The sequence below is a fragment of the Bos mutus genome, chromosome 4 (assembly GCF_027580195.1).
Source record: "Bos mutus isolate GX-2022 chromosome 4, NWIPB_WYAK_1.1, whole genome shotgun sequence".
Taxonomy (NCBI): domain Eukaryota; kingdom Metazoa; phylum Chordata; class Mammalia; order Artiodactyla; family Bovidae; genus Bos; species Bos mutus.
In genome coordinates this window covers 92659585-92731673 of record NC_091620.1, presented here as the reverse complement: position 1 = coordinate 92731673, position 72089 = coordinate 92659585, and the positions used below count along the sequence as shown (strand labels likewise).

The window sequence follows — 72089 nt, the reverse complement described above, 5'->3', positions numbered from 1 at the left end:
TTTACACTGATTACATTATTTTCCTGAAGTTTGCCTTTAACTCTGACAAGCTGACACACGTCTGAAGAAAAAATTGATTGTTACAGGGGATACGAGTGCATGTGTGCTCAGTTGTATCTGACTCTTTGTGAGTTCATGGACTGTAGCCCGCCAGGCTCTTCTGTCCATGGAACTTCCCAGGCAAGAATACTACAGTGGGTTGCCATTCCCTTCTCCAAAGATCTTCCCGACCCAGCTATTGAACCTGCATCTTCTGCACTGCAGGCGGATTCTTTACCGCTGAGCCATCAAGGAATCCCTATAAGGGGATACAGTAAGATGATATTTCTTAACTTGTTTACTTGGTATGGTAATTGTTTTGTGCAAGAGATGAGATTTCAGAAATGCCAAAATAAAAAGTAAGAAAAATCCTGGAAGTGATCTGAGAAAGCCCTTGCAAATTTGTTTAAAAGGAAGACAATGGAGGGATGGTGCCAACACAGTTCAGTGGAGGAAAGAATAGTCTTTTCAACAAAAGACACCAAAAGCATAAGTAGCCACAGAAAAAAGTAGACTAATTGGACTTCATCAAAATTTAAAACTTCTGTGCATGAAAAGACACTATTAAGATAGTAAAAAGGCAGTCCACAGAATGAAATCTATTTGATGAGAATGTAGTAGTCAGAATATATGAAATACTCCTACAACACAATAGTAAAATGACCTAATTAAAATGAGGAAAGGAAATGAACAGACATTTCTCCATGGAAGACATACAGATGCAAAAAAAAAAAAAACCATACACAAAAATATGCCGAACATTAGCTATTGTAAAATTAAAACAAAACTATAGTGAAATACCACTGCATACTTACTAAGAGGACTATAATTAAAAATGGAACAATAACAACAAATTTTGGCAAAAATATGGAGAAATTGAAATGCTCATACTTTGCTGGTGAGAATATGAAATGGTACAACCACTTGGAAAGCAGTTCTTCAGAAAGTTAAACACAGAATTACTCTATGACCCAGCATTTTTACTTCTAGATACATACCCAAGAGAAATGAAGACATCAGTTCAGTTGCTCAGTCGTGTCCTACTCTTTGTGATCCCATGGACTGCAGCATGCCAGGCCTTCCTGTCCATCACCAACTCCCGGAGTTTACTCAAACTCATGTCCATCGAGTAGGTGATGCCATCCAACCATCTCATCCTCTGTCATCCCCTTTGCCTCCTGCCCTAAATCTCTCCCAGCATCAGGCTCTTTTCAAATGAGTCAGCTTTTCACATCAGGTGGCCAAATTATTGGAATTTCAGCTTCAAAATTAGTCTTTCCAATGAACACCTAGGACTGATCCCCTTTAGGATGGACTGGTTGGATCTCCTTGCAGTCCAAGGGACTCTCAAGAGTCTTCTCCAACACCACAGTTCAAAAGCATCAATTCTTCAGTGTTCAACTTTCTTTATAGTCCAACTTTCACATCCATACTACTGGAAAAACCATAGTCTTGACTAGATGGACCTTTGTTGACAAAGTAATGTCTCTGCTTTTTAATATGCTGTCTAGGTTGGTCATAACTTTCCTTCCAAGGAGTAAGCATATATCCACACAAAAACTTGTTTATGAATGTTCATAGTAGCATTATTCAAGATAGCCAAAAAATGGAAGCTACCCAGTTGCCTATCAACTGATTAATGGATAGGCAAAATGTGATGGATATATCAACACTATATATAAAAAGGAATAAAGTATTGATACACTGTAGGACACAGATGAACTTTGAAGATGTTAGGCCAAATGAACAAAGCTGATCCAAAAGGCTATATACTGTATGATTCCATTTATATGAAATGTCCAGAATAGACAGATCCCTAGAGGCAGCAAGTGAATTAATGTTTTCTAAAAGCTGGCAGGAAGGGGAATACAGTGTGACTGCTAAAGAATATAGGGTTTGGAAGTGATGAAAATGTTCTGGAATTAGTTCGTATTGATGGTTTCGTAACCATGTAAATGCACTAAAAACCACTCAATTGGCATCCTTTAAAATGGTGAATTTTATGGTGTGTAAATTTTATTTGAATTATTTTTAAAAGCACTTGTTTCATAGGGTTGTTGTAAGACTAAATGAAAGTATGCACAGTGTGCAGAATCTATATCTGATAAACACTAATTTTCACTTTTTAAAAGGATTAAGTGGAAAAGATAGAGGTTATTCATTTTTGAGAATTGAAAACAATTATAGTTTGCATAGTTTACAAAAGCTATATGGGAAGTGAATGCAAATGTATTAAAACTTTAAAAATCAAAATAGTACTTACAGAAACACTAATAAATCCTAAGAAAGACAGTAGACCACTTATTAGCTTTTTTCTGACTAGTACTGTTTATACTGAAGTGAATGCACCACGCTGTTAATGCTCCTTTTAAGTTTCGTCACAATAACAAAGTCTGGTCATTGGCCTAGAGATAGACACACAACAGCCCATCCAACAATCAAGTAAACCAATTACTGAGTTACCATTGTGACTAATATTTTAGTTGCTATATATCACATAAGATATTTAAATATAGAATGCAATTATAATAATCATGTCAGAGTTTGCTGTTATCATCAATGGAGCCACTACCAGTAGCAAAAATAAAGTTCACAATTATTAGGGATAAATTATGCCAGCCTCTAGTGTCTTCATTGGTTCTGTACTTAGTAGTCAGCAGTGAATTTTAAATAGTAGCACAGCATATTGTAGAAGCTACCTTATCTGATAAGAAGTATATGCAACTGATTGTTTATGATCCTGCACTCCTGAGAGATGTGTGCCGCACTAAATGTTTAATGTGTCCTTGACCAAAAGAGAATGCAATATTAATTTTGTTTTGATGACAAGTTGACTCTCTACAGAAATAGGTGTGCAGCTTAGCTAAGTGCAGCAGTTTTAGGAACTCCTGCTCCTAAGCTATGGAATATCTAAGAAACTTACCTTTCTTAAGAATGTCATTTCAAAAGACATTCTGTAAATTCATCAACATTGAATGATGATGAAATGCAACAAATTTTACCAATTTATCAGGAAGGTACTTTGAATGAAGTATGTCAGAGATTAAAATTCAGAAAAGGCCACAATCATAAAATGGTTCACAGAGATCTGGGTGAATGAAAAATGAAAAAAAAAAAGCATACTTAATTTCCTGAAACACCATTTCTTCTGACTCCAGATTAAATATAACATAAATGTAAGTTTTAGGATGTTTAAGTTCAAATGTCTAGGCTCTGTTGTGTTTAGTATATAAATTCAACTTAATTAAACACATATGAAGTACTTAACATTTTACCAACATGTTTTTCAATTACATGAGAATTATGGCTTATTAATGAAAAAATAAATAATATGATAAAATAGAAGTTAATGTAAAGAACAAACACATGGTACAAGGAAGTACTTTATGAGATGGATAGGTTCAAGTTCAAGAGGAGGTTTTCCAACATGATGAAGAGAAAAGTATGAATTTGACATATTCAGGAAGTCACAAGTAAATTAGTCTGATTGAAGTGGAGACGTGTTAGGGAATGTGGAAGAAACAATTAGATAAAGTAAAGATAAATTAGTTTCTGGAATATCTCAGTATGGCTAATTCAACTTGATTTGTGGACGAGAAGAAATTATAGGTTCTTGAGAAGGGAAGTGACATTTATTCAGAATAAAGTGTTTTCAGAACAAACTTTGTGGCAGTATTTAAGATGGAATGGGGAATTTGAGGTAAAGATTTAGGAACTATTTTACTAAGGAACATTAGGAACTATTTTACTAAGATTTAAAATTGGCTCAAAACAAACTTTTACATGAAATCAAGAAAATGAGCTTACATGATAGAATTTTACATGTATGGGGGTAAACAGTGTGCTTTTACACACAGCACACTAGACAACTGGACGCAGTTTATTATGTTCCATAGGCTTCCCAGGTGGTGCTAGTGGTAAAGAACTCGCCTGCCAGTGCAGGAGACGGAAGAGATGTGGGTTTGGGAAGATCCCCTGGAGGAGGGCATGGCAACTCACTCCTCCAGTATTCTTGCCTGAACAATCGCATGGGCAGAGGATCCTGGGGCCTCAAAGAGTTGGACACAACTGAAGCCAGCGAGCGATTTTGTCCAATATTTAAAATTATATAAAGTGAAAGTGAACGTCACTCAGTCGTGTCCTACTCTTTGTGACCCCATGGACTATACAGTCCATGGAATTCTCCAGGCCAGAATACTGGAGTGCGTAGCTGTTCCCTTCTCCAGGGGATCTTCCCAACCCAGGGATCGAACCCAGGTCTCCCACGTTGCAGATGGATTCTTTACCAGCTGAGCCACAAGCCCCCCAAATATAAGAAGGTCATAAATATTCAGCGTAATTCTTTTGTTTTCTGAATTCTCACATTGGGGAGAACTGGAGAGTGTTTATCATAATTGAGGTCCAAGTAAATGAATTTAAGTCCTGAGAGACCAGAATTATTCCCAGGTTTATCTGTATACATGAATGTATAAGGGTCTGTGTGTATCTGTCTGTCTGTCTCAAGGGCACAGAAAAAGACACACACAGAAATGGAGATGAGTCAGTAGCCAGGCTGACATCAGAGAGAGGTGAAGCAAAGTCAGGAAATACGTACCTGATTTGAAAAATATTGATGCCTTCATGATGGTTTGGCATGTGGGCTGGTTTAAAGATAAAAATTCTCTGGGCACCGTAGATGCAGCAAAAACTTCCTGTGGGGTAAAGGATGATATAAAAATGTTAGGTTATTTTATTACTTTAGAAAGTATGAGGTCAGAGAGCACCCAGCCAAATTTTTCCAAATCTGCTCAAAATCTTGACAGACCATCAGTCCATTTCCACTTGCACAATCCTCCACAGTGCTTCTAATTATTATCATCTTAGAAATATAATAATAACAGGAACATATAAAATTGAAGTGAAGATTTTCATTTCACTTATGAGAAAGGTTCCATCCAAAGTCATGGGCTTTCTTAGGACTAGAGATTTATAATATCTAGATACCTGTAGAATATGCAATTGCTGCTTCTGTGTTATTTGCTCAACAGAACCAACATTTCACAAAATGTGTTTAGACCAATATTATGCAAGTAAAATTAATGACAGGGAAGTGCCATGAGACATTTTTAACAGCTGCTTGTAATGTCACAAACACCCGTTATTATTTTTTTTAAAAAAAGGAGGAAACAATATTCAATATACTTGAATAGCACGGTTTGGTTTTCTCAACGACCCTATGAGGTTTGAATGAAATGTGCATATGTATGTATCAGGAAAAGAACCAGAATAAGTCCCAGGTTCTTTAAGGAGATGGAAACTAAATACAGGGAATTAAAAGCTTAAAAAATAATTGGAAAGGCTAGAGATGGAGGCTGTATGCTCCAGAACACTGCAGAGCTGACATGTTAGGGGAACCTCTACTTCTGCTTCAGTTAGAAAGGTGAGGAATCCAAAAGTCACTACAGAATTTGAGTTCAAAAGTGCCCACTGCAGCTAGAATTAAGGAATCAGGAAACCACCACTGCTGCCACAACAGCCTCTCAAAACCCATGAAATGTAGAACTTGGATGCTGGACACCATCACACAAAAGTCATGTCTTTGCCATCTTACTTATTAGCAGAAAACAATACAAGCAGCAGGAAGATGACCTCCACTTGACTTCTGCCTTCTAAATCTCAACCGGTGCATCTAATTGGTTGAACATCATTTGCATCTGCAACTTTAATTGCGCAGGAATCTTGGAAGTGCAATTTTCAGCCTTCGAGCTACTGCAGTCCAGGGCTGCACACTACAAAGTGGGGAATGGTTGCCAACCAGGCACATCCACCTCCTGCGATTCAAAGGCTTTCGAAATTTCTCATCCAAGGTCACAGAACTAGCGAGTGCTGGAGCAGTAAATGTGAGTTCAGAGATTTTGGCCACTTGCCCAGTGCTCTTTCCACTACATCAGTCTCTAGCACTGATTACTCTCTGAAGACATTTGCCAAAGGAGACATATTTTCAAATCTTGTGCTAATTATATTTTTCAGTGAAGCATTAATTCAGGCATCTGTGAATATTGTTACCTTTTAGTCTTATGTCAAATCTAGTTCTTCTTCCAAACTCAGACTTAATCTTATTTTACAGTACTTACAGTTAAACCAACACTGCAAGGGTTTAATACCTTTGAGTATTTTTCTCAGCAGGCTTGCTGCTTAATCCATTTAATGTCAGAACAACACAAACCTTCTTATTAAAATGGGGGAAAGGACATCATTAGAGTACATTAGTGGCTTTCTTTCTACTGGGTAAAACAGCCAATCTGGCAGTATTTGTCCCTTATCTTTATTTGTTTGCATTTTATGCTAACAGTGCAAGGAAAACATTTAAAAGGAAAAAATTTGGGATGCTAAATTCTCTTGAATTTTAATCATGCATAAAAGAAAAACAGAAGGCTGAAACTCCACTTTGAGAAATCTTCCTAAGTGTATACTTCAATATTAAAATTTAAAATATGGAATATACAAATAAAGTACTTGGATAAATGGAAAAATTTTAATGTATCTCTAATATCTCATTAATATAAATATAATCACAACTTTCATTCCACATGCTTTTTAAATCAACTTTGGGAACATTTTTTTAATATGCACATTTAATGATTGAGGTACAGACACTTCTTATCTATACATTATAATATCAATTACTAGATAATGTCTATTTAGACATCTCTGTTTAGGTTTATTATACTGTGTTACAATTAAAAGAAGGGGTTAAATTCATGGTACTACATAGAAAACCTAGTTCTTGCAAAGTTAGTGTTCAACTCTGAGTTATTCAAGAAAAAATGAGTCAAAGTTTGCATTTTCAATCTTTCATATGCTTTTTATATACTGTCAAAACAGTCCAGCTGGATTTAGATTGGTATTTTTACTAACGCAGGTGTATGTTTTGGTGGTGGTGGTGGTGGTAGTGGTGCTTTGCTTCAAAGAATCATGCAAAAAAATGACATAAATCTGAGATCACAAAATCTTAGTTTAAATGAGGAAATATGGAAAGACACGGTATCTAATAAATATTTTTAAAGTCCTATGTCCTGAAGAATTTAGATAAGAATTGTTTACATTATAAAATAACCAGTTGGCATTTCATTAAATACCAGTGTACTCCAAAACAGATACTGATTTCCATGCTTTTTTTCCTGAAACCCATTTGCTTTATGTTATTATTTATAGACCCAGATAACCAGAATGGATTCAACTTAAAGCAGGGATGTAAGAGTAAGATGTATCCAAAAGCTGGGAGTAAATTAAATCCTTATAACCTATTCCCTTCAAGAATCCTCGCCACTGTAAAGGCAGATGGCAACTCGATCTAGGTTCAGGCAGGAAAGAAGCTCAACTAAAGTTTTAAGTTTTACAAGGGAAATTCTTTCACCCTGCCTTAGGAGGGAAGGGTGGAGAACCCACTGTTACACAGGACACTCCACCCTCAGCGACATCCCCTTGATTAATTACGTAACCAGATCTCCTTTATCAGTATCTACTTACCAGTCAGGTAATGGCAGATGTTTGTGATGCTTGCATAGCATTACTGTGAGAAGATTTAACTTAGGGTGCAAGTTAATATTTTTCCCAAAAGATTTTTTTAAAGCAATTAGTTTAGTATACATCTTACACATATAAATCCTGACTTCCAATGCATTATACAGAGTTTTATGCAAGTCAGGCAGTATAAGCAAAAGAGTGTATAAAGAAGAAATTTCAAATGTACAGTACAAGAACAAATGAAAAATATTTGTAAGGTAATGGAAGCTACTAGCAGTTTAGTATATGTAAGTAGCTAATGGATACAGCAAAATGAACAATTTGATATTAGCTTAAAGCAGCTAAATTCTCAAAAGGCACAAGTAACTACTGTACACATACATTCTTCAGTCTGTGGATGCTGCAAAATGGGGACATTGGCTTTTAAGTTTGTTCCCAAACCAGAGAAGTGCAGAGATTTCATTGGAGTCTTCTTTTGCTTATCGTCCATCTGTTTCCTGGAATATCAAGGGCTCGAGCAAATTTAATGTCAGACATGAGTCTTGGCCTGTAAAATATAAAACTTCATAACTTTTTCATAATCAAGTTTTACATTCATAAGAAAAGACCCAGCAAGCAAAAGGCATAATCTGAACCTAATACATGTTAATATTTTTACAGATAACATTTTTGTCAAAAAATCTTAACATTTCTGACAACAAACCATTATTCCTAAGTAAATAGAAATAATTTTGATGAATAACAGATTATTCCTACACATTATTTTAGTTTCCTTATTTATTTCCTTTCCATTATTTAGTTTCCTTATCAGTGTTCAGGTTAGCATTAACCAAAAAGGTGTTACTTTTTTCTCACTTCTGAGTATGACATTGTGTAGAATGTCCAAGCAAGGGAAGAGGGCATTAAGCATTTAGAAATAGCCCTTAGATGTTTATATCTGTTCTTTTGTGTTAGAGTCAAAGCAGGCAATTTGTAAACAGATTATTTTTTAAGAAATGAATCAACTTAGTTCACAGCGAGATAAAATATATTTTTTGACTGGAATAGAGGTCACAAGACCTGAATTCTTGGCTGATTAGCAGGCCGCTTTATCTTGCTGGCCCTGAGGTTTTTCATCTGTTAATGAAAGGTTTAGCTATGCCAAAGATTCTCGAATTTTCCCAGTTCATGGCTCTCTTAGTGTCTTAGAAATTTTTTCATGTTATGGAGGCTAAAAGAAATACCTATTAATAACAATTCCATTTATTAAGTAGTCAGGTCTGAACTTACTATGTATATCTGCCGTTAACTACTTAGTTGCTATTTCACAAAATAATACACATACATTTAAAAAAAAATTTGTTGTATTGTTAACAGTGTGTGCATGTTTGTTGAGTACTTTACATCTTTCTGAAAGCTTTGAATTGAATAGGAAACCAATACCTTCGTTTCCTGTTCCACAATCATTTTCCCATGGTTCTTAAGTGTTATAACAGCAGCTTACAAAGCTGTCTCATAAGATGTAATCGAAAGGACTGAGTATAGTTTCATGTTAAAGTTCTAAGCTAATTGAAGGTAGTGTCTTGCATACTGTCAAGCTGATGTCACTTTGTTGGCCTTGAAAATTTTCAGTATCCCATGAGCGTGCCTCTTTGACTTTGTGTGATGCCCTTGGGGTGCCTCAGTACACAGTTTGTGAAGGATGGGCTATACTCTCTTAAATATTTAATGTAACTAACAATATATGATCTGAGATGTAGAAACGGAGAATGAGTGAAATAGATAGTTCTGAAGACCTGGGCTAAGAAGCTGCAGGACTCAAGAGAAGGTAAAAATAGTAATAAATGTCTGCATGGGGCACACCTTCCCTTCCCATGTCACCTACAAAATGCTTACCTTTGCCTCACAGTTCGGCTCAAACTTCCTCAGGGCAACCTCCCTTAAGCAAGTCAAATTAACCTATTCAGAGTAGTCATTTCATAACACCTTTCAGAGCAGCAATTATACATTTATTAGTATAACTACTTGATGAATTCTTCTCTCTCTAGTTAGAATTACGTTCTAAGAGGCTAGGAATATGTCTGGTATCAGCACTGTATCCCACAGTCCAGTATATTATAGGAGCTAAAACCTTGCCAGATGAAATGAATAAGTGCACATACTCTGACAGAATAAGGTTAGCATTCAATTATTAATTCTAAAACAGCTGCATTTTTATAATAGCATTCCTAAAACTTTCTTTTTCTCATAATATCCATCAGTGAAAAGGAACCCATACACATATAGCTACATTGGAAACCTCAGAAACTAATCTCATCTAAACTAAGTAAAAGCATAACCTTGCTTTGGATAAGACAGTCAAATATTCATAAACTCTTACAGGCAAAATAATTTCACAAGAAAATGTCTTTTTTTTTGTAAAGTGTGATTTTATTTTATTATTAAATTATTTTCTATTGAGTATAGTTGATTTACACTGTTGTGTTAACCTCAGGTGTACAGTAAAGTTAATCATATATATATATATATATATATATATATATATATATCCCCACTCTTTTTAGGTTTTTTTTTTCCATATAGGCCATTACAGACTATTGAGTAGAGTTCTCTGTGCTATAGAGTAGATCCTTATTATCTATTTTATATATATTTAATGTAGTGTGTATATGTCAATCCCAATCTTCCAGTTTATCCTTCCTCTCTTTCCTTTTTAGCACCTGTAAGTTTCTTTTATATATCTGTTATTCTTTATGTTTTGTAAACAGGTTCATTTGTACCCTTTTCTTCAGACTCCACATATAAGCAATGTCATAAATAGTTGTCTTTCTCTGACTTACTTTGCTCAGTATGCCAGTCTCTAGATCCATCCATGTTGCTGCAAATGGCATTATTTCATTATTTTTATGGCTGAGTAGTATTCCATCATGTATGTACCACAACTTATTTATTCATTCCTCCATCAGTGGGCATTTAGGTTGCTTCCATGTCCTGGCTATTGCAAATAGTGCTGCAATGAACATTAGGATACATGTATCTATTTGAATTATGGTTTTCTCCAGATATATGTCCAGGAGTGAGATTGCTGAATCATATGGTTACTCTATTTTTAGTTTTTTAAGGAACCTCCTTACTGTTCTCCAGAGTGGCTGTATCAATTTACTTTTCCAACAACAGTATAGGAGGGGTCTCTTTTCTTCAGCATTATATTGTTTGTAACTTTTTTGATAATGGCCATTCTGGGTGGTTTGATGTGATACCTCATTCTAGTTTTGATTTGCATTTCTCCAATAATGGGGATTCCCAGGTGGCGCTAGTGGTAAAGAACCCACCTGCCAGTGCAGGAGACATAAAGATGTGGGTTCAATCCCTGGGTTGGGAAGATCCCCTGGAGGGAGGCATGGCAACCCACCCCAGTATTCTTGCCTGGAGAATCCCATGGACAGAGGAGCCTGGTGGGCTACAGTCCATGGGGTTGCAAAGAGTCGGGCACAACTGAAGGGACTTAGCATGCATGCAATACTTAATGATGCTGACCGGTTTTTCATATGCCTCTTGGCCATCTGTATGTCTTCTTTGGAGAAATGTCTAGATCTTCTGCCCATTTTTTAATTGGGTTGTTTTTTGATATTGAGCTGCATGCATGATTTGTATACTTGAGTGATTAATCTCTTGTCAGTTGCTTCATTTGCAAGTATTTTTTCACATTCCGTGGATTGTCTTTTCATTTTGTTTATGGCTTCATTTGCTGTGCAAAAGCTTTTAAGTCTAGTTAGGTCCCATTTGTTTGTTTTTGTTTCATTTTCATTACTCTTAGAAGATGGATCAAAAATATCTGCTGTGATTTATGTCAGAGAATGTTCTGCCTGTGTTGTCCCCTAAGAGTTTTATAGTATTTGGTCTTATATTTAGGTCTTTAATCCATTTTGAGTTGTTTTTGTGTATGGTATTACAGAATGTTCTAATTTCATTCTTTTTTTAAAAACTATTTATTTTTGGCTATGCTAGGTGCTTTGTTGCTGCACGTGGGCTTTCTCTAGTTTCTGTGAGCAGAGGCTACTCTCTAGTTGTGTTGAGCGGGCCTCTCATTGCAGTGGCTTCTGTTGTGTGGAGCACAGGCTCTAGATTGGGAGCTCAGTAGCTGTGGTGCATGGGCTTAGTTGTCCTGCCTTGGACTGTCTGCAGGACCTTCCCAGACCAGGGGCTGAACCTGTGTCCCCTGCATTGGCAGACGGATTCTTAACCACCGGACCATTAGGGAAGTTCTAATTTCATTCTTTTACCTGCAGCTGCCTAGTTTTCCCAGAACCACTTATTGAAGAGATTGTCTTTCCTCATTTGTCTATTCTTGCCTGCTTTGTCATAGATACGGTTCCCACAGGTGCATGGTGTACCTGACTTTGTATCCTATTCTGTCAATCTATATTTAGCTTTGTGGTACAAAAAGTTATATTACTTCATAAAAGTTGCTCATATACAAAATTTCAAAATTTTATCAAAGGTCCAGACCACACTTTGAGAAACATATTCTACAGTAGTGATATCAGAAGTAGAAAAGTGATAATCTCTAGAAAATGGCAGCTTATGTTTTTTAATGACACTCTACTATAAAGCCTGATTTTATTGACATATTAAGCACAAATTTTAAGGGAAGTGTATGATGTCACTATTGAAATGAATTCTGAAAATCTTATTAATATTCTATTTTCATCCTGGTATAAAAATCAACAACTGAAGTCAAACAGAATTCTAAAGTGAACAGAAAGTAAGGATATGGGTGTAGGACAAAGTAAGATAGTGAACAATTGCATTAAATAACTATTAGCGACTTTAAAAAAAGTGGACTTTTTAAAAAAATAGTAAATTAAGATTGATTCATGGATTTTGTGCATTCAGTATATCTGTTTTCTGAAAAGTGCTTTAAGATACAGTATTGGTAAATTATATTTTGTTATGCATTTCTCACCCTTAAAGTTTTTAGGCGAAAAGAAGATTACTTGATTATACTTTATACATTTTTAGGCAGAATGGCTATGGGTAAAAATACAGAGATGGGGAAATAAAAGAGAAGGTAAGATAAAGATGGTTGATCTTGTGCACCTGGAATCGCTAATCCATAAACAGCCAACTCCCCTGTATGCACTGTCTTCTTTGGGAACTTGTTTCATCTTTTCCCATAAACTAAAAGCTAGATGTCCCCAAAGCTATCATCTCCCAAATAGTATCTGTTTATTTTCTCTCATCACATATCCAAGATACAGAGTTGATGTCCACATAGTACCCTATTGCCACATCCTGGATCAGTTTTACCTTATAGTCTTGTTAAAAAAAAAAAAAAGCTATCAACCACAAAACACACCTGTACTTTTGTAGGTCATGCTAGAAATCCTCCTCATCACACTTTCTTTATCTTTCTGATCCAAAATTACCAGCCTATTCTATCTCACCCACCACCCTTCTGTCCCCCAGCTTCTGTAGATTAATGTTTCTTAAACTTTATGTACATTTCAGTTACCTGGGCGGTCTTGTTAGATTCAGATTTTGAGTCAGTAAGGACACCCAGAGACTGCATTTCTTATAACCTCATTGTGAACCACTCTGAAGAGATGGCACTAGAGGAGCTGTTTCTGCTATTATTTAAACTACAGTACTAATCCTCACTCCCCTCTTCTGCTTTAGCATTCTTTCCTTCCTTCCTTTACTATTTTCAGCATCAATTCTTCTTAGTGTTTTTCGTCTTTTTTACACTGTCAATTTCAATCTTTCTCTCACCTCTTTCTGATCTGCTTAAATATCACCCACTTTAAAAAAAAAAAAAAAAAAAAAAAAACCACCTAATTTAACCCTTTACTCCCCCTAGCTGCCGTCCTAGGTCTCTGTCACAGATTTTTTTTTTTTTTTTTTTTAAGAATTGTCTGTGTTTGCTGATATCGATTCTTCATCTCCAATTCAGTTCTGTTTCCCTTCCATCTGATTTGTAGGTCCATTAGCCCACCAACAGTGTTCGCTAAAGTCACAAAATTACCCCATGGCAGGAAGCCACAAAGGACATTTTCAGTTCTTGTCTTATTTGAATCTCTCAACAGCATTCAGTTCTGTGACCCACTCCAACATTTTTCCACTTGGTCCTTCATGACAAGACAGTCTCTTTATTCTCCTGTTAACATTCTGGAAACTCTTTTTCAGACAGTTTTACAGGACCATCATCTTCTATGCAGTTATTAGATATTACAAACTGAAGTTCCTTGGGGTCCTGTCTTCCTTTTCTAGCATATATCCACACCCTGCTGCTGCTGCTGCTAAGTCACTTCAGTCGTGTCTGACTCTGTGCGACCCCATAGACGGCAGCCCACCAGGCTTCCCCATCCCTGGGATTCTCCAGGCAAGAACACTGGAGTGGGTTGCCATTTCCTTCTCCAATGCATGAAAGTGAAAAGTGAAAGTGAAGTTGCTCAGTCATGTCTGACTCCTAGCGACCCCATGGACTGCAGCCCACCAGGCCCCTCCGTCCATGGGATTTTCCAGGCAAGAGTACTGGAGTGGGTTGCCATTGCCTTCTCCAACTCTACAACCTGCATAATCTCTTGTCACTTAAATGCAAATGACTTCTGAATTTATATCTCCAGCTCATAATCTTTGAGTTACAAACCTATATATCCTGTGGCCCACTTGACACTTTAGATAGCTCAGAGCCACCTCAACTATAAGTGATCCAAGCTAAATTAATAATTTCCCGCCATTACATGCCATCTTCACATAGCCTAATTGCATAGTCCAAAAAATATTGTTTTTGACACATCTTCTTCCTTCAGTGTCATATATCCATCCATTCTGTCTTTTAAGACCTCCTTGAATTCTATGGAACCTATTCACTTTTTTCCATCTATATTATAACTTTCACTCTTGTATCAATAATTACCATCTATTGGCTGGGCTACTGCAAATGGCTTCCTATGGAATATCATTTCCATTGCATTCTGCTCCTACCTCTTTTACACCCTGAAGATATGGTGATATTTTGAAGGATAAATTTGATCATTCGTGCCTGTCTCCCCTGCTCATCCTGAATTTGTTTTAGTCCCTCATACAACTTGCCAGGCTCCTTCCACTAAAGGGTTGTTGCTTGTACTGTTTCATTGACTTGCCATGTCTTCCCCTCTTTTCTTTTAAGACTTTATCCATCAGACCTCAACTCCACCATCATGATTTTGGGAAAGCTACCTTTGTCTCAATGACTATGTCAAATGTCTCTGCTGCTGCTGCTGCTAAGTTGCTTCAGTCGTTTCCGACTCTATGCGACCTCATAGACAGCAGCCCACCAAATGTCTCTACTAGGAGACCATACTTAATCATGTGCTTCTCCATTACAATATTCCTTGAGAGTATGGTGGTGGTGGTGGTGGTTTAGTCTCTAAGTTGTGTCCAACTCTTGAGACCCCATGGACTGTAGCCCACCAGGCTCCTCTGTCCATGGGATTTTCCAGGCAAGAATACTGGAGTGGGTTGCCATTTCCTTCTCCAGGGGGTCTTTCCCACCCAGGAATCGAATCCAGGTCTCCTTCATTGCAGGCAGATTCTGTACCAACTGAGCTAGGAGGGAAGCACAACATATTTGAGTAGGAATCTCAAATGATAAAGCATTTGAGTTGGGCGATTTTTGTATTATTATTGAAGAATAACGTGGCAGAATATGAATTAGGGATGTCGCAATACACAAAATTTAATAGTATTTGTTGGAATATTTAGATGTAAGTTGTAGAAGAGTTGAAGATATTTCATAGGGTTGATAGGAGAATGGTTGAGTATATAACAGTGAGGTTTCAGCTAAAGAAAACAATGTTCAATTTATTGATGTTCTGAATGTGAGGTAACAAACTCACTAGATGGAAATGGCTTGATGACATTTTGAAATGTAGGAATGGACATGGTGCAAGATTTCATCTAGACTTCTTAGTCTGATTGCCCTTCTCCTGACAAGCAAAACATACTCCTGTGTTTACTCTTCTGGTTAAGGGCACAGAAGGAGTCAGAAATCTTGGAGGTACTTGAGATTGCTCTCTCTCACTTGTCTATTTCCATATTATCTGCTCTTTTTTCCCTCCATCCCACTGTCACTTCCCTGGACTTTCACCTGGACTGCTTCAACAACTCTACTCTCTCTGCATCCAGTCTTTTTCTCCTGTAATCCAGTTTGCACTGTCATGTAAAACTTCCAAAACACCAGAATGTCACTTGCCTGCTGTGGATCCTTCACAAGTTTCCACTGACTGCAGAATAAAATCTGGACTCTTGATCAGGCTTTATGATCTGACCCTAGATTCCTGGATTTCACTTCCAGCTTCTCTCTCCAGCTATACCAGACTGCTTATTGTCAAATGCCTCCTGCTGCCTGCCTGCTTGCCTTCCCACCTTCCTGAAATCTGACTGTAGAGTAACAGTTATTCTGACTGGGGAAAAGATACTATACTGTCTTGTACGGAGACAAAAACCAAAGTCAAAACAAAAAGAAGAAAAATGCCTAGCCTTCAACTCAGATGTGGCCTCCTGAAGCCTTCTCCTCTAGGAAGATTTATAGCTCCACAGGTTATCTGCCAGCTCACTGTAATGCTTAGCCAAAAGTTAGCTGACTCACTGTCTCCTGCAAAGGTGAATTTAAGCTCACTACTTGGCATTTCTTTCCTTGAGGTTGTCTAATTACAAAGAGTTTGGCTACACATAATTTGTTGTCACATGTCTTTCTGGGCTGGAAATGTGTCCACAAATTCCTCCCTTGACCTCAAGAAGATGGCTACTGGAGGTGGGGTGGGGTGGTCATTACGCCTTACGTCATCACGTGCCGGGAGGGTGGGGCCTCAAGGGGAATATTGCGAAGGGCGGGGCCAAGTAGGATGAGGCGGGGCTACGAGGGGCGGGGCGGGGCCGGAGAGGGGTCGGGGGCGCTTCAGCTATTCAGCCGGTGCAAGCAGCAGCGGGAGGCATCGCAGGGCGAGTCCACTTGATGCTAGGTTCTGAGAGCGTGACTGGGACCACCGGCTCAGACCAGAGGTAGCCGCATAGCCGAGCGGAAGCTGGTGGCACCCGTAGCGGCGGCCGGAGTCCGAGCTCCGCAGGCGGGAAGCACCCGGGATCGGGGAAGTCCCGGGAGCAGCGCAGCGCGGCGGCGCCTCCCTCACCCAAGGGGCCGCAGCGACGGTCACGGGGCACGCCGCCACAGCGAGCGACCCAGGCCGGGATTTCAAACAGGCAGCCCAGGCTCCTCCTCCATCCGCGCCGCCTCACCTGCGGGCAGCGCGGCGCCGCCTCTGCTGGTAAAGACGGCACCTGCGCCTCCAGTCTCCCCGGTCTCCGCCCCTCGCCCCCCGGTGCCAGGCCGGGGCCGCGCACCTGGACGTGCGGGGCTGCAGAAGCCGCGCGGCTTCTGGGGTGCTGTGTCTCCGCCATCGCCCCGGGAGGGCACAGGTGGAGCAGCCACAACTAAGTGGAACCCCGTCCCGGTTGCCGCCGGGTCCCGGGGACAGGGCCGTCCGCGCCCGGGAGGAGCCGCAGCCAGCCAGGCACCATGAACAGCAGCAGCGCTAATATCACCTACGCCAGTCGTAAGCGGCGGAAGCCGGTGCAGAAAACGTGAGTCTCCGGAGCCTGTCCTCTGTGCTGTGGAGGGTGGGCGCTCAGGCGCGGGACACTGCCGCACCCCGCCCCCAAATCCCCGAGGCCGGGGGATTATGTCCCTTCCCTTTGCAGTCTGTGGAATCGAGATCTGGAGGCCGGTCGAGAAACCCAGGCCTTGGATTTTTCCGTGATTAATGATTGCATTTTAAAAATTGTGCCCCCGTTCTCTGTGCCCCCCACCCCTTCTCCAGAGCACCCATTCACACTTCCAGCCATTTGCAGCGCTGTTCACTGTGCTGTGGTCCTAATTTGTTGACAGCTCTCCTCTGCCCTGTGGGGCTGGTGGATTAGTTAACCTAAGCCCGTCTTGAAATCCCCTTTCACATTTAATATCCTCCTCTGTTAGGTTAGAGGACGGTCACCGTTCTTACTCCTGGTAGGGCGAGATGCTTTAAATAGCTAAACACGTGCTGTGCGCAAGAAAGGGGCTGAGTGCCTCTGAAGGTATTTTTTTGGTTCCCCGAAACTGGCTTTCTGTTATACTCTTATTTACTTATTTGGCAGTAATTTTGTAGCGCTCAGCGTGAACATATCAATAAAATGTATAGAGGTGGTAGCAGCTTTGAGAGAGTGTAGTAGCCAGGATACAGTAGAAGATTTGTATTTTAAGTCATCTTTTGGGGGAGATTTATCACTTTGGAGGTGGTTTTAGGGTCTGCAAATGATTTGGAGATGGAATTATTGAAACAGACGTTTTCATTCTTAGCATCATTCTCTTAATTCCCTTTTCCCTCTACTTCAAAGTTTAGTCAATTCTGATAAAGTACGAACTTAGGTTTGTTTGTTTTCGTAGGATATTTGTGTGATTATGGCAAATACTTTAATTTTTTTCAGAAAAAAGAAAAATCCATGCTTAACACAGAATTACTTTTGCGAGTTGGCAATGTTCATGTGTTTATTCCTAATTATTATCCTTGAGTTATTTTACTTCACATTTTTCAAACTTTCATAAACAATTTTAAGAACACTTTAAACGGTTACTCAGAACAAATCAGAAGTGTGCATGTGGCTTAAGACTAAATTTAGGTCACTAATCCAAACCAGAAAAATAGCAGTTTAAGATTAATATTAAAGACCAGTTTAAAGGTTTCAGTATTCTGGAGTTTTAATTTCCTTTTAGAATTTCAGTGATTGCAGTCCTTCAGATCTAGACTTGGCATCAACAGAGGATATTCATCTATAAATTGATTAAAATTTGGAAGACTTATCCTGCAGCGTGGTTGACGTTAGGAATACTGTCAAGTCAGCAGTTTTTGTCTTGGCAATTCTGTTGACATTGGTTTACAATACTTGTGTTTTATAGAATTGTTTCTTATAAAAAATGTGCTTGTCTAATTTGACTTTGTCTTTGATGGTTATTTAAAATTGAAAGGCATCACAGACACCTCTGTGTATTTTAGTTAATACAATAGTACACTTGACATAATGTATAATATATACATATGTATATCATAGGTTTTATTTGTATAGTTAGAAAACCTGAGAATTGGTAAGTTATTGCATTTCAGGAAGTATGTTACACAGGACCTAGGTGACTTCAATGAAATGCTTTAATTTTTGTATTCATTTTAAAGTTTAAGATTTTGGGCTTCTTGTTAACATTTTATTAAAGATTTTCCCTTTAAATATATTATTGCACATTTTTTTTAAGGATGTACCTTTTATTATTTGATCTTAGCACTTAAATATGCTTTCTAAGACTTTAATATATTTGTGTTTAATATCTCCTGTAATACAACCAAAGTATTTCCACATTTACCCTTATTTTATTTAGTTAGTAGAGATGTTTATCACATCTTTACTGAGCATCATGCATGGCTTCTAATTCCACAAATGCCTTAAAATGTCACTGCTCCATAAGAAAAGCCTAGTGCTGAAATTTACAGAATCACGGGAAGTTGTTCATAAATTGTTTTTAACTGAATGAAAAATGATGAACTTAAAATGCAGTTAGAGTCCATTTCAAGAATGGAGCCATAAACCCAGTATTTTAATGTTTTTTAAGTTAAATTACTAGTTTATAACTAATAGACAGTCTAATATGGTGGCATATTGTCAGAAAAATTCACTTGAGCTGAAAATGATATTAAGATATGTTTAACTTTGACCCTGTAAGTGAGCCACTGTATTTTACTTAGAAGAAAATACATTGTAGCATAATCATAGAACTATTAATAAAATGACCATTTAAATACAGAATTCTACAAAATTTTGGAATCAAATGGGTGACATCATTTTAACCTGAAGATCTCCCCGTCTTCCATGGTATTTATTAAGCAAGATAAACTCCCCCTAGTGGTGAAGTCCAGCATTCAAAATCATCATTATTGATAGTACAAAATGATTTTAAACGTGTTCAGTTTAATCCCACTGAAGTATCTTGTACATAGTAGACACTCAATAAATGTTTCCTTTCTTTTTGGGGTAATGAAGGGTAGAAAATTAAAGGACCTGAAGCAGCCCTGAATCCAATCTACGTTCCTAAAGAGATTTTCAAAGATGTCTTAGGAATAGGTTCTACTCTGTTTCCTTAAATGTTCCTTAAAATAAGCCTGCTCCAAAAAAAAAAAAAAAACCTTATATTTAAGAAAAAGCAGTGTTTTTACTTAAACCCTCTTCTTTTATCAGTTTTTTTCTTTGGTGGTGAAAGACCTGTTATTAATTTCTTTAATTACTTTACATCATGAAGATAGATGAAAAACACAGTACTGAATTAGAGTCTGGATTCCCGCCCCCTGCCAATGAAAATAACTTTGGATGTGTTTTTGTAGTTTTTAAGCTTTATTAACACATAAAAAGTTTTAGTGGTACTTCAGTTTACCGTTTCTGCAGAAAATTAGTGCTGAATGTTGGCAAATAATAGGTGTTGAGTAAATAAAATCTACACCTGAAAATGATATCAACAGTAGTGATGATCAAACCAGCTATCATGAAGTGTCAGAATTAGAAATAACTCTCAGCCTTTAGGTGACCCTTTAACTTTGGTAACACACTAATAACAGTAATAGGAAAGCAGTGTCTTCCTTGCTGTTTTTATGAAATTGCTATTCCTTCTATCTAAACTAAATGAATCTCAGTTATATTGATGCCTACTTAGTTGAATAAAATTTTGCAATGTTTTCTTGAAAATGTTTGATATAAATGTACTATGATACAATTACCTAAGTAGCTTCTAAAAAAAAAAAGGTCTTGTTAGTTACATACTTCTTCACTGTTGTTTTTCTTTCAAATAGCTTCCTTCAGATAGTTTACACGTAGTGGCTATAGAGGCTCTTACATGTTAGAACTCTGAAATAAATGAGTGAAAGTGATTAGCTATAGGTAACCTATTAAAGGAGAAGGAAATGGCAACCCACTCCTGTATTCTTGCCCAGAGAATCCTGTGGACAGAGACGCCTGGTGGGCTGCTGTCCATAGGGTCGCACAGACTTGGACACGACTGAAGCGACTTAGCATGCATGCATGCATTGGAGAAGGAAATGGCAACCTACTCCAGTGTTCTTGCCTGGAGAATCCCAGGGACGGAGGAGCCTGGTGGGCTGCCGTGTATGGGGTCACACAGTTGGAGACGACTGAAGTGACTTAGCAGCAGCAGCAGCAACCTATTCAAAATAAATGATGAAAAGAGGAAACAGTGAGATATAGATTGAAAAACACTAGTTCTAAACTAAAAGGTGCAGTCTGGTTTCCTTGCTTTGGTTGGTCTGGGCAAGTGATTGATCAATAAGGCAGGGCAGTCCATACCTACACTGCCACTCTTACAACTAAAATTAGCAGGAGAAAAGTGTTTTATAATCTGTAGAGGCTGCTAATGATAGAGATGAAACAGAAACTCTTAAATTTCATTCTTAAATACTTTTAGCCTACACGGTCACAGAATAACCGTTTCTCCTGTGCAACAGTAAGAGGCAGTCTACGAATATGTTCTCAATTGTGGGTGATGACATGCGGTACTCCACTAGTGAAAAACTTAACATAGTATTGCTTATTGATGCGCATAATTAAGACAGTTACTTAGAAATTAATACCATGCAAGTCTTTGACACCAGTACCTTTCTATTTCTATGCTTCTTTTAAAATGGATTTTTTTGCATACTGGTTTAATGTAACAAAAAACTACTCTTTGTTAGTGTTCACTGTGACACAGGCATGCACAGTGCTCTGCAGACATCATTTTATTTCATTTTTATAGTAGTACTATGAAAAGTTTTTATTATTATTTCAGTTTCCTCTGTAGGGACCTAAGGTTCAGATTCAGAGTTGTTAGGTAGTAAATGAAAAGCTGAGTTTGAATATCAGATTCCAGGTCTTTTGGCTCCAAAGCTTGTGTTTGTTCCAGCTTCACAATACTGTCCAGGTGAATATGTTCAGTGATGCGTATGGTTCACCCGTATATGGAGATTTCCTTATAATGCTCACTGTTTTTTCTCGAATAGTGTTCTGAAATAAATTATTCAACATTGCCCCTACCTGATGGTGTGCTTGTTTCACTCCATATGTGCATTCATGCCCTGCCTTCTTAGGTTCCCTTCCTTCTATTTGCATAGAGGCACTACCAGCCTTACCTCCTGCAAAACACTGTTTTCAGTGGCAGCAGAGTAGTCCCTTCTGCTAATGTTTTGTAATTTGAGGCAAAAATTTTTTCTTTCCAGTCTTTAAATACTTCAAGTAGTACTTTAAAGAATATCCTTGAGTTTTGTGAATTTCTGTATGAATTTTTAGTTCATTCCTTTGGGGAAAATTCCTGTAAGTGGAAATTTAGGGTACAAAGATATGATGTAATTTTAAGGTTGAGCCAGATATTATGCTCTGAAACATACTGTCAGATTACCAAAAAAAATTATTTTCCTATTGGTAGTCTGTAGGAGAGCCTATATCCTTGCATTTTTGCTTTATAAAAATTGTCAACTTCATAGGCAAAAAAGATGGGGTAAGCACTTGAACTTCTATGTTGAGATTGTATGTGTGGAATAATAGTATGTTTGCAGATTTTTCTATTAGAGATGTCCTTTACATACTAGTTTTCTTTGTCTTATGTTTTTCAGTTTGCTCTTTTACCTTATTTTAATGAAATACCATTTTGAAAAGTATTCATTTTAAACAACACATGTATATTAAGAAGTCAAAAATACATGTATAATGTCAAGTTTGGCATACTAAGCATTATCTGATGATCTTTTATTGTGATAGTTATGGTTATCAATGCTATTTAATCTCTTCTTCATCCTCCCAATATAGTTTTATCACAATTTTGTATTCAACTCACTTGCAGTGTTCCATTATTTTTTAAACCACATATATTGTTTACTGCTGAGTTAAGTGATACACTCTGATTACATTTTCCTTTCTGTTCTCCATTGTCATCGATTTCTTTGTTTACCTATTTTTCATCTTCATATTGTTTATATCTGTGTTTACATCTGGGTTTAGCTATGTCTTTGCTTTATCCAAGACAGATTTTGTGTTTCTGTCTCTGATTTCGTTGTTTGGCATGGTTTTCTGGAAGAGAAGAATAGCTGCAGAAAGCCATATACTCAGCCATCATGGAACTGGAGCGATTTACGTATCTCTTAAGACCTGATTGAGAAGCCACATCTCCATGAAACCTTCCCCATTTATTCTACCTATAGCTGAATCTTACCTTCCTTAACTTTCCAGCATAACTTTTAAGGCACCTACATTTTTGAGCAATACATTATGTTTGATTTTTGCCGTGTTATAGAGTGCATCTTCTCCTAGTAAGAAAGACAAGCTCTGTAAAGATAGGTGTCTTTCCTTTGTCTTTGTAGCAACTAGAGCTTCTTAGTACCATGCACATAGTAGATATCTGAGACTATTTGTTAATTTAACAATTGCTCACCACTTAAAATTTTTCATGTTTTAGTGCTTTATATATGGTAGATGTATTATATATGGGTTCCAAGGAAAATACATAGAAAAAAGTGCATATTCAAAACAGAAGAGGCTAAAGGGATCATCCTTAATTTTTTTTTTTTTTTTCCTTTTAGGATTTTGGAAGTAACAGTGGTTTCCAGGGCATATTTCATGTTCTGGTTTTCATTGTGAAAGTCTTGTGCTAAAGATTACATGCTGTTTGTACCTTATCACTGCTCCTTAAGCATAGCAGAAGCAGGAAAGGGAAGAAGCCATCATAGCTATAGAGTAGAAACAGGAGAGTAACTGAGAAATTCAGACTCCTTACAAGTAACTGCCAGTCAGAATGCTCAGAAGTTTTTATAGACCTTTTTTGCCTCACATAGGGAAGTAGATACCCAGCTGTATTGAGCTTAATGTGAAATCTGACTTTATTCATGTCATAGATTCCCCTCTCCAGTATCACATTAGGCATATAATTTATGATGGTCAATATTCAGCATTTAGAGATAAATAAGTATGAACTAAAGCCATAGGAAGGACATGAAGAATGAATGTGTTTGGAGCTGGGCTTAATGGGATATGGTAGAGAGATTTATCGAGAAGTACTTCAATATCCTAGCTGTTGGAATGAGAGTCATACTGTTGTAGATGCAGAGAAGGGGTGCTCAGAATTCTGAAAAACATGAACTTGAGGACATTCAGGTACAGAGACTGGAAATAAACAAATTATTGGTAAGTAGCTTGAAGCAGTGAGAGTAGATTAAATCATCCACAGGAAAAAGCTGATAGAGCAGACTCAGTCCTGTGATAGGTAATCTCCGTTAGAAAATGTCACCTTAATCTCATAGGATTACTGAAACAGTCTTTGGATGTCATTTTGAGGTTTTATGGTAAATGTCACATAAAAATATGAACATCTACGATTACAGTACTTTATGGTTAAACTGGGTCCTTATATTTTTTAACTGTGTTTCAAATACTGAGCACAAATTATGAGCCTAAGAGACAGTTTAGCTCGGGATATTAAAAAGGCTTTACAAGGAGCATGCTAGCTGGCGTTGGACATACCATTGGGCCTGTTACACCAGTACTTACGGCACGCATGGCTTCTAAAGCAAAGCATGGCATGCAGTCAGCTGAAGGCTTGCTTTCACAACAGTTTTGGTTTACAGGTTGGGACAAGATTTTTGTGGTTAAGGCTTAAAAAAATAATAAATTGACTCCTTTACATGATCACCATCTACCGTCTCTCAGAAGATGCCTGAATTAAAAATATCTCAAATCCAATCTTTTGGAGACATTTATTTATATTTCAAATGTTAGCCTTTTGTTTAAATAGATGGTTGGCAGTATGTTTTGGCATAGGTTTGAAGAGAATACAGAAGTAATACTTGCATAACTCAAGTCAAGTGTGATTGATGTAGAATTACTCTCTCTTTTTACTGTTTGGTGCATCTTAAATAGATCTGGATAAGGGTGAAGTATTTTCACAAAATAGTTGTGAATATTTCTCACAAAATCAGTAAAAAGGTACGTCAGATCTATTCCTTCAGCTTTAACAACAGTGGGTCTCAAATGCCAAGTCCAGTAGGTACTTCTCCGCCCTGGCTTTCCTTAGTAACTTTGTGCATTTGACTTTGTTCTGTGACCTGCAAAATATTCTCCCCTGGTTCTTTTCCTGTCTGCCTTATTGATTCTTCTCTGTCCTCATTTTGCCCATTGCCCTTCCTCATCTTTATACCTAAATGTTGACATCACTGAGGTCTATCCTTGAGTATCTTCTCTCTGTTTGGCGTACCTTCCATTAGAAAATATAGTTGTTATCCTGAGCTCCAAATCCCAGTCATTTGTGACCTCTCCTCACCAAATTTTTTTTTTTCCCCGTTACTCCCTATACCTAGGAAGTCAGCAAGTCAGTTTGGTTGAGTGATCATTTGAGTCTGGCTTCGTATGAGCTTTGTGGTGGATTCAAAGTGCTGTTAAAAAAATCGCAAGCCAGGCCATCCTTACTACCCCACAGTCACTCCTTTTGGTCAGGCTCCAGTCATTTCCTTTCTGGACTCTTCTGATCAGCAGCCATCAGTTGAGAGTCCTCTTTGTGTCAAGTACTATGCTGGGCATTGGAGATATAAAACGATGAAGTTTACATCGTAATAAGAGTAACACATAAGTATATGCAATATAGGTTGCATAACACTTAGGCAATTTGATCTTCTGCTAAATATCCCAGTACGTGCATAATAATACATTAGTACTTGGACAGTTTGCAGTGCATAAAGAAATAGTCTCTGCTAGTGCAGACCTGACTTCTGCAAAGAGCCAGTACTAGACTCTAGGCAGCAATATCACATATAGAAGCACCGCTGAACCTCTTTCGCCGACTGTTCTGTTATTTCTTTCTGTGTCTTAGCAGCTTGTCTTGCTTCAGTGTTTGTGTTACTGTCTTTTCCTCAGTGTTTTATAATCATTACTGGAAAGCTCCCAAGAGCACACAACTGGATTTTATTTTCAGTTGTGGGAAATGCCATCATCCCAGAATCCTCCCTCGTGGAATGGCTATTGAAGGCATTTGCATAAGATGCACATGGTACCTAGTCGGATGGGAGGAATCCAGTAGGAGTGGGTCAGGGAAGACAACAAACACGATCTAATTGAGCAACACTGTGAAGCTGCTGTGACAGAACACAGGGATGCTGGGGAGTAACATGTATGAGAACAACTGAGTGCGTATTGGTGACTTAAGTCCTGTCTTTGCTCTGGAGAATAACAGGCAAGGAAGGTTTTGCCTGGGGGATCAGAGACCGGAGGAAGAGTTCGGGGCCATAGAAAGATCAAGAGGGGGTTTCGTTTGTTAGGTTAAGGAATGTGGACTGTGCAGAGCTGCTGAGTGGTTTGGATCAGAGGAGTGACAGATTTATGTTTGAGAAAGGAGGACTGGCTGTGCTGTGATCTGCCCTGCATCCCATCCCCTCCATCACCAGAGTCAGGGCAGCCCAAGACTGGTCATGCAAACCCCAGCTGAGAGCTGAAGCTGACTTCCCGATACCAAGGGCCAACTTCATACCATTTCTGTGGGGAAACCTGCTGTTTCCTCTTCAAGAACTTTTTTTTCATCAGATGCCCACATGGCTCACTCCTTCACTATATCCTTGTCTGTGCTAAACCATCGCATCAAGAGACCTTCCTTGCTGATCAAAACCAGCACCACATCACTCCTTACTTCCTTATCTTGCTTTATTTTTCTTCTCAACACTCACCAGCCTGGGAAGTTATATGCTTATTTGTTTCTTTCTTCATTTGTGTATTTCTGGATCCTCCCATCGGAATGTAAGCTTCCAGAGAACAGGGGCTTTAGTATGTTTTGTTCACTGCTTAGTGTTCTGGGTGTGGCATGTGGTGGGTAGTCAATATTGTTGAAGGGAGTTGGCCCTAACCCGCTTCCCCGTCTCTCTCTTGCACTCTGAGCTTCTCGGATAGTTCCTCTCACTGTTCACCTTTTCTCACTTGTGCCGCCTCCTGAAATCCTGTTCACCTTTCAAGGTTCAGCTCATATACCACCTTTTGTATAAAAATGCTTTTTCAAGCAATTGCTCACTGTCCTCAGCTCCTGTAACACTCTTTGAGTATAGAGGAGAAGAATGTTTTCTGGGACTGCCCAGGACATAATAGGTGCAAACAAATATTTAACAGGTGATTGGTTGGTAGAGAATTATTCAATGGGGTGGACACGCATTATAAGTAAAAGTTGAAATTTAGTTGATTAATTGGAGAAATGCAATAACTAGATGTGACTTGAGTTTCATTTTACATGTGATTAGGGAAAATAGCTAGAGAGAGAGTCTCCAGTTTCGACTAGGTATGGAGTAATGCACAGAGTCTGGAGGAAAGTATTTAGGACTTATTTTGTATCCATGTACTTTACCAATTTCATACTCTTATTTTTTGTAGGAATGACATGAACTATAACAGAAACAAAAAGAAATAGACAAGTTCTGAAGAAATTACCCATTAGGGACAGTGTAAAAAATATGCTGAATTTTCGTATTGCTTTCTATCATATTCTTGCATGAAGTATTACTTCTTTAAAAAAAGTATTACTTCTTCATGTTACTTCATGTAACATTGAAACCATGCTATCTATAAATGTTTTGATTGAATCAAATTAATAGCATTATACTCAAGCAAATTTATACTTTTTAAAATACTATAATTTGAATCATCAAAAATACTTTGTCTTCTCCAGTAAAACTGGAGGAAGAAGTCTTCATCTTAAGAATGCTCTTAATATTCTTTATATTTTCTGGTAAATGGAAGGATGCAGAGACATGATCTAAAAATGACTTTGTTTTTTAAATATCTTCTCTATATTTTAATATTGGGTATCTGATGATCTGTAAATTCACTTTTATGGATTTCTATTATGAAATCCTGGGTAAGGCCTTTGTGTGAAGTTCAGTTTCTCATTTCTGAACTCAAGTTCTACTCCTACCCATCAGTATCTTTTCTCTCAGATGAAAAGATTTTCTAATTGAGACACAAATTATGTCATAAAGATATAAAATTTGCCAGTAATTGCAGGTAAGAAATTAACCTCTAATATTTGTCGGTCAACAAATACTAATAAGTGAGGTCAAATTTTTCTTGCCTTAATATTGGAGGACTCCATTAGATGGCTGGAGAACTCTGTGGAGATGCAGGAATGGGCTTTGAGAGGTTCTCACGGTCAGGATGAAAAGTGTTTAATACAGGAAGCTGAGGGTGATGAAGAAACAGCTTTGTATTTAAGGTCATTTCTGTTTATCTACAACCTAAATGATGCCAAGATGATTCTTGTGAAAGATAGCAAAGGAGGCATAATTTTACCTAACTTATGGAGATTTCTTTCTTCCCCCTAGCAACGGCTGTGTTTGAGGCAGAAAGAAACCTAGTAGATTTTTCGATTGGGAACCATATTCCACAGATGTATGAGGTGTGGAAGAGGTACTTGCGTTTTCCTGTGATGGGTTCATAGTTTTTAATAAAACATTACAAAAGAGTTTACCTATTATCTTGTTTTTCTTAATTAAGATGTGAAAGAAGCATTTTGGAAAAAAATTTATATAAACTTGCAGTAGGTTTTAGATGTTTTGTTAGAAAAATAGTTGAGATGTTATAATGCGATAAAAATGTTTGCTCTCTAGATCGTCGTGTATTTTACGGAATTCTGTTTGTTTTTCAGTGTCAAGCCAGTCCCAGCTGAAGGAATCAAATCGAATCCTTCAAAGAGGCATAGAGACCGACTTAATACAGAACTGGACCGTCTGGCCAGCCTGCTGCCTTTCCCACCAGATGTTATTAACAAGCTGGACAAACTTTCTGTTCTTAGGCTCAGTGTCAGTTATCTCAGAGCCAAGAGCTTCTTTGATGGTAAGACAGAAGGGTTTAATTTTTCTATAATCGCTTACCAAGTATTTATCTTGCTTATGGCTGTTACCACTTCTGTGTTGAAAACTGAAAAAATTAGCCTTATGTGAAAAAGTTTTGTTTATTGCTGTTGAATAAAACTTAGGTAGCAAAGCCTAATTTTTAATATTTCTAAAAATCAGTTTTCCCGATTTCTTCATCAAACAGATGCTGCCACTTAAAGGATACATATGTCATTCTTTGAAAATTATAACACATGTGAAGTATGACACTTTCCAGTTCTTCTCCTTCCAACTCAAAATTTTAAAGTCTTTTTTTTAATGGAAAGAATGAGACATATTAACTACGATGATATATTTTTGCTGGGTTTCCTTCACTGTGTTTCACAGATATATCATTTCGTTTGTCCTTGGAAAGTTATGTATAGTTCTGCTGCTTTATAATTAACTATATGTTTACTCCAGGAAAATGTAATTAAAATATCTTCTTCCACCGGGAAGAGCATTTCGTTATTGGAGGCAGTGGGCTTGGCTTTCAGTCCCCAGTGTGCCACTGACAACTATTTTACTTTAATCTTTTAGCATCGCTTGACTCAGCTGAAAGCAAGGGATTTGAACTAGGTAATCTTTGTTAATCGCACAGTCTATCGTAGTCATAAAGTATTCTAAATGGAAGTTTTGGTTTGAAAATAATGTTTCAGTATGTCTCTTCATGCAAAACAATTCCTCGATTTCTCTTTTGTCTGTCTTCTCTTTTTCTGTTTATATGTCAGAGTTTTTAGAAACTGTTCAGTCTTTTAAATGTATCTTGCCATTTGACCAACAGCAGTAGAGAATTAATGATAAAATCTCAACGACTTATGTCAGTGCTTCTTAACCTTTAACGTGCTCACAATCACATAGGGACCTTGATAAGATGAAGATGCCTATTCCGTAGGTTTCGCTGTCGTCAGAGATTTTGCACTTCTTACAGACGGTCAGATGATGCTAACGCCCTTGACACAGTTACAGATGCTTGAATTTGCAGTTTGTGTGCAGAATATCACAGGACAGTTATTTCCCTGTAGGTTTGTGTTTAGATGGTTTGCTGTGTTTAGTCTGAGCATCTGTTTTATTTATAGGTTTGTTTGCCTGCCATATGTTGTTTATTTTGGGTTAAAAAACTATATAGTTCAGTAATTGCGAATCTGAGCAGTATACACTGATTTCAGGATGATAACTTCAGGGAGGGTTGTATATTTAAAGGTTCATAGTAGATACTTAACATTTTCTCTGTTCTGTATAAAAAGGTCTTTGAATTTTCCAGACCCTTCATCTTTGGGGTGAGTTATGAAATATTGAGTGGTGTGTGTGTATCAGCTGTACAGTCATTTTGTGACAGGAGCTAGAAACTAACTTTCCAGATTCCCTCTGTTGTTTTTGCAGACCACATCTCAGTTACTTCTGTCTTCTGGGAACCATATATATAGCAAAATCCTGAGGACTTTTCCCTCGGTCTGTGATTCTCAAACTATTAGTCCCCAGATGGTCAGCATTAGTTGTCCGCTGGGCATTTCTAACAGATCTTGAGCCTTACTGAGCACATTGGAATCAAATACTCTAGTGTGGTGGCAAGTTTGGGAGCCCTTGTTGTCGACTGTAACCTCAAGGGCACTCCCAGCTTCTTGGGATGCAGTCCTGACCTTCAGCATCTCTTCACACACGGTGCTGTCAGACCTGTGATGGGGCTTCTGTGACACGTACAGTGTGGTCTCTGCCCTTAGAGAGTTTATAGTCTAGAAACAAGGAGGCATTCCTTCACTCTGATAAAGATGTACTAACATGATCATTTTGCCTTTTTGTTTCCTGCTCCTCTCTCATGGGAAATCAGCTTATATGTTAAAAAGAGGGGGAAAAAAATATGTAGGATTTTCCTGTTTAGAAGCAGTGGGGCAGAAATGAAGCTGCTTAGAGGAATAGCCAGTGTGCCATTTAAGTACTAATATACTAATACATACTGTGTGAGGCTGTCTTTCTGTCTCTGTATGTGTATGTGTTTATGCTTACACATATACATATACACATTAATATATGCATATTTAATTAAAACTATATATACATATTTTTTCATGATTGGATGTGTATCCTGTTCAATCCCCCAAGTAAAAGAATTTCCAAAATCTACCTTATAAAGAATGTCGTAGTTTAGCAAGGCTCCTTATGGAATTGTTACTTGTCAAAAAGGGTTTTCTGGGCTCTTCACTAATGAGTTTATGTTTTATTCTGGCTGAGTGTGTTTGACAGTAGGCTCTTATTACCCTCTTAGCGTCATTCCTTCATCAATCAAAGTATCTTTCATTTGAGGTCCTTTGAATTACTGGTTTTTATACTTAAGTGTGCCTCAGCATAACTTGGAAAGCTTGTTAAATGCACATTCTAGGATGTGACCTTTCTTTTGCTGATTCTGAGTAGGCTTATTCAGAACCCAGGAATCTGTATTTTTATAAGCAATCTAGATAAGTTTAGGACAATGATTTAATCTGATTTTACGCCCTGTGTTACTTAAATTTTTTTTTTTTTGCCTTTAGAAAGACAAACCCAGATGTAGACAGTTTTAGAAAGACTTATGTGTGTTTGCTTGAGGCTCAGTGGAATGTGTACTCTAAGCAGGTATTGTAGGGTTGTTCAGTACAGGAACAGAGTTAGGTGGAAGGTGAGCGAAATAATCAGTGAAAAAGCCCAAAGTCTGCCCCAGACCACCACTGGTCTAGGAAGGCAATGCAGTTTTGAAAGCACACAGCGAATACAATTTTCAGGTGATCGTTATGATCTAAACAGATACTAAGTGCAAACAGGGAAACGTGGAGCATGAGGACAGTGATTAGGATTTCTGTGTGTGCTGAAAACCACTCTCCCACTGTTAGGGAAAGAGTAGAGCGAAGGGAAGCTCTAAGTGAATAACAGGATGCAAACAGGGGGTGTGCTAATTCCTGCGGAAAGAACAATATAAACGAGTAATCATACAATCTTGTTAGAAAGGAAACTCAAGTTCTACTGTAACAATAGATATTTTTCCAAGAAAATACATCTATTTATTGCAAGTTTAAATAATCCAACTTGGATGGGATCTTCTTAAACTGTGAAGCCATGACTCTATTGCTATGACTGTCTGAAAAGCAGCACTTAAGTTTCAAGTACAACATTAATCTTGATCCATTTTTTAATTAATCAGAACATTCTGAACTATAACTTTAGAGTACTTGAACAAAACTCAGTCATTGTGGTAAAGTTAGAAGGTGTTTCTGTACCATTATGAAACTAAAATGGTTTTTAAATACATTTTGTAATTCAAGATTGTGCTTTATTTATTCTAAATACTGTGCTAAATTCATGAAGAAGAAAAAAAGGGGGGAAAAGGCTTTTCTGCCCTCTAATAGATCAAGATCAAGTGTCTTATAAACTGTGACAAATACAGTATGTGAAATCCTTTAAAAATGTGCATGTGAAATCCTTTAAAAATGTGCATATGAAATGTTTTTAATGCAACAGTTAGGGAGTATTTTCCAGGGAGGGAAAAGGATTAGAAGCTTGTTAGTTTTGGTTTCAACTAAGGAAATAATGGAGGAAGTCCTTGTATGTTTAATCCTTGAAAACTCTTGAACTACAGGTATTATAGATAGTAAAGCCCAGGGAATTTTCAGTTTGTAATTTCTACTTATTTTATAGATAAAGTAATCATTACAGCATTTTCATTTTCACAATACAATGCTTTATGGTTTTTTGGGTGCATTTAAACATGCCGCATATTGCCTATTTTTTTCACTAGAATAGAAGCTCCTGGAGAATATTGTGTCTATTGTTACACCTGAAACACTGGGGACAGTGCCTGCCCCAGAGAGGGCACTCAGAAAGCCTATTTAACACATCTGAAAAACAATGTAAAATTCATGTTGAAATTCTGAATTATATACTTTATATGAAATGTGTCTCTGGGGCTTGGTTTATGATGTTACTATTGTGCAATTTCCAGATAATCTCTCTGTGAATAGCCACTTACAATGATCATGATTGGTTCTACCAATTATTTTATTTTCTTATTTCAGAATCTACAGATGCAGGGGATGCTTGTTTTAAGGAGCTAGAGCAGTAACAGGTTTTGACATGGTCTTTCATCAGTTGGCTGAATCATATAGTGAGATATGTGGAAGTACGAAGGACCCAGTCTGCTTTGACCTGGCTTCTCACCGCCCTTTCGCACGGCTCTCCCTGCAGCCCTTTGCGTTCGTGGCTTCTCTGCCTTCACGTTGTGTTTATTATCTTGCCCCTGGGCCAGGGTCCTTTTCTTCCCTTTTGGCTGTCCCTGCTGCACTTCCCAGTAGTCTGCCAGTGTATTTTTAAGTTTTGTCAGCGCCGATGGGATGTACAAATAGGACTCTGAACTTAAAAGGAAAAAGCACTCTCTTTGTACATTCAATAGATGAAAAATGCCAGAGTATAGTGACATTTTAATTTCTGCACCACGGACACATTTAGACATGCTTAAGGATGAACAACCACATATTAATACTAGATTAATTGGAATTGTAAGTGTTTTAAGTTCTGTTCAGTTTCCTCAGCAGCATTGCTCTTCTGTGTTACCTTCCTTTCTTCCCAGCTTCACGGTTGAAAGCCTTTTCTAAATTATGTATCTGTGAAGTTTTTCTGTAGAGTCTTCTCTATTTTTAGAAAACAAATTTTAAAAATTCCAAATTACTGTTTTCTGATGTTAGTAATTAAATAGGAACATAGGAAAGTGCAGTTTTTGCTGCTTGATAGATTAAATCCAAGAGAAGCAAGCCTCAGGACAGAAAATGACCAAGTGGACCTGTGACCTGGCAAGTCAATGTGAAAGCCTAAAATCTTTAACATCATGTTAAAACAACTGTCCTTTTCTAATTTTTTTTTAAGTAGAAAATAAAAGGAAGACCTATGTCACAAATGAGTTTTAAACTCACATATCATATTACCTCTGAGATGGAAAATATTTAGAATAAAATTTAAATAACTTAATGACTGTGATCAATAGTAGGTTATTAAGAGAGACTTAGATTTGGGGGGGTTGCATGTAACCTAGTCTTTGAAATTGGTTGATGTGAAGGAAAAGGGTTGTTTCCTTCTTCATTGTATCTCTTAAAGCCAGGATCAAACAGTGGACATTGTGCTTGTTAGCCAGTCTGAATCAGTATGGTAATGCTTTATTCTTAGTAAGAGTAACTTCAACTTGTGAACAATGTTAAATAAGATTTCATTATCATTTTTAAAAATATTCATCATCATGTATCATTTACATTATTCTACTTTTTGACAGCCCTCCCCAAAATTAATGAGAATGACTAATCCACTTCTGTGTTGAAACACAAATATCTATAATGAAGTAAAAAAAAGACAAGTTTTCTTTCTTTGAGACAATAGTAAGTGTCAGGGCATGTAGAATTGATCATTCTGTAAAATATCCATAGTACTTGTTGTCCCCTTAAATATAGTCTTTAACTGTGAAATCTTACATCCTTCATTATACCTCAGTCATGAGTTATTCTTCATGACATCTTTACAATGAAGATGTACAGATTTAATTTGTGGAAAGGAAAACTCAGAAACAGGAAAAGGTGATTGTGTCTAGAGGTGAGTTTGCGGATCTGAGTTCGTAATTTCAAAGTTCTGCATTTGCAACTGTCACGGGGGACAGTTTTCTGGTTATTTGTAAAACTAGATGGGGCTTCCCAGGTAGCGCTAGTGGTAAAGAACCCACCTACCAGTGCAGGAGATGCAAGAGACATAGGTTCGATCCCTGAGTCGGGAAGATTCCTGGAGGAGGGACTAGTTACCCACTCCCATATTCTTGCCTGGAGAATCCCATGGACAGAGGAGCCTGATGGGCTCCAGTCCATAGGGTCGCAAAGCTAAAGCGACATAACGAAGCGACTTAGTACACACAACACAGAAAGCTGGATAACATAGGGGCAGTGAGTCATGAATCACTGTGTATGCTTAAATAATCACTGTCTTATAAAGCATAAACATTTTACACATTGGAGTATTTTAGATTCATAGAGTCTAAAAATGCTGTGAGAAGAGAGGATGAGAAGCATTAACTTCTGATATATGGTGATCTAAAATATATTCAGCCTCAGTGTTTACCATGGATCTTGGTAGACTGTTTTAAATTAGAAATTACATGTGCTTTTTTCTTGGTCTTCCTTTTGTAGATATTTAATAATTCGCTTCCAGTTCATTAGGTTTTCAAAAAAGAGTTGTTGTGTTTATTCATCTTTAGCTTGTGTATTTCTCTCAATTTCAGAACATTATCTTGAAAAGTATATATATATATATATTTGAAGTATATATTTGAAGAATGAACTTGAACAAGCAGTAAAAACCAACTAAGTAATAGAGCCTTTTTAAGGGTTGATATAAAAGTTTAAGGTGTTTGTATATGTGTTTTTTACATTTACTGAATTTGTACGCTAACTTTATTTCCTTTTTTAAAAAAAAATACTGTAGGCCAAGTAATTCACAAAACTTTCAGTATCATACATAGCAACTGTAATTTCTTAATTCTAGAAATGTCCTAAAAGATCAACACATTTGAAATCATCCAATAGTGTTTTGTTAACCCACTGTATTCAGATGGTCATTTATATGTTTTTTTCCCAGAACCTGAAAACACGAAACTCTAACATTCATGATACCTTCCATAAATAAACTCATAAAATTTAGAGCTTCTTTTAAATTTTAATTTATGGACAATATAATCAGATCCATGCAGATGGAAACATGGATACATGAAAAGAATGGTAGGACTTTCTTATTGAGTCAGGGTGTAGTACATTCAAGTCCTGGCTCTTATATTTAATAACATGACCTATATGGGTCAGGAATTTAATGTCTCTTTTCCACGTATAGTCTAACTTACAGCAAAAGAGGCATTGAATTCTACCGGTGGTGGCTTAGTCACTAAGTCATGTTCAAGTCTTGTGACCCTACGGACTGCAGGCTGCCAGGCTCCTCTGTCCATGGGATTTTCCAGGCAAGAGTAGTGGAGCAGGCTGCTGTTTCTTTCTCCCCGACATCTTCTCAACCCAAGGATCAAACCCAAGTCTCCTGCATTGCTGGCAGATTCTTGACTGACTAAGCTACCAGGGAAACCCTTAAATTCTTTGAATAAATAAGTAAAATGACAAAATTATTTTATGATATTTTATATAGGATACTTTTATCTAGAGTGTTTTTCTTTGCTTTGGCAAGTATTCTTTAAAAACACAGTGACATGCATATCAGAATCTGCACTCATTATGGTCTTTATAATATGTTTTGCTTCTTTCTTGTCTCTCTTAAATTTACTGCTTTAATGGGTTTTCTCTTTGATCATTTCCTAGTGTTATATGACTCCAGGATCCTTGATCCTTACTTGCTTGGCCATGAGCAGTTCCAGTTGGTTATAAATTTATGGGCTTAGCTTTCTTTTTAAAGGAAGATTACCACTGGAGAAATATTAAAGCCAGCCCAACTTTTGTAGTTTTCTCTTTCCTCCACCACCCCCACCCCAGTACAGGTTGTAAATGTCTTTAGTTAAATTTTAGTTTGAGAGACCTTGTGAGGCGTTTTGTGAGACTTCACTGTTGGTTAATGGAAATATACATCTGCCCTGTTGTAGTGTTTTAGAAACTATTTTCACATATAATGTAAAATTAATCCCTTGAGGGTCTGTAATGAGATACAGTAACACTACCACTAATCATTTTTATTCAGTAATTATATATATGTATTATTTTTTAATGCTCTTATGGCTTTTCGACTTTTTGATCAACTTTTTGTGTGTGTGGTATCCTTTTTAAAACTTTTTATTTTATATTGGAGTATAGTTGATTATCAGTGTTGTGATAGTTCAGGTGAACAGTGAAGGGGCTCGGTGATACATATACATGTATCCATTCTTCCTCAAATTCCTCTCCCTTCTAGGCTGCCAGGTAACATTGAGGAGAGTTCCCTGTGCTATACAGTAGGGCCTTGCTGGTTATCCACTTTAAATATAGCAGTGTGTACATACCAATCCCAGACTCCCTAACTATCCCCCCGCCCCCTGTAACCATAAGTTCTATTTCTTAAGTCTGTAAGTCTGTTTCTATTTTTGTAAATAAGTTAATTTGTATCATTTCTTTTTAGATTCCACATATAATGGATATCATATATTTCTCTTTCCCTTACTTACTTCACGCAGTATGAGAATCTCTAGGTCCATCCATGTTATTGCAAACAGCATTATTTCATTCTCTTTAATGGCTGAGTAATATTCCATTGCATATATATATGTATATACATCTTCTTTATCCATTTCTCTGTTGATGACATTTAGGCTGCTCTTGGAAACAGTGCAATGAACTGTTATGAATGAAATGCAATGAACATTAGGGTGCATGTGTCCATTTTGACAGGTGTGAGATGATACCTCATTTGCATTTCATTATTAGTGATGTTGAATGTCTTTTCATGTGCCTCTTGGCTATCTTTATGTCTTCTTTGGAGAAATGTCTATTTAAGTCTTCTGCCCATTTTCTGATTGGATTATTTGTTTTTATGGTATTAAGCTTCATGTGCTGTTTGTACATTTTGGAAACTAATCCCTTGTCAGTCACATCATTTGCAAATATTTTCTCCCAATCTGTGGATTGTCTTTTCATTTTGTTTGTGGTTTCCTTTGCTGTGCAAAAGTTTTTGAGTTTAATTTGGTCCCATTTATTTTTGGTTTTATTTCCTAGAATAAGGAGACAGATCAAAAATATCTTGCTGTGACTTATGTCACAGAGTGTTCTGCCTATGTTTTATAGTTGTATAGTATCCAGTCTCTCATTTAAGGCTTTAATCCATTTTAAGCTTATTTTTTGTGTATGGTTTAAAGAATGATCTGATTTCCTTTTTTTATAGGTAGCCGTCTGGCTTTCCCAGCACCATTTGTTGAAGAGGCTGTCTTTCCCCCATTGTGTAGTCTTGCCCCCTTTGTCATAGGTGATCAATCATTTTTAATCTGTTGTTCAAATTCATTTATTTGTTCATAGCTGGAGATTTAAATTTGGGAGTCATCATAGCGTCATTGGAATAGTGTTTTAAACCATGAAAATGAATAAAATATTCCTGGGGAAAGCCTATAGACTAAGAGGAAAAATACCAAAGATAAGAGGTTTTAGGAGTGGGCAGAGAGAGAGGAAAGCACATGTGTGTGTATGTGGAACATGAAATTGTGATACAGTTTCAGCAAACGTCATTATGGTGATGTTTGCTCAAAGATGATCTCGTTTGGTGTTTCAGGTTCTTAGAGGGTCAAGGAGAAAATTACACCTGAAAGTATAAACTAAAATGAAATTAAAATCCACAGAAAAATACTACTACTAGAGAAAGTAATTTCTGGTTCTTGGTTGTCCATAGAAAACAGTAAGCCATCCAGGTGCCCGCAGTGGGAGGTTGAGAGGAGAGACAGTAAAATTGGATCAACTGGAACCTAAAGTTGTCTGTATGGAATTCTTTTAGCCTTAAATTGGGCTTCCCTGGTAGCTCAGATGGTAAAGAATCTGCTTGCAAAGGGGGAGACCTGGGTTCAGACCCTGGGTCTGGAAGATCCCCAGGAGAAAAGAATGGCTACCCACTTGAGTATTTTTGCCTGGAGAATCCCATGGACGGAAGAGCCTGGCAGGTTGCAGTCCATGGGGTTGCAAAGAGTTGGACATGACCAAGTCACTTTCACTTCATTCAGCCTTAAGTTTGCCCGCATGGTGTGAGAGGGCTTGTATGGTCAGTTTTACAGAATATGCTGTTGTCCACTGGACTGTTGATAGTGTCTAGTCTCTGTGTCACAGAGGTAGCTCCCCTCTGTTTGTCCTGGCCCAGTAGAGGGAGATTGTTGCATAAGGAGAACACCAGCAGGAAGGGGACTTGGAGGTGCTTCAGTTACCTAACCCTGTGGCTTTAGATTAGACCTTTATCCTCACTGTTCCACAGAGTTTTCATATTCTCAGCATGGACAGAATGAATGCTTGCTTGCCTGCCTGATATAAGTTTATAGTGGATTTATCCTAAATAGTATCTTTGTGAACCAGATTCTGAAATTAAAATTGTTTATAGTTGGCCCTTGCACAACATGATGATTAGTCAAAAATAGGCATGAAACTTTATAGTCAGCTCTCCCCATCCATGGTTCCTCTCTAGCCAAAGCTCTGCATCCGTGGATTCAGCCCATCATGGATCATGTAGTGTTGTTATTTACTGGGAAAAACCCATAATATGTGGACCTGCCCAGATCAAACCCCATGTTGTTCACAGGTCAGCTGTACATATACAATTTTTTGTTACTGCCCTGTGTTTCAGTCATCAATTCTGTGGTTCTACTTTCTTCTTTATAAAATTGAGATGAGAATTCCTTCCTGAAGACATTCATGTTAACAATGAACTCTTTAAGCAGATGAATGATAATTTTAGAGGATTTGAGGGAATGAGGTCCAGAACATTGTGAGTTAACTTCCTCCATCTTGATTTTCTGAGTCACTTGGAGCAGTGGTACCTTCTCTTCAGCATCTCTTGGGAACTTGTTAATGAAGCAGACTGAGGGGCCCCATACCAGGCCTGCTGAATCAGAATTCTAGAGGCTGGGGTCCCGCAATGTGTTTTAATAGTCTTCCAGATGATTCTGATGTCTGAGAAAGTTTGAGAATCACTGCTGTGGTTGATTAAATTCTCCTACTTAGAATGTAGTTTTAATTTCACTGTTTACATGGAAAGTCAAATGCAACTCAGTTCCCACTGAAAAGGTAAATTAATTGCTCTAGTTTGTTTCATTAATTCAGAGGCCTAACGTAGTTACAGTAGAATTACATATAACTAAAATGTAAAACTGAAAAATTTTGAGTAATATCTTTCAGTTTCCACTTGATGGAGAGTAGGTTAGATAATTTCCACTTGATCTAACCTTAAGAACTTTTTCAACTTTAGAATGATGGGTTTTTTTTTTTTTTTAGATTTGCTAAAAAAAAGACAGTAACCACGACTTTAGCCTACATTCACTCATTATAAACTAACATTTGCATTTTAAAAACCAAATTTACTTTTATTCTGCCTTGGTGAATAGAAACTTCCAGGCAGAAAAAATAATCTGTACTATCATCAGAAACCACTGAACTATATACATCTTTGTCTCCTAGAGACCTAGGAAAATATAATATGTATATATTCTCCTAGAATATAATGTGGGTTTTTTTTCTTAATTTCAGTTCTTCTTTCACACAAAAAGGGCAATACTTCCTTTACCAAAAAGCAAACTTCAACTGAAGTGAAATATCTTATTAGCTCAAAGGATCTAGAAAAAACTCCCATATATAAGTATACTTATATATGATTGGGAAATTATTTGTAAATACTCATCCATACTCAATTGGGGGATGTAGTATTAAGTAATATAGTATTTTTTATATTCAGTAGTATAGTATAGTATAGTGAAGTCGCTCAGTCATGTCCGACTCTTTGCGACCCCGTGGACTGTAGCCTACCAGGCTTCTGCATCCATGGGATTCTCCAGGCAAGAATACTAGAGTGGGTTACCATTTCCTTCTCCAGGGGATCTTCCCTACCCAGGGATCGAACCCGGGTCTCCCTCATTGGAGGCAGATGCTTTAACCTCTGAGCCACCAGGGAAGCCCTTATATTCAATAAATACTGCATTATTTAGCGGAGAAGGCAATGGCACCCCACTCCAGTACTCTTGCCTGGAAAATCCCATGGACGGAGGAGCCTGGAAAGCTGCAGTCCATTGAGTTGCTGAGGGTCAGACACGACTGAGAGACTTCACTTTAACTTTTCACTTTCATGCATTGGAGAAGGAAATGGCAGCCCACTCCAGTGTTCTTGCCTGGAGAATCCCAGGGACAGGGGAGCCTGGTGGGCTGCTGTCTATGGGGTCGCACAGAGTCAGACACGACTGAAGTGACTTAGCAGCATTATTTAGCCCTTTTTAATTTTTGGTGATAGTTTTGCTCTCTTACATGCTTATATGAATGTGGGAATAGAACTTAAACTTTTACTGCCAGAGGTAATAAAGGGGGTGATAAATATTATTGTAAAAGAAATTGAATTTATATCAACAGAGATTAAAAAGACTTATGCTTTTTCCTGGCAAGGCATTTATCATGACATCCTTCTGTTTAAATGCCAACTACAGTAACAAAATACAAAGTATAGTTTACTACATGCCAATATTTGTTCCCCATGAATTTCTCTCTTGAACAGTTCAGAGCATGTTTAGGAAGAGGAAATATTTGGCTTGTAGGGAGAAATGGAAATCTCAGCTTTGCTATGTAAAGAAAGAAAGTGCCATGTTAGAAACATGGATACAGTTGAATGCATGTGGGAATAAGACTTGAATATGGAGAAAAGACTTGAATCAGTTGGTAATAATTAAAATCTTACAATCTGATAATGCTGTGACATATTTACACTCTAAATTCTATTATCAATTAAATTCTTGTACAGCTGTTTCATTGATCTCTCAGAGGAAATTGTTGAAATATTGTGATGGTCTATAACCTTAATATCCCACTGAATGCTCAAAGTCAGAGCCTTACAGCAGACTTTGGAAGATGTGCTGTTCCTACAGATAAGGGAAGGGTTTTAACAAGGTCTGTGCAGTAGGGCAGAGATTTCCCAATCGCAGAATTGACTCATGACTTGTTTTCAGATAGTATATTTTGTTTCTGTAAACTGCCATGTATTTAATTCCAGGGGTATGATGATTAAAGTGTCTTCTCCATCTGATTATGCATGTAATTTTTATAACAATTTATAAGTTTGAAATACCTTCAAATTTATGTTTGTAGTCATCATAGCAGTCCTGTCAGACACTCATTAATGCTCCCTGGTTAGAGATGAGAAAACACTCGGTTATCCCTGGTGTGTAACTTTTAGTGTCAGCTGCCGTCATGGTTTGAGGGTGTATAAACTCAGTGCACAGACTATTCTCTCCATACTTGACTGTCAGTTATAGAGTCAGGCATTACCCAAGTACTCTGCATGCTATTTTAGCCCTCATAAGAATCTGTCTCCAGAAGTATCACTGTCCTGATTTAAAGACGAGGAAAGGAAAGATGACAGGTGGTTAGCATGGGGGAGGAGTCTGGTAGGTGGTTGGTAATAGCTCATGCTATTGGGGTCTAGCTACCTGGGTTCTTACCTAGGCTTTACCATTTCAAGGTATAACCTTGGGAAAGTTTCTTAACCTCTTTAAGTCTCAGTTTCCTAATCTACTGAAAGGACAATAAGGCCAGTCTCATAGAACTCTTGTGAAGATTAAATAAGATGTAATACCTGGAAATGGCTTGGCATAGAGTGTGAGGTCTGAGTATCACACATTATTACTAAGGCAATTATTGAAGGGCACTCAGATGGTAGGAAGGTCATCTCCCCACATCTGCTTCTTACTCTTCTGTTGCTTTCTAATCAAGGCAAGAAATGCGCATGTGAAAGTGAGTATTATTAATTAATACATCTTCTAGAAGGCAGAGGTGGTAGGTATGAAATCAAGAAATAGAGGACAGATTCATGGAAGGGCAATAATTACATAATTTGGGACAAGTCTCTAGGATCTGAGTTTTCTAAAAAGTCATATTAGTTTTTTTTTAGGTGAGAATGGGAAGGGAGTGTACCCTTCCTGGACTGATCTTTGCACAATATTTACTTAAATTCTTAAGTGATTATTAGCCTTAAACATGAGAGCAACAGAAGTACTTGTTTGCTTGTCTTTGGAAGAACCCTAGTGATCCTTCTCCACAATGCACTCATCACTTTTCCTACTTAAGCAGTAGTTATACCTATTAAGTATTGTCCCTCCAGCAGTTAGAACTGTAAGTATTGTTGTTTAGAGAGAGTTTATACTTTGTCTCTTTCAAGTTTCTCTAATATTTTAATTAAATTCCATGCTGGTACTTAATATTTTTGTCATTCTTTTCTAGTTCTTTATTTCCATAGCTTATATGCCCTACTTAAAGGCAGAGTCTGTCTCATGTCTAATTTCATTGGCTGATATCTCCCATACAAGACCACAAACAAACAAACAAGTTACTGAGATGAATGGCCTCTTTCATTTCTTATTCAGCTTCTCAGCGGTCCAGTAACACTAGTGGGAACTGACATAGATTCTTTTGATTGAAAGTTAATTTTAAAAGATTCCTGATAAAATTTAGACATTTAAATTTGACACTATTCATATCTATTTTTAGGATGACTTTGCTTCTTTCCTAATATCAGGGTTTGGATTTTGTTTTCTTAATAACAAATCTTACCAATATTTGGTATAACTTTTTTGCCTTTTATTGTATTGCATTATTGGAGTATAATTGCTTTACAATGTTGTGCTAGTTTCTGCTGTGAATCAGCCATAAGTATAGATATGCACCCTCCCTTTTGAGCCTCCCTCCCACCTCACCCCCATCCCACCCCTCCAGGTGTTCCCAGAGCCACTGATGAGCTCCATGCGCTGTAAGGCAGCTTCCCAGAAGCTAGCTATTTTACACATGGTAGTGTATATACTGGAGAAGGCGATGGCATCCCACTCCAGTACTCTCACCTGGAGAATCCCATGGACAGAGGAGCCTGGTAGGCTGCAGCCCACGGGGTCGCTAAGAGTCAGACACGACTGAGCTACTTCACTTTCCCTTTTCACTTTCATGCATTGGAGAAGGAAATGGCAACCCACTCCAGTGTCCTTGCCTGGAGAATCCCAGGGACGGCGGGGCCTGGTGGGCTGCCGTCTGTGGGGTCGCACAGAGTTGGACACGACTGACGTGACTTAGCAGCAGCAATGTATATACTGCGCTTCCCTGGTGGCTCCGACCATAAAGAATCTGCAGTGTGGGAGACCTGGGTTCGATTCCTGGGTCAGGAAGATCCCCTGGAGAAGGGAATGGCAGCCCACTCCTTGTATTCTTGCCTGTCAGTGCTCCTCTCCTTCAAGCTGGAGCTTTTGGAAAAGTAGGAGAGTGTAGTTAACCCTGACACTGTGAGGCTTTAATGGATTCCAGCCGCTAAAAGGCAAACAAGAGAACTTACAGGATATAAAGGGGAGAAACAGGAAAAAAAGGGGAGAAAAACCTTTCTGTCCTTTACCTTTCGGTGAGAAGAGATTGAGCCTTTTCCTTTGGTCTTGCCGAACTGTTGGATCAGTTAGTTTACCTCAAACTGCTTTTTGGCCTAAGGAAATCTGTTCTGTGGCCTTTGGGATTGTTACATTCAGAGGCCAGTGTTTTGGCCTCTTCTTTCAGAGACATGTTTTAAAAGTTCTGCAAAGGCCAGAACTTGGCATAAGGTTGAAATGTGACACGTACATTGGTGATTTACCAGAAAATACACTTCAAACATGAAAATGTTTTATATGGAATGCTTTTCTCAAACTGAGAGGAAATTTGGTTATTAATAAATCTCTAGCTTATCACTGAGCCCAATTATCCTTAGCACATAAAAATTTAATGAAGAGATCTTAAAAAGAATGTCAAGGTTTGTTTTGCTTAATGGCTTCTCTTATTCAAATATCACAGGTTACAAAAAGATCAGTAAAATAGAAAGGTATTGTAATAGTGTCTAAAAGTCCATACTTTACAACAGGGAAATCCATAAGCTCTGGGAAATACTGCTAATAATTAAAGCTACCATTTACTGAAGTAATATTGAGTTCCTCTGTGCTGGAAATTTCACATATATTTGAATTATTTTTTATAACAGCTCCTGCAGGGTAATTTCTTGTTTTCTCAATTACCATTTTACATACCAGGAGACAGGCTCAGAAAGCTCCCACATTTAGGAAATGGCAGAGCTGAGATTTGAACTCAATTCTCTGTGATACCAATGTCCACATGTTTTAATGGAGAGAATATTTGATAGTGCTCAGGAAAACGCTGAATAAGTAAATAGTGGCTGTTATTATTTTTGTTCAGCTGTGCTGTCTCCCAGACTAAATGTGTACACACACACACACACACACACACATACACACATAAACACACAGGAGAGAGATGGGAATGTGGTGATACATGCTGCTTGAGAGCATGGTATCTTCTACTGTAAGCATCTCACCATCCCATCCGCCTCTCCTTCACAAATGCAGTCCACAAGCTAGTACTCCTGTCTGGAAAATCCCATGGACGGAGGTGCCTGGTAGGCTACAGTCCATGGGATTGTAAAGAGTCAGACAAAACTGTGATTTCACTTCACTTAATGACAGAGAAGCCACGTTACAAGGTGTAACACCTAGGAACAGACATAAAAATACATCTTTTTTTGAGGACAACTTTAAAGCATTCTAGTGGGACAAAAAATAGAGACTTGAACAAATGGAGAAACATGCATGTTCTTGGACAGACTGATTCAACATCATAAAGATGTTAATTCTCCATGAGTTGATTTATAAATTTCATATGAAGTTAATAACAATACTAACAGTTTTTTTACCCTAAAACTAAAGGCTCCTAACTTTGATGGACATATATCTCTTTAATAAGGTGTTTGATTGATTTTTTCTCTTACTGCCCATAGTTCACAGAAGTTAGATGAATATATAGAGAGATTATTTTTTTTTATAGATTAGGTTGTGAGGAACCTTATTATTCTAAATAGATGAGAACCAGAGGAGTGTTATAGCGATGTCATACAGTTCTTTGAATAATAATAATGTGTGCTCAGTCGTGTCCAACTCTTTGTGACCCCAGGGACGATAGCCCACTCGGCTCCTCTGTCCATGGGCTTTTCCAAGAATACTGGAGTGGGTTGCCCTTTCCTTCTCCAGGGCATCTTCCCAACCCAGGGGTCAAACCTGGGTCTTCTGCATTGGCAGGAAAGATTCTTTACCAGTCGTGCCACCTGGGAAGCAGTTTACTTGAAACTTCTTAAGTAATATGCCAAAAATCATATAGTGAACTCATCAAAAATTGTCTTTAAGAATCTGTCAGCTGACATTAGAAACCACCCATTGGCAAAGGATTATTTACTTAGTCATTGCAGTGCCAGTAGATACCAGTTTTTCAAATTGTCTCTTTTTTTTGGTGTACATAGGTTTTTTTTTTTTTTCCTTAGAGCTCTTTGAAATTGCTTATTTTAAAAACTAACTACTGTATCCTTGTTTTTCCCTCTTTTTTCCCTAGTTGCATTAAAGTCCTCCCCAGCTGACAGAAATGGAGTCCAGGACAACTGTCGAACCAAATTCAGAGAAGGCCTCAACTTGCAGGAAGGAGAATTCTTACTACAGGTAAATTATAGTAGATATAGTTCTCTTTCATTAGAACCATTATAAATGGAAAATTAGTTAACAGCCTTTTAACTGTCCCTCATTTCTTTAGGACTCAGTGATTCATAGCAATTTCACCTGAACTACAGTAGTGGTATAATGCTAGTACATGAATAAATGGAATTTTATGAAGTATTAGAAGTCCAGTTATCACTTTCCCTGTTGCATTTCTTTAAGTAGCAAGAAATTCTAGATCATTTTAAAGGTTCTCATTAAGACACTGGTTTTAGGTATATGTTTTTAGGAATATAGCGCCATTAAAATAATTTTATTTAATAGTTAGAAATTGTTCTTAACCTGAACAATGTGTTCTTGTAACTATATTTTCTTTTAGCAGCTGTGTATGGCTTACCAACATGCTATAGATTTTTTTTTAGCCTCTATCAGCCCTATTGTCATGCATTAGAACTCTGAGAGTTTCTGGTAGATTTGTCTGTGAAAGTATTTTAAATCTTTTCCTATTTTTCTTTCTCTTGAAGCTGATAAAATGCTTGATTCTCAGTTAAATTATCAGATATTTATTCTGTTAAAGACTGAAGATGTATGCTATAAAGAATGTACATATGCATAACTGAAGCACTTTGCTGTACACTTGAAACTAACTCAGTACTGCAAATTAACTATACTTCAATTTAAAAATATTAAAGAGAAGAAACTCAAAAAGATATGTGCTGTAATCTGTACTATATTACAGATTTTTAAGTCTACAGAATTTTTAATTCTACATAATGATTTCTAATTCTTCCCAGTGAACTGAGATGTGAACTTAATTTGCAACTGTGATTAAAAAGTAGCTGTAAGTTTCAGTAACTCCATTCAGTAAATGGTTAAGTGTAACCTGACAATTTATAACATTTTATTATAATTTATAAAATTGTATATAACAAATTATAATTTTATAATTGTGTTCAAATCCCTGATAGGGAAAATTAACTTTTGCTTCCATTATGTTAGAAAAAAGTTAAATATATTCAACCATGAGTCATCCTCCTGCCTCTGGCTGAGGATTTCTATGTATTGATATATTAGCTGAAACACAAAGACCCCTTAGGTCACAGGAAAGCATTCTAATAATTGCTGCTTAATATGATTAAACAGAGCGGGCTTCCCAGGTTGCACAGTGGTAGAGAATCTGCCTGCCATTGCAGGAGACGCAGGAGATGCCAGATTGATCCCTGGGTTGGGATGATCCTCTAGAGAAGGAAATGGCAACCCACTCTAGTATTCCTGCCTCGGAAATCTCATAGACAGAGGAGCCTGGCAGGCTACGGTCCATGGGGGTCACAAAGAGTTGGACACGACTGAGCGTGTGCGCACTCACACACACCACACACACAGACACACACACACACACAATGTGATTAAATACATCTCGGTTTATATAGTAACGTAATAAGGAAGTTCTTTATCTCAAGTGAAAATAGACAAATGTGGCATGCTTCACATTTCTTATCTTAAACTGGCTTAAATTATGGGGCAGTGATTTTTATTTTCCCCCTAAAACATTTAGACAGATTGTCAACATATCCTATATCAAGGGCCCAGAATAAAAATATACTGCTGCAAGCTGGTGTTCACTTTTTAATTTTCTAAAAATTGGAAGCACTTAAATATTTAAAATGAATAGTCCATCATTAATTCTGTTTTATGCCATTTGTAGATTATTCTCCAGCAGGAGGCATCACATACTATAAAATTTGCTTAGGACGTGCTAAGTCACTTCAGCCATGTATGACTCTTTCCGACCCCGTGGACTGTAGCCCGCCCGTGCTCCTCTGTCCATGGGATTTTCCAGGCAAGAATACTGGAGTGTGTTGCCATTTCTTCCTCCAGGAGATCTTCCCAGGGTTTGAATCCCTGTTTGTTAGGTCTCCTGTGTTGGCAGGTGGGTTCTTTAACACTACCACAATCTGGGAAGCCCTTACTTAGGACAGTACTTGTTATCCCATATGAAGCAGATGACCAAAAGCATAGTAGACATGTGAAGATGGGATATTTCATTATGTACAGTTACCATAATGTGTGGTTATCAACTAGTTACCAAAGAGGATATGTCCAGAGGTACAGCACACTATTTGGCTTGTAACTTTGGTGAGTCTTTGCCTTTGGTTTTAACAAAGGAGGCACATGAAGAAAATATTTTTAAATATTTAACAAAAGTTTAAAATATTTATTTTCTTGATTAAATTTATTACTGTCTTATAAGGAATGAAAATAAAACAATAAGTAACTTTTGTATCTTTTCATTATGTATATATGTTCTGTCTGGTGATACCTAATATTGTGCTTATTAAAATCTACAGCTTCATTTTTGAAATAACAACAGTTCAAATTATAAATAACAGTATTAATTGCAATTCATTTCTCTTATTAAATAGTAAGTGTAGCTCAACCTGATTTTCAGATAGTTGTGACTGAGACTAATAATAATAATCTTGTTAGTATGTAATTACCAAATTTATTCCTTCTCTTAACTTGCTAAGATAGTAATTCAGTATAACTTCATTCCGCATGGTATTTCAGATCATTTTATATATATATATATATGTGTGTGTATATATATATGTACATATATATTTTTAAGAGGCTTTTTGGTTTATTTCTCACAGTTAACATTTGTCTAAAAGTTACTGGCATACCCTAAATTATCTTCGTGTCTCCAGGAATACACTAATGAGCTTATTGGAAAGTAGTAAATTTCTTCCACTCTTTAGAAAACATGATATTCTCCAAAATAATATGCATATGATCAATGGATACTGTTGTCTGGAAGGAAGATATTTTCAAAACAAACAAAAAAAATGTGGTAATGGACATAACCCTACTACAACCAAGTAAAACTTAAGAATGCTCAATTTGAGGGGTCCCTGGTGTCTCAGAGGTTAAAGCGTCTGCCTTCAATGCAGGAGACCCGGGTTCGATCCCTGGGTCGGGAAGATCCCCTGGAGAAGGAAATGGTAACCCACTCCAGTATTCTTGCCTGGAGAATCCCATGGACGGAGAAGCCTGGTAGGCTACAGTCCATGGGGTCGCAAAGAGTCGGACACGACTGAGCAACTTCACCTTCAATCATTAGACACTTTAGTTCTTGGTGGGTGCCGTTGCCATTCTTCATCCTGGGGAAATTGCCAGGCATGATAAGGCATAATATGTGAAGTCAAGGATCTCAGATCCCAGTTGTGATTGTGAGTTACAGCCATGCAACAGTTAGTGATTAGTAACACTTAAAGGTAGCAGATCATGATACGACGTACGATGCTAAGTGGGCAAACTTTAGAGCCAGCTTCTCCCTTGTGGTTCAGCTTGTTCTCAGCTCTTCACTTCCGTGTCCTCAATTTACAAACTGGACTGTGACACCTACTTCTGTGGATTGCTGAGGGAATTAAAAGTTACTTGAATACATAGAAACCATTTAGAAAAGTGATTGTTAAAGAGTAGGTGCTGCTTGCTCTCAGAAGTATAATATAGACCAGGGATCCTGAAGGTGAAAGGGATTGGAGTGAAATGGAAGGCAGTCACTGTGTTCTTTCACCCTGTCTGACAGCGAGGGTATTTACTAGTGTGTGGGCATCATAAGCACAGGGGCTACGGCTTGTTCATTTGTGAATCTCAGTACTGAGCACGTGTCCTGTCCGTGTGTAACATTTTATTAAGTGCTGAGCAGACTACTTGCTATCATTTATGTGTCCCTGTAGTTCACAAAGCATGATCTGGTAATACTGGATCTGCTCATTTCCACAGCTGCCTTTTGTAACAATGGTGCCTCACATGAGCTGAGCGCCAGCTGTATACCAGGCACTGCGTTAGGTGAGACATAGTCATCCTATCACCTGATGAAGAGCCTGGTTTTCAGTCAGGGACACTAAAGCTCGAACGGGTAAATAACAAAACCACACTGTTAGTAAGAGAAGAATCTAGTCCAAATTCTGACTCCAAACTACGTGGTTCTTAAACTAAACCATCCCATGTCTCGCTTTACAGAGAAAAGAGTGTCTCAGGAGGGTTTAACAATCAGCGCATACAGCATGAAGAAAAACAAGTACTGAGTTGAACTCGAGCAGGCAATAATGAGGGCTTGAGATTTAAAAGATGTGATCACAATGAATTCTTAAAGTGATCTAAATACTTTTGTTACCATATAGAGATATTAACACAGGACTCGAACAACCACTAAAAGAATAGGAAAAGAGAGCATAACTTCTAAACTAAAAGAAAGAAAACAGGATAATAAAAAATGATTGGCCCAACGGAGGCAAAGAGGAAAAAGTAGCATAGTATATAGGTTAACAGAAATAACACCCATAAAATATGATCGCTTTAAACCTAAATGTTATTAGTAATTATATTAAATAGAACTTAATTTGCTATATACTTGTCTTACATGTATATATTAGTTCTAATGTATAGTCCATTTGTATTCCTTTTGTAAAATAAAAATGTTTTCAATGTTTTATAATACTTTGAGAGTATCTAAATTTCAAACTGTATTAGTGCTTAAACTATCTTTACACAGAGATTTTCTGCTATCAAATTTCTTTTAAGGCTCTAATCAACATCTTTACATGCTATCTTCCTTTAAAAACAGCGTGACAGAGTGCAGTAAATGATATGTGTACAATTATGTTTAGAAAACATGTCCAGTATATTAAAAATGAAATCTATAGAGCATGAGGAAGAAGAAATCAATATTTTATTCAAGTTATTGTGATTGAGTATTCAATGAGCTCTAAGATTTTCTTTGGCCAAATCGAATGGATTCTTTTCACCACTGGGGGTGTGGTGTTTCTGCATTTCTGGAGTGTAATCATTTTAACGATTTAAGAGATTTTTCATCAGTAAAAGTAATAACCTTAACTGAAGTCAGTACTTAATGGATGATAACATTGGTAGTCACATTACTAATTTTCTAACTTTTCTCCTTGTAGGCACTAAATGGCTTTGTACTGGTTGTCACTACAGATGCTTTGGTTTTCTATGCGTCTTCTACCATTCAAGATTACCTGGGGTTTCAGCAGGTAAATATAGTTTCCTTAGGTCATTAAAAAATCCTTTTTTGAAAACTAACTTACTACTTTTTATTTATCTTATACTTTAGGGACACAAGTGATAATTTTTAGATAAAAATATAATTGAAATACATATGTTATAGAATAAAAAAATGTATGTTTGCAGCTAATATATTTTTATGCTTTTAATATTTTACTGCATTATAATTTCCTTAAAGGTACATGTGATTCATGGGTTTTGTGTTTTTCTTTCATTTATAAGGAATTCTTATGTATAAGAAAGAGCAGATGGGGTTTGGATGGGGGCAGACAGGAGAATATTTGCCATCAAATTAGTTATGGAAATTGGAGGGCAAGTGGTAACTATGAAATGAATGAGGTAATATGTAAAGGTACAAGCAAAATACTGTGGCTTATCCCTTTAATTCCTACTTGTGTGGATTATAAAAGTTTTCCTGAAGGAAATGGTATTTAATCTGAAGAGAATGTGGGGTCCAGATGAGTGGACAGTTGTGGAGGGAATGCAGAGAATAAAAGCTAGCCATACTATAAGGCAGTAAGCTGGAAGGCCTTGAAGGAGGTAAGTGTGTCTGGTTTAATGTTACTAAGTATATGGTGAATACGGATTCGTAAGGTGTTGTGTGTATTTGAGGGGCGAAGACATCGAATATGATTTGGGAACAGTTTGTGAGTACACTTGAATGCTCACTACTCTTACATATCGGTAGTTCTTAATTTCTAATGTTCTTAATAATCACCAAAGAACTTGATAAAATGTCATGTAACTGATGAGCCTCAGTCCCATATAATCTGATTCAGTATGTCATAGTGGAGCCCATGTATTTTATTTCTAACAGGCTCCACAGGTGATGCCAAGACTGATGGGTGAATAACAGTGTCTGCACTGTTATACAGCCTGAAGTTTACATTATGTCATACGCACTATAGAAGCCACTGAATACTTTTGTTGAAGGGGTGCATGTGCTCCAGTCTGTATTTCACAAGATAACTCTGGCAGCTGTGTGATGGATGGCACAGAGATGACTTCATGTTAGAAGAAAAGGTTCACAGGAAGGTTCAAGTCCAGATAGCTAAAGTGGTAGAATCTGGCTCCTGACACCAAACCTAAGTGTTTTTGAACTTTAAAGGAAATGTATTAACGTCCACGGAAAAACCTGTTAGAAACTTCATTACATAACTAGCTTAATTATTATTTGATTGATTCATAACAGTTAAGAAATCAAAAAGCTTAGCTATTTCCCAATCTTGTTTTTTTTTTCTTTCCTAGTTATACGTAACCTGGATATTCTTTAAGAAAACATTTATATCTGACATTGATGGTGGTTTATGGCACCATTTTTAAAACTGTAGGTCGTGACTCATGAGTAGGTGATGAAATTGATATAGAGGATCACCAGTCATTCTTTTTAGCTGCTTAAAATAAAATAGGAAACAATATTGTCACACATAAAAGTGCTCTGTGGAACTTTTTTCCATGTCTGTATGCACACACAAACACCCACAATGGATGGAAAATACTTCTTGCTGTGAGTTGCAATAAAAAGGTTAGAACGCTAATGGTGGAAAGGCTGAGGTCTCAGCACTGTAGTAAATGCTGAGAAGCAAGAGGTGGAGGAAAGACTCTGACCTTTGTAAAGGCATAATCCCTTAGTCTTAGGGAATCTGCTAGAAGTCAAAATTTCATGTCAGGAAAACTGTTAGAGAGCAGTGAAGTAAATATGTAATACTTCAAGCTGAGAGAAGTCAAATTTAACTGAATGTTCAGACAAGTTTTGTCAAAGGAAGATTTTTTAAAAAATTTTTAATTGGTGGAAAATTGCTCTATAGTGTTTTGTGGTTTCTGCCATACGACAATGCAAATCAGTCATAATTTTATATATAGGTAACCCCTTCCTCTTAAGCCTCCCTCCCCTCTCCCCAGCCCTCTAGGTCATCACAGAGTGCCAGGCTGGGCTCCCTGTGGTATGTAGCAACTTCCCACTGTCTGTTTTGCACATGATAGCATATATATGTCAGTGCTCTTCTCTGAGTTCATCCCTTCTGCACCTTCCCCTGCTGTGTCCACAAGTTCCTTCTCTACTAGGTTCATCAGTACTGTCTTTCTAGATTCCATATATATGTGTTAACGTATGATACTTGTGTTTCTCTTTCTGACTTACTTCAATCTGTATAAGAGGCTCTATTTTAAAAGATCCATAAATAAAAATTGTCAGAACCTAATGTGTTACAGTTAAGGAACAGGAACGTGACTTATTTGACTAAAAAGTGGTTCACATAGGGAAATGATGGCAAATAACCTTTGACTTGTCAGCTGTAGTGCTTGTGTCTTTCTAGCTTTTCTTGTCTTGAATTCCAGGAGAGCTTTGCAACTGTTTGATTTGCATACATCACCACTAAAAAGCACCCTGTAATCTAGCAATTAGGTTTTGAAATTAATAAACCACATTTTAAAAAATCAGTGTATGCGTGCTCTGTCACTCAGTCACATCCGACTCTGCAACCCCATGGACCATAGCCCGCTAGGCTCCTCTGTCCTTGGGATTCTCCAGGCAAGACTAGTGGAGTGGGTTGCCATTTCCTCCTCCAGGGGATCTTCCCAATCCAGGGATTGAACCCACGTCTCCTGTATCTCCTGCACTGGTAGGCAGATTCTTTACCACTGAGCCACCAAGGAAGTCCTTTTAAAAATCAACACTACTTGTTAATTTATTTGTTTCTTTTTTCTTTAGTCTGATGTCATCCACCAGAGTGTGTATGAACTGATCCATACCGAAGACCGAGCTGAATTTCAGCGCCAGCTGCATTGGGCATTAAACCCTCAACAGTGTCCAGACTCTGGACAAAGAATTGATGGTAAGAATGTTTACCAAAAGGTAGTGTTGGGAATTGAATTCTCTGAAAGGAGGCAGAGAATCTTTAGGGATATAGAACTCCACAGTGAAGATGAGGAAGAAGGGGAAAGACATGAATCTAGCCATGGGCCAGAACCAGGTCACAAGAAGCCTGATGACCTAAGGAGGACCTCGAGAGATGACAGCCATTGATGAATTCCAAGTGATAAAGTATAGCCATATACTCAGTAATATAGTGTATAAAAATAATTCTTACACTATTGTGAAAGAGGGGATGGAATGTATAAGGTTAATTCTGGAGTGTGTATATATTGTTTCATGTTTCAATTCAGTTCAGTTCAATCGCTCAGTCGTGTCCGACTCTGAGAACCCATGAATCGCAGCACACCAGGCCTCCCTGTCCATCACCATCTCCCGGAGTTCACTCAAACTCACGTCCATCGAGTCGGTGATGCCATCCAGCCATCTCATCCTCTCTCGTCCCCTTCTCTTCCTGCCCCCAATCCCTCCCAGCATCAGAATCTTTTCCAAAGAGTCAACTCTTTGCATGAGGTGGCCAAAGTACTGGAGTTTCAGCTTTAGCATCATTCCTTCCAAAGAACACCCAGGGCTGATCTCCTTCAGAATGGACTGGTTGGATCTCCTTGCAGTCCAAGGGACTCTCAAGAGTCTTCTCCAACACCACACTTCAAAAGCATCAATTCTTTGGTGCTCAGCCTTCTTCACAGTCCAACTCTCACATCCATACATGACCACTGGAAAAACCATAGGCTTGACTAGACGGACCTTTGCTGGCAAAGTAATGTCTCTGATTTTTAACATGGTGTCTAGGTTGGTCATAACTTTCCTTCCAAGGAGTAAGCGTCTTTTAATTTCATGGCTGCAGTCACCATCTGCAGTGATTTTGGAGCCCCCAAAAATAAAGTCTGACATTGTTTTCACTGTTTCCCCATCTATTTCCCATGAAGTGATGGGACCAGATGCCATGATCTTCGTTTTCTGAATGTTGAGCTTTAAGCCAACTTTTTCACTCTTCTCTTTCACTTTCATCAAGAGGCTCTTTAGTTCCTCTTCACTTTCTGCCATAAGGGTGGTGTCATCTGCATATCTGAGGTTATTGATATTTCTCCCGGCAATCTTGATTCCAACTGGTGCTTTTTCCAGCCCAGCGTTTCTCATGATGTAGTCTGCATATAAGAAAATGCACCAAATATAAAAGCAAACTGGCATATGAAAGAATTAAAAAATACTTTTTTCAACAAAAGCAGTGTCTTCATACATATGTAAAAATGTTAAAAAGGAGAAAAAAGGTGTTAGAAAATATAGAAATTGTTGACAGTGATAGCTCAATAGAAATAAAAACAGCTGAATAGGTAAAGTTCTATGTAGTAAAAGTATTATTCAGTAAGATTTAATTTCTTTTCACTAGCTCCTCTTCCGAAAGTGATTTTTTTTTTTTTTTTAATAATCAGAACATAGCTTTGGTTTAGAAATGAACACAGATTTCAGCTATTCAGACACTTGTGCTGTGCTGTGCTAAGTTGCTCAGTTGTGTCTGATTCTTTGCGACCCCCTGGACTGTAGCCTGCCTGGCTCTTCTGTCCATGGGATTCTCCAGGCAAGAACACTGAAGTGGGCTGCCATGACCTCCCTCAGGGAATCTTCCCAACCCAGGGACCAAACACGTGTCTCTTATGTCTCTTGCACTGGCAGGTGGTTCTTTAGCACTAGGAACACGTGAGAAGCCTAAACACTTAATTTTTAGCAAAATGGAAAGTAACTTTGTGTTGCTATTTATCTCTATAGAAGCTAATGGACTCTCCCAGCCAGCAGTGTATTATAACCCAGACCAGATTCCTCCAGAGAACTCTTCATTTATGGAGAGGAGCTTCGTCTGCCGACTCAGGTGTCTGCTAGATAATTCATCTGGTTTTCTGGTAAGGTGCAGCATCTTATACTGGCATTTACTATGAAGTCGTAGAAAATTAAAAAGAAAAGTGAAACAAATTTGAATGTATTTGAGTTTGGGTTTTCAAAATCTACTTAATTAAATAGTTTTATAAAGGAAAGTAACTTTTTAAAAGTCTTTTTAGATTTTTGAAAATATCTTCCGTAACTCAGAGCCTCTATCCTTGAGGATGCAGTATAACAAAGACTGAATGGAATAGCATTGACCATTGTATTTTGCCCTTCTTTTGGACTTTGTAGGTATAAGATAATTAGGTAGCGCTTTTTTGGTGGCAGACTGCTTATTATCCTCTTTGGGTTTATGGAAAAATTATCATGGCCCTTTCCATATGGCTAGAATAACTGCCGTGTAGAAAAATGGTTGCATCTTCATCACTGCAGGATCCTCATCTGGTATAAGACACTCTTGTGTAGTGTGAACTCTCATGTGTTGGAGTGAACTCCCATCACAACATCCTGTGTGAATTCCCAGGATGACCAGCAAAGGGAGAACACTAGGAGTGGAGGTAGATGGTCCAGGCTCTCGCTTGTATCCTTAAGACAGTGCACTCCACCACAGATCTGTTAACAAAATGATTTTTGTTGGTGTTTTATGTCTGAATTTTGCTTACCCAGAATTAAAATTGTGCTTTGAGATAGTTTTCCTTGTACTGATGACCAATTAGGATGTATTTCTAGGTGAAATTTCTTTGTGTAATTGGGCCTTTTCTCCCTTGTACTGGTGTCATATTGATGTCAGAGTCATCCCTTGGCCTGGTCAGTACTGTTTTAAGCAACCAAATTGATCATGGTCATGATTGTCTGTTTCCTCTGTCTTCTAAAATTATTCTTTATCCTAATAGAGGTCTGCGTTCTTTATATGGTTTTAGGATTCATTTTAGTGTTTTTGAACAGTTGTGTTTTCTCTCTACAGAAAAGATTTCCTAGAGTTTTGAAATATACTCTGAGCTATGCAATCTAGCCCATGTGTATTTGAAAATTAATGTGGACTTGCTGACTTTATCACAATTCATTTGTTCAGGAAATAGATTTTGAGCATGCACTGTGCACAGACCCATGCTAGACATAGATGCTAGGGCAGCTGCAAGCTCAGAAAACTATGTAGGTCTTCCTATTGTGATCTGTTAAAACAAGGAGTGGGTCACTTAGCAGTCCCTTGAGGACAGTCTCATACTATCTTTTAGGATATTTTTAATGGGCTTCCTGGGAAGAAGGGAACAACAATAGCGTTTGATAGCCTCATGAACTTTTGTGGAATTATCAAAACACTGAAAATGGCCTTGATTGAGCCCTTTAAAACGGAACCATTTTATTTATTTTTCAAAGGTTTAAAAAAACAAAACTTTTATTTAAAAAGGCTGAAACTGAAGTGATTGTATACTAATGTAACAGGTAAGTTGTATAAGGAAATTCCACTTTTTATATTATCCAAGAGCTGGATTACATTCTGTGTGCTTTGCTTTTTCTTCAGACCTCTTAACTTCAGACTGGAGTTGAGCAGAAATGTTACTGCTTTCCTCTGGAAAAAACTGATTGGGAACTAAGTCTCTCAACCATCCCCAGAGGACAGGCATATGCGATGAAGATATAACAGACATTTTGTAGAAGCAGCCAGCCAGTCCCCAAAGCTTCCTATTGGCTATAATGCCTACTCAGTTTTCCACCACTGTCACTTTTCACCCCAGGGCAAACTCACAGCTCAGAAAATAACTTTGTCATAGTGATCAGACTGGGGTGATATGGAACATATCACAGCATTAATTTTAATTATACAGCATTAATCTTAATGAACTTTTTGTTTCTTAAGGCAATGAATTTCCAAGGGAGATTGAAATATCTTCATGGACAGAACAAGAAAGGGAAAGATGGATCAATACTTCCACCTCAGTTGGCTTTGTTTGCAATAGCTACTCCGCTGCAGCCACCATCCATACTTGAAATCCGAACCAAAAATTTCATCTTTAGAACCAAACACAAACTCGACTTCACACCTACTGGTTGTGATGCCAAGTAAGTGAAACTTTTTCGGGTTTATTTTACCAAGTGTGTATTTTATTGCAGTAAGTCTGTCTTACATATATATTTTCCATATGGTATAGTTTATAACCTTGTTTATTATCATAGTAGCTAGGATTAGTTCATAGTTTGTAGCATAGCCTTTTAAAATAATTTCATCACATTCACAGATCATTTATTTTATATCTTACAGTATTGCCACAATTTCTGAATTATAGATGATGTGTTTATATTAATAAGATTCAGTATCCATTTATTGCTGGCTTGTTTTACATTGTACAAAGTTTGACTTTTAGCCCTGGAAGTTCAGTAACCAAAGTATGTTTCTGCTTTTCTTCTTCCTAGTATGAGAATGCATACAGGTTTGAGAAACCCTGCCCCTCCAAATGGAGTAAAAGTATTCTAGAATATAATTAAAGATTTTGTATTTCATCTATATAATCTACTCTGTTAGACTCATCTTTAGTGATTATTCTCCTGAATGAAGACCATGAAAATTATCTGAAACTGAAATTTGCAGACATATGCAAAAGGAGCAATTATAGAAATGTGTTCGTCTCTGCCTGCTAGTGTGAAATTCTGAATGTCAACATAGTGCAGAAAATAACTAATTTATGTAGGTGACTTCATTTGTGTTAAATTTTAATTTTGTTATTATTTTCCCTTTAAACAGAGGAAAACTTGTTTTAGGCTACACTGAAGCAGAACTGAGCATGAGAGGATCAGGATACCAGTTTATTCATGCTGCTGATATGCTCTATTGTGCTGAGTACCACATCCGAAGTAAGTTGTAGTTTCTTATGAACTTGACTGAGAAAATACCTTAAAGTCTAGGACTTGTTTCAGGTTATTACTGATATAAAAGTGTTTAAGGAAACTATCTGGATTAGCTTCTACTCAGTATCACACAACTGTGAGTAACTGGAGTTACATTCTTAATTCATTAGCTGCCACACAGTAATGGAGTAGCTTAATTACTCTGAAAATGGCCATTTTGTCTCATCAATTTATTTCATAACTTTGTTAATATAGTGAAAGTGTTAGTTGCTCAGTCGTGTCTGCCTCTTTGCAACCCCACAGACTGTAGCCCACCAGGCTCCTCTTCATGGAATTCTCCAGGCAAGAATACTGGAGTGGGTTGCCATTCCCTTCTCCAGGGGGTCTTCCTGACCCAGAGATTGAACCTGTGTCTGTTGCATTGCAGCCGATCCTTTACCATCTGAGCCACCATGGAAGCCCAAATTATACTTTAACATTGTATAGTAAAATATTAGACTGTAGGACATGTTCCCTTTTAAAAATGAAAACAATTTCCCCCCCAAACTATACTTAGTCCCTATAGTTTCACATATTACTTGAATTGTCTGACTTAATCTTTCCTTGAATAATTTTAGTCTGAAACAGGAAAAAACAGCAATGCTGAAGAACTGTCTTGATGCATTTTAATATACTGTACTTGGAAGTCATCAGTGTATTTATCATCTTTGGTGATACATGAATTACATCCAGAAATATTACAGAGATTTTCTTTACTGTGTTGATTTTAGATTTGCTCATGTAATTTTGTTTGTTGGTTTGTTTTAGTGATTAAGACTGGAGAGAGTGGCATGATAGTGTTCAGGCTTCTTACGAAAGACAACCGATGGGCTTGGGTGCAGTCAAACGCACGCTTAGTTTATAGAAATGGAAGACCAGATTACATCATCGCAACCCAGAGGCCTCTAACGTAAGCACAAAGACCTGGGCTGTTTCATGTTTTGTTTTGTTTTTCTTTTTAACACTTTGCTTTAGAAATCCTCTTACATGAAAACCTTAAAGTAAATTCTAGGAGAATTTACACTGGAAATAAACACTGAAAAGATACTATGTGTAGAGAGAAGCATAGGTTAAGTTAAAGACACTGAGAAATCAGAGTTAACCAACTTTCTTGAACAACTATGGATGTAGAGCTATTGAAGAGAATAATTAACAAAAACTCCAAGGGTTCATCCTGGGTATCTGAAAGTAAGGTGAAAAGCCAGGGCCGTCTGTTAAAATAAAACCATAACAGTGCTTTATTTAGCATATGTTTGGTAATAAGCAGGCAGTGATTCTTAAGTTTCTCATATGTTCTAGAAGTGAGTATGTTGTCAAATATTCACATTGCACACATTTTCTCTACTCTGGAGAATTGATTTGTGTATGTGGCTTTGAGGGTAAGGATCAGAATTAGTCGTTTTCCCTTATATGGACATTTAATCAACTAGTAACATTTATTCAAAAGATGATTTTTTTGAAAAGACCACCTTTTCCTCACTGCACTACATTTCAATCAGAGGATTGTATCTGTGATTCTGCTTCTCGGTTCCATTGGTCAAGTTGGCTGTTTTTATTCCAAAGCACATTGTCTGTCTTAACTATTCTGTATCTTGATATGCCTTGATATCTTTATGCCCACCATCTTGTTTGTTCAGAATTTTTGTTCTCCTTGGATAGAGTCTTGGCCTCTTCTTTACCCTTTATATTTCCATATATATTTAGAAATCAGTTGCCAATTCCTATGGGAAAAATCTGTTGAGATTTTTAACGGGACTATACTGAAATTATAGTTCCTTTTGGAAAAATTAACATCTTTATATTGAATATGGCGGTCCATGTGTACGTACCCGTGTTTTCATCTTAATAATGGGCTGTATTGTTCTTACCTGAGTCTTATACATATTTTAATTTTATTCCTAGATATGTTCTATGATGTTGTTTTAATTGGTGTGCATATATATTATATATAATATATAGAAATAGTTGAGTTTTTAATATTGGTGTTTTGTATCTAGTGACCTTACTTCAACTCACTGATTAATTCTAATAAGATGTCTGTAGACTTTGAAGGTTTTCTAATATGTCCTATGTAGTTTGCAAATAATTTTTTTCTTTTAACCTTTAGACTTAGTTTTGGTCTTTAACTTCTTCCATTGTACTGGCTAGGCCCTCAGTAGAATGCAATGGAAATAATGATAATTCAGTTTGGTATTATTCCCAACTTTAAGGGAAAAAGACTTCAAATACTTGATCATTTCATATGATATTTGTAAGTACTGGGTTTATTGTTTCAGGTTTAAAAGCATCCCTTTCTTTAGTTTACCAGAATATCATCATCATGAGTGGTTGTTGAATTTTTACACCGAATACTTACTTCACATTCATCAAATTTACACCAAATACTTACTTCACATTCATCAACATCATGATTTTTCTCCTTTATGCTCTTATTTTCTTTCTGTTCTATAAGTTCTGTACTCATATAATTTTAAGAAATATTTTCTGGTATTAGGAATTTGTGCCCTGTCTTAGTCACTATTCCTAGAAGGCCATTAATTTTATTATCCTTCTCAAGGAGTCAGCTTTTGTTTTATTGATTTTCTTCCCATTATACATTTGTTACCTATTTATGTCTGTTCGTTATTATTTCCTTCCTTTTACTCGTCTTGGGTATAATTTGAATTTCTTTCCACCTTTTTCTTTTTTAATGTATTTGGTTAAGGTATTAGTTTTTCTTTAAGTATGATTTTAACCACAGTCCTTTGTCTTTATCATTCGGTTGAAAGTATGTGCTAGTATTTATTTTGACTTGTTTATTCAGGAATTATTTAGAAACATAAGTGTTATGTACTGTTCAATACTAGGGGATTTTCTAGTTGTCTTTTTGTTACTTTAAATTTAATTCCACTGAGGTTAGACAATAGCCTGAAGGAATTCAGTCCTTTGAAATTTGTTGTGGCTTATTTTATAATCTAGTGTATGGTCAGTGTTGATAAAATAGCCTACATACGCTTGTCAAGACTACACGTTCTTTTGTATGTATAGTATTCTTTACATATCAGTGGTCTAGTTTGTTTTGTTCATGTTTTTATACATTTGCTATTTTTGTTTGCTTGTTCTATCAGTTATTAAGAGGTTGTTAGACCCATTTGGAGCTCTTTACCTAATACCAGCATTCAATTTTACACATATACACACTACATAGTATATATGAAACTATGACATTGATTTCATGCCTTAACCTAACTTATGAATTCTTTTCCCATGCAAAAAATTTTAATTTTCATATGTCAGTCTTCCTTTAGAGCTTTATATTTCAGCATGCCTCACTTGTATATTTGGATCTGTATTCCATTCAGAATTTATTTTTTCAGGTAGGGACGGAATCTGAGAGTGAAATTTTTGGACAAATTCTATCTAAATTTAACAATTTTAAGTACTCGTCATCAGAAAGATTTCTCTCAAGTTTATGTTCACCTCTAGCAAACTTAACTACTGTGTATTTTGCATGCTAGTTTTTCTTTAATTTATTATTTTGGAAATATTTAGGATACACCTTTTTCTAATACATGCAAACTTTCTTGTGCCCAACTGTAGAGATGAAGAAGGAATGGAGCACTTAAACAAGCGCAATATGAAGTTGCCATTTATGTTTACCACTGGAGACGCCATTTTATATGAGATAAGCAACCCTTTTCCTTCCGTAATGGATCCCTTACCAATAAAGACTAAAAATGGTGCTGGTGGAAAAGAGTCAACCACCACATCCGCTCTAAGTAAGGATTCCCTCAACCCCAGTTCCCTCCTGAATGCCATGATGCAACAAGACGAGGCTATTTATCTCTATCCTGCTTCAACTAGTACACCGTTTGAAAGGAATTTTTTCAGTGACTCTCTGAATGAGTGCAGTAACTGGCAAAACAATGTTGTACCCATGGGGAGTGACAGTATCCTGAAACATGAGCAGATCAGCCAGTCTCAGGACATGAACCCAACTCTCTCTGGAGATCATACCGGGCTCTTTGCAGATAACAGAAACAGTGACTTGTACAACATTATGAAACACCTAGGCATTGATTTTGAAGACATCCAACACATGCAGCAGAATGAGGAATTTTTCAGAACGGACTTTTCCGGTGAAGATGACTTCAGAGATATTGACTTAACAGATGAAATTCTGACCTACGTTGAAGACTCTTTAAATAAGCCTGCCTTCGGGTGTTCAGGGTACCCTCAGCAGCCATCCATGGCTCTGAACCCTAGCTGTATGGTCCAGGAGCAGCTCCAGTCAGACCAGCAGCAGCTGCAGCCCCATGAGAGGCACACAACAGTGGAGCTGCAGCAGCAACTGTGTCAGAAAATGAAGCACATGCAAGTTAACAGCATGTTCGCAAACTGGAACGCTAACCAATCTGTGCCTTTGAATTGTCCTCAGCAAGACCTCCAGCAGTACGTCTTTGCAGACTTACCTGGGACTAGTCAGGAGTTTCCCTACAAACCTGAGCTTGATCCTATGCCTTACCCCCAGAACTTGATTCCCTATAGTCAGCCTGGGTTGCCACCGCAACCTCAGGGTGCACAGTTAGACTTTCCCATGGGCGATTTTGAACCAGCCCCGTACCCTACCACTGCTTCTAATTTAGAAGATTTTGTCTCATGTTTACAAGTTCCTGAAAACCAACAGCATGGACTCAATCCACAGTCGGCCATGGTAGCTCCTCAGACGTGTTACGCCGGGGCTGTTTCAATGTACCAGTGCCAGCCAGACCCTCAGCACAGCCAGCTGGCTCAGATGCAGTACAACCCAACCACACCAGGCTCACAGGCATTTGTAAACAAGGTAAGTATGGTCTCAAACTGAGTAAGTCCTTTCAAATGCCTCTTCATACATTATGCTGCTGCTAAGTCACGTCAGTCGTGTCCGACTCTGTGCGACCCCATAGACTGCAGCCCACCAGGCTCCTCTGTCCCTGGGATTCTCCAGGCAAGAACACTGGAGTGGGTTGCCATTTCCTTCTCCAATGCATGAAATAAATACATTATAAACAGATGTAAATTATGAGTTTTCTGTCAGTGACTGATTTTAACCTTTTATCTGTAGCGTGTATGGGAGAACATCTCTAATTTGACTATTTTGTGTAAGCTGGTACTTTTACGTTACTAATACAAGTATATAATATTTAAAAGAAATAAAGGATGAAAGCACTATGAATACATCCACAAAAGTAAAATTACCAAATTAGTTAAAAGTACACGATTTAGAATAATGTTGATTTTTAAAAAATCTGACCTTTTAAACATGCTGACTTAGAAAGCTTTAAGGTTTTAAAAATAGTTTTTTCAAAGCTCATTTTTTTTTTAACTGACATAGTTGATTTACATTTTCAGGTATATAACACAGTGACTCAGTATTTTTATAGATTATACTCATTATTATTAAATGTTGATTCTCTTCCTGTTGAAATTGGGTTAAAACCAGTATCGATGTGTTTCCTTCAAATACTTTTGTCCTAGGTGATCTCTGGTAAAAGTCCTAGGCTCCTCAGTGTTCTATCTTCATTTTATCCTTCAAGGTAAAATAGTTTTTTCCCTGGTATCTTAAGAAAAATAAGAAAGATAACTTATCTGGCTTTCTATCATGAGACTCAAGCTGGATGGTTTTAAATGTGTCATTCAGACCCTTCTACCAACATGGTAACTTAAAGTGCTTCCTAATGATTGCTGCTCTTTATGACCACCCAGGAATGTCTTATGCTTGCCTTTATGCTTTTCCATTAGAAAATATGATGTCACCTGTGGGTTTTTCATGGCCTCTATTGTATTAAAATTTCTTTGTTTTCCCACTCTTCTTTTGAGTACTTTTGTCATGAAAGGATGTTGAAAATTCTTTTTCTGCTATAATTATAATCATGTGTTTATTTTTCCATTTGTTTTTTAAATGTAGAGTGTTACATTAATCAGTTTTTATATAATAAACCATCCTTAAATTCTGGCAAAAAAAAAAAAATACTGAGTTCATGCTGTGTATTTTAGTTGTGAAGCAAATCCCAATAAGACTGTAATAATAGTTTATAAATGTCATTTGCAGCTTTCTCATTAATTGGTTTTTTTTCTGATATTATTTTTTATACACTTGGTTTGTTTGATTACATATGAGTTTTTCCCTAGAAAAAGACTGTGAAAACTTTTCTTATCCTCATTCCTGACATTGTTCAGTTATATTAAAATTTAACAATGAGGAGTTACAGTCTATCTCATAACATTGCTGCAGAATAAGCACAGGTAGGTAACTTGTAAACTGTAGAGAAGTGAATTTTGTAAAATTATATTCTGAAGAGGGCCTGTATTAGCACCAGTTCCTTACAGTGTGTTCTTTCCCGCTGTTTTGTGTTACTTCCTTATGAACAGTAAGAATTCTGGACCTATATATTCCCCCAAGGAATTACTGGACTTCCCTGGTGGCTCAGACAGTGAAGAATCCGCCTGCAGTCAGCAGACCTGGGTTCAATCCCTGGGTTGGGAAGATCTTCTGGAGAAGGGAATGGCTATCCACTCCAGTATTCTGGCCTGGAGAATTCCATGAACAGAGTTGCCTAGAGGGTTACAGTCCATGGGGTTGCAAAGACTTGGAAATGACTGAGCAACTTTAAAAAAAAAGGAGTTATTAAATCTAAAAAAAGTTGGAACTCCATCTGTGGCTCACATTATATTTCTGTTGACTAGCACTGCTCTAGGCAGTCTTTTCAGGTGACGCTAGTGGTAAAGAACCCGCCTGCCAATGCAGGAGACATAAGAGACACAGGTTCGATCCCTGGGTTGGGAATATACCCTGGAGAAGGAAATGGCAGCCCACTCCGGTATTCTTGCCTGGGAAATCCCATGGACAGAGGAGCCTGGTGGGCTAGGATCCCAAAGGGTAGGACATGACTGAAGTGACTTAGCACACAGTCTCTTTAAAGACAGTTGCTGATGTGCATTGTATTGAGTGATGAAAGTAACTTATCCAAAACCTACCTTTTGCTGGGCGATTATTACCTTCCCTTTGAAAACTTGATAAAGTTTAGAAGGACAGAAACCTCATGTTACATAGGCTTTAGAAAGGTAAATTTCATTTGAAGCAATTGAAGGTATGATTATAGTCCATTACTTTCACTAATTATACTAAGATTCAAAAAGTTCTGTAATCTATAAAAACCTACAGAACTATTAGGAATTATTCAGGTCAGTCGCTCACACGTGTCCAACTCTTTGCAACCCCATGGACTGCAGCACGCCAGGATTCCCTGTTCATCACCAACTAATTATTAGTAACAGGAATTATTCCTGTAATTCCACAGAACTGTGTGTCTCAGGGTCTTCCCCTCCCTCCTTTTTTTCCAGTAGCACTTACGGAAATGAGACTAAATTTCATTGTTAAAAGGCAAGAGCAAGCACTTTACTTTGGTAATTTTTATTTCCACAGTTAGGACAATAATTTTAGTAGTACTTTAAAAGCATATTATGCCAAATATCAAAATGAATCCGCCACAATTTGTAAAGTTTAAAAATAAAATAAAATTCAAAAAACAAGAAAAAAAAAAGCATATTATGAATAAAATTGGTTCTAGAAATCATACCCATGGTATATAGTATATAAGACATATTAAGAAACCTCTTGCAAATCATAACTTGCCTCTTTTCAGAAAGTTCTGGGTTATCTGTAATCCAGTGTAGTAATCTTGAAGGTAGTTTACTGATACCTAAAACTTACTGAGATACAATCTGGTCAAAGCAGACTTACTTATGACAGAGAATAGTACCTGTGGTTCGTGACTGGTACTTTCTGATCCAGTGGTTCCTGCCCAAACCAAAGGCATTTCATTGATCAAATAGTCAATGTATGGAGTGCCACATCTGAAGTGAGACAATATCACTCACCTATACTATCTAATGGAGAAACTGAAAGATTGTAAGTGCAACTAATACCTGTGTTCAATATGACTTCACTGAATGAGTTACAATAACAACTCGGAGGATAAAGATTTTAGAACTACATTTTCACATATCTAATGGCTTAATATATATGAAGGATCTGTTCTAATTAGTTGCTGTTTGCAGTTTCAGAACGGAGCAATTTTAAATGAAACGTATCCAGCTGAATTAAATAGCATGCGTAACACTGAGCCTGCCACCCGTCTTCACCCATCAGAAGCCAGACCTTACCCTGATTTGACATCCAGTGGATTCCTGTAATTCCAAGCCCACTCCTCACCTTGGTTTTTGAGTAGTTTGTGAAGCATCACAGAGTAATAAGACTGTCCTTGTTGGATGTCAGCAAGTTCACATGGAGGCATTGATGTACATGTTATTTTTACTGTTATAAAAACATTAAAATCTGGTTTGTAATAAGAGGAGTTAATCACCTATGCTACCATCATTAGAATAGTATGCTGTCACAAAGGAGCGAAATACCATCTCCAGTTTACAGTATTCTGAAATAATACCACAGAATATACAGAACTTTTTCAGGGAGATATTATGACACTTTTAAATATGAAAAAATGTTCTCTGGTGGAATTACTTCCATCAGATTAAATCAAATACTTTGAGTTTTGAACTTGTAGATTATTAGTGTACCAAATACGAACTATTTCCTTTTACTTTTAGCTTCTGCTTTTATCTCAGAGGTTAAAACAAGTGGTTTGGTGCTTGTATAAAAAGATAATCTCAGTCTGCTCCTCCCTCCTTGGTAATGTAAGTGCCTCACACTTTTTCTACCTATAACACTGTAGGGAGTATATTTTTGTAAAATATATATTTACATAAAATATACTTTTTAAAATTAATACCATTCTGCACACAAATATTATTGGTATTTCTTAAATTCAGTCATTTTTTATTAATCTAGGCATGTTTCAACTGCACTACTCACCCACTTTCTTCAGGTAAAGAGCAAATAATGGTTGAAAAGAGAAATATTACTTACTCTAGTTGTTTCTAGATTTTAATGTCGCCGTGTGCCTTACGTTGAAAAATTTTGGAAGTGGAAATATCTTCCTAAATTTTTTTTTAGTTATTGTAAGAGAGCAGCACTAAAATTTCAAGAGTTTTCAAAAGTAAGAGATATATCACCATTTAGCTTTACTAAAATCTCCACCTTAATAGTTGAATGTTGCCCTGTAAAGAATCTGCTGTTAAATGCAACCCTGAGTATTAACTTAAAATGAAGAGAAGCAGCTTTATTTTTAGCTCTTTAATAAGTACAGCACCCATTTCAATATGTATAAATTCTTTAAAAACTGTTTTAGAGCTGTAATCCTTTAAAATGTAGTATGTTGACTTTATAAATTTCACTTCTTAGTACAGTGGAAACTATTTGTTTTTCTCATATTTGAGGAGTGTTAAGATTGAATATAGCAATGTTTGGTGCAAAGTATTGGTATAAGTGAAAAAAATGGTGCATTGTATAGTTTATAATGAACAACAATATTTGTAAAATGTTTTCAGTCTTTCATTTAAAAATAGTGCATACCTTATTTATGCACATAAATAACTTGTTCGGGTCTTAACATATTTTATCACTGTGTCTTTTAAGAAAGCAAATTAATCAGACCACTAATAACTTTACCATCCTTGGGTGACTTAAAAGTGCCACCATCTGACTTTCTTTTACTTAAATAGGACAGCTGAAAGGCATAGACATGTTTTGCATGTATTATATAAAAACAATGAAATCCCAAACTGAAATGTAGTATTAAAATACATTTCTTTTTTTAGTAAATCAGTGTATATAAAAGTGACTTTAGACACAACAGCTAAGTCAGTTTTATGCATTTTCCAACAGAATTTTGAACCTGGACAATGAATTCAAGTGTTGAAAAAAATAAATTTGTCTAAAACATTTCATAATTTGTTTGTAGCAGGAGGAATCACTAAAGATTTAGACCAGATTAATATTCCACTTTTACATTGAAACCTTTCATGAAAAGTCTTCATCTAAATCATTTTTGTTAGTCTCTTCCACATGTTACTGGATGAACTGTTTAGTGGGGGAAAAACAGGCTTCTAAACTGTATGTGAATATGATGACGATCAAGTATACACTTAAAAATTTAAAGCAATATTGTATATTTTTATCTATATAAAGTAACTAAAATTTACCTAATAATAAAATCACATTAAACCCAATACACCTTTGTCTGTATTGCTAAGTGCCAAAGGAAGAATCTTTGTGTAATGCTATATTGAGGGATTTATTTTTCGATGACGTGCACTTCTAAGGATGTGGCTGTTTCTACTCTGATCTTTTTCCTATGCCAGGTTGTTCCTCCAGTACCTGAAGATTTATCAGTGTTCCAGTGTATTACGCATAGCTTTTATTCATTACTCTGCACAATCTAGTGTTTTTCAGTATTACTAAATTTTAGGTAAATGTTTTCATGGGTGTTTCCTCCTTCAAGATGTTACTGCTTACATATGCCATGCATACATTTTTGTTTAAAATATGATTTATAGTATCCTTATCAAAAATTGTATACAATAATTTATGGTAATAAAATAATCACCAAGTATCAATAGTATGTTTTAACACAAATTAATTTTGGTCCACATAAAGGAAATGAGCACTTATAGTATAGTATTATAATTATGTCAGATGAAGGCAATCTATAATATTTAAGGATAGGTTATGTCAGTAATTCCTAAACTTCTTACGAAGTTCTGCTCCCCTGGATATTTTGGGCTTTACTGGAATATAAAAAAAGACTTCAAGGAAACTCATAGATTAAAATGCTTCTGCAATGGACTGTTCTTTTAAACCTTGCACAATCAGTGTTATAGTTTAGTGGTGGTAGTATTAATTCCATTTTAATAGTATTTTAAGAATATTTATGAAAAAAATTTTAAACAACCCATGTTCTATTTTCGGCTTAGATAAGAAAAGTTATTGCCCAAACTTATGTCTTTATCAAATATAAATGGCATGTTAAGCCTTTGGTATTACATTCATAACTATTAAACACTCACCTTGAATTCTGCAGTTGGCATTATTTGAAGAAAAATTCCTGAGAAAAAGTTTTCATTCTCAGTAACAATTGTTTACATTAATTTTACACTTATTCATCATAACAACTTGATAGTAACATAGCAAATTCCCATTACACCTGAGTCTGAACATTTGAGAAAGACTAACACTGTCTTTTGTCTGAAAAGTGCATAATGTATTCAGTTTCAAATATTTGATCTCAAAGAACCAAGAAAAAAACCCACATAATCATATTCCTGATGCCTGCTTTCATTTAGTCAGTTGGTTTCCTTCCGCATGAATGACTTCAACTTGCCCCCCTGTTATCAAGCCTATCAGACACTGACCAGGGATGTTATTAAGCTACTCACCAGACTAAGGAATATTGCTCTAAGCTTTTTCCCAATGTCTCCAGAGGACCATGCTTCCAATTCCACTAATAACTGAAACTTTCAAAACCCCACAGCACACCCTAAGTGACTATGTACTTTGACCCCGGCAGTACCATTGGCCTCTGCTCTTAAGCCAACCTCCAGTGAGGGAGAAGGAGGACATCCCTTGCCTTCAAGATTAAACACCCTTCCTAATGCCAGCCTCCCACTCCAACCCTCCCTCAACCCTCACCCACCCCCTTGGGAATGACAAGTCTCTTCTCTTATGTCCATGAGGAGGGTTAGCAGATGTAAGCTATTACATATGGAATGGATAAACAAGGTCCTACTGTATAGCAGAGAACTGTATTCAGTATGATAAACTATAATAGAAAAGATTATTTTTAAAATGTATGTGTATGTACAACTGAATCACTTTGTACAACAGAAATTAACATTGTAAACCACTGTATTTTCCTCTTCCAGAATCTTTTCTCTCTCCTATAAGCTTACCTGTGTACAGGTCATCCTCTATCCTGGAAAAAATGTTACTTAATTCTGCATCCCTTTCCTTATCACTTCTTTGCCTCCTTTCTCATAAAACAGTGTCGAGCTCCTGAAATCTTGTTTTCCTCCCATTATGTTGCTCTGTTGAAGTTCACTTAACTTCCTTCTTACCATAGGCTGGTTCTCTGTGGCCCTGCAGCCAAATATATTGTAGCCTCAATGAATGTCTTTCCTCCATTCTCTTCTGTGGTATTAGTTGCCCTGCATCCGATTATTCCTTCAACTCCTCTCCTCTCCTCCCACCTGGCAAGAGTCTCATTTCTGATCACTGTGTATGGTTCCTTCTCTTCACACTGACCCTTTGGGAAGCACATCCTTTCTGCGACGACTACTTTTGTGATGAATCCTCTCAAAAACAGATCTTACCTCTGAAATGGTGATAGAGACACCTTATCTCTGATCTATATTTGTAGAGCATCCTTTCCCTCCAAGAGCAGCAGAGTAGAGCTAAGCACTGACACTGAGGTCAGACTCCTGGCTTCAGCACACATACGATGTGAATCCCCTGGGAAGGTTTCTTCCTCTCTCTGAGCCTGAGTTTCTGTTTCTACAAAATAAGGATAAGAGTAATGCTTCACTGTATTGTTGGGGTATTCCACAGAGACTTTATGTAAAAACAGTTCTCAGGAGGCCAAAATGGGAACAATTTGAGCAAAACAATAACAGTATTGGATTACAACCCAAGGAATGAAATATCCACGAATCCATGTTGATATAAAGAGCTGCATAAATAAATGGGGAAAAGGGCAAATCTTCCTAATAGAAGAATCCCGAGTGTAGATAACTATGCCTTCTAATAGATAATTAAGCTTCCAAAGAGCTTAATATCTCCCACCTTCCCTTGAGTGTGGGCTAAACTCAGCCTCTTGCTTCCAAAGAATACAGTAGAGAAAGGGGAAAAGTTAAAAGTTGGCATTATAGAAATCTGTCTGCTGCTGCTGCTAAGTCGCTTTAGTCATGTCCGACTCTGTGCGACCCCATGGACGGCAGCCCACCAGGCTCCCCTGTCCCTGGGATTCTCCAGGCAAGAACACTGGAGTGGGTTGCCATTTTCTTCTCCAGAAATCTGTCTAGCACCACTTTAACCAAGCAGTCGAGTTTGTCAATAAGTCATGGTGGTCCTCTCAGATATAATCATATGATCAGTACACTTCTGCTCTGTGGCGTTTTCTCAAAAACACGTAACCCTAGTCTAATCATGAGAAAATGTCAGACAAACCCCACAAGGTTTCTGGGAGTGTTCTTCTTCAAAGTGTTACAGTCAAGAAAACCGGAGACTGAGACGTTTTCACAGATTAGAAAACTAAGGAGACGTAACTGTTGGATCTCCTTGCAGTACAAGGAACTGCATAATACATACATAATATACATAATAAATACATAATATAACAGTATCTTGGACTGCGTTCTGCAACAGAAAAGAGGCTTTAGTGGAACACCTGCAGAAAGCCAAATTAAAATTTAGGTGATAGTATTGGACCAGTACCATTTCCTAGTTTTACCAAAGTACCATGGTTATGTAGGAGGTTAAAGGAAAATGAATGGAGAGAATAAAGGAACTCTGTATCTTTACAATTTTTATGTAAATCTAAAATTATTCCTAAATAGTTTATTTAAAAATCATGTTTGTATTAAAAACACAGTTTGTTGACTGTCATATAGCAAGTACTGAATAAATGTCCGTGATTAC

The 72089-nt window shown here is 37.3% G+C and overlaps 1 protein-coding gene and 1 non-coding gene across 2 annotated transcripts; one reads left to right on the top strand and one right to left on the bottom strand.

The window, feature by feature from the left end:
* Nucleotides 1–16459: 16459 nt before the first annotated feature.
* On the top strand, nt 16460–69009 carry AHR (aryl hydrocarbon receptor). Its single transcript, XM_005892993.3, has 11 exons — nt 16460–17148; nt 28289–28476; nt 45656–45759; nt 50724–50813; nt 53555–53678; nt 55484–55614; nt 57453–57655; nt 58335–58444; nt 59246–59387; nt 62057–63299; nt 66557–69009. Exons 1-11 carry the CDS (start codon nt 17084–17086, stop codon nt 66689–66691), a joined length of 2535 nt encoding a protein of 844 aa, XP_005893055.3. The 5' UTR covers nt 16460–17083; the 3' UTR covers nt 66692–69009.
* Nucleotides 57339–57404, bottom strand: LOC138987661 (small nucleolar RNA SNORD31). Its single transcript, XR_011464045.1, has one exon. It is a non-coding gene; the product is annotated as a small nucleolar RNA SNORD31 (small nucleolar RNA).
* Nucleotides 69010–72089: the final 3080 nt, after the last annotated feature.

What these genes read in the sequence shown, in the direction of transcription:
- AHR (XM_005892993.3), top strand. Translation starts at nt 17,084, where the DNA reads ATGAACAGCAGCAGCGCTAATATCACCTACGCCAGTCGTAAGCGGCGG. An exon ending in CGGAAGCCGGTGCAGAAAAC is followed by an intron (nt 17,149 to 28,288) that starts GTGAGTCTCCGG and finishes TTTGTTTTTCAG; the next exon opens with TGTCAAGCCAGTCCCAGCTG. An exon ending in ATAATTCATCTGGTTTTCTG is followed by an intron (nt 55,615 to 57,452) that starts GTAAGGTGCAGC and finishes TTGTTTCTTAAG; the next exon opens with GCAATGAATTTCCAAGGGAG.